The 72,089-nt window shown below is 44.3% G+C and overlaps 1 protein-coding gene across 1 annotated transcript; it reads left to right on the forward strand.

Annotated features, from left to right (window-relative positions):
* Positions 1–2,713: 2,713 nt before the first annotated feature.
* Positions 2,714–54,211, forward strand: LOC147890811 (ubiquitin-conjugating enzyme E2 28-like). The gene is made up of 2 exons (XM_087389268.1): positions 2,714–3,030; positions 53,515–54,211. The coding sequence occupies exons 1-2, from the start codon at positions 2,815–2,817 to the stop codon at positions 53,743–53,745; spliced, it is 447 nt and encodes a 148-aa protein (XP_087245394.1). The 5' UTR covers positions 2,714–2,814; the 3' UTR covers positions 53,746–54,211.
* Positions 54,212–72,089: the final 17,878 nt, after the last annotated feature.

Here is a 72,089-nt window from a genome sequence, read left to right on the forward strand (position 1 = left end):
CACAGTGAGCAGAGATGTTGTTTTTGATGAGATGAGCAGCTGGTATAAACCAGTAAATGTGATGATTGATGTAGATGCACAAAATGGTAATGCTGCACAGAATGCACAGCAGCAATCACAAAATATCAGTGGACGTGGAGTGTCCTCTACCAGTGGTTCACATACTTTGCCATGGATAGGCAGATTGAGATCAGGAGAATCCCCTCAAAGCAATGCAGAGAGTGGTATGTAGGTATCACGAAAAGGAAAAGAGAAGGTAGATCAGCCCATGTTTGATGTGAATGCAGGTCACTCTTGTGTGGATGGTGAATCCAGTGGCTCAGAACAGAGCATTGATGATGAGTTGGGTATTCCTTCTGTTGTTACACCTGGAGTAAGGAAGACCAGGGATGTTTTGAGAGCACCTGGAAGTGAGCCTATTTTGCGCAGGTCTACCAGGGTCAGGTATCCTGTGGATAGGCTGAAATATGATGGATTTACAGCCATTCACTATGCCTATATGGTCAAAGTGATACAGGAACCAGAACCCACTTCTTTTGAGCAAGCCATGGGAAATGAAAAATGGGAGAAAGCCATGGATGAAGAAATGGATGCCTTGGATGCAAATGCTACATGGGAATTGGTGCCTTTGCCTAAAGGCAAGAATGCAATTGGTTGTAAGTGGGTTTATAAGATCAAGCACAATGCAGATGGTTCTGTGAATAGATACAAGGCAAGATTAGTTGTCAAGGCGTATGCACAGACATATGGCATTGATTATGAAGAAACTTTCAGCCCGGTTGCAAGGATGGCAACCGTAAGAGCAGCCATTTCTATGGCTGCATCAAAGGGATGGTCTTTACATCAGATGGATGTAAAGAATGCCTTCTTGCATGGTGATTTGCAAGAAGAGGTCTTTATGGAGCAGTCAGCAGGTTATGTTCATGCTATTCATCCTGAGTTTATTTGCAGGTTGAAGAAAGCCTTGTATGGCTTGAAGCAAGCACCTAGAGCATGGTCTGACAAGATAGGACAGTATCTTGTCACTATTGGCTTTCAGATTTCCAAGGCAGATTTCTCGCTCTACGTGAGAAAAACAGAGAAAGGGATTATGCTGCTGGTCATTTATGTTGATGATTTGATCATCACAGGTGATAGTGATGAAGATATCCTTCATGTGAAAATGCTATTGAGGCAGAAGTTTGAGATGAAGGATTTGGGAGAGCTGCGTTATTTCTTGGGCATTGAGGTGATTAGATCACCAAGTGGGATACAGCTCTTGCAGAGGCAGTATGGATTGGACATGCTGTCCAAATATGGGATGATAGGCTGTAAGCCTATTTCAGTTCCTTTGGAGCAGAATGTGAAGCTGAGCGCAGATGCAGGTGAGCTTCTGGAGGACCCTACTATGTACAGACGCATAGTAGGAAGTTTGATTTACATGACTATTACCAGGCCAGATTTGAGCTATGCTGTTGGGTTGGTAAGTAAGTTTATGCAGGCTCCAAGGAAACCGCATTTGGATGCGGCTAAACGCATACTCAGGTATGTGAAGTCCACATTGCAGTATGGACTATTTTATGAGGCTGGGGTTCAGATACAGTTGCATGGATACACTGATGCTGATTGGGCTGGTAGCATTTCTGATAGACGATCTACCAGTGGATATGTGTTCTCTTTTGGGAGTGCTGCAGTCACTTGGAGCAGCAAGAAACAGCCTACAGTTGCCTTGTCGAGCACAGAGGCTGAGTACAGGGGTGCAGCAATGGCTGCATGTGAGGTAGCTTGGTTGCATAAGCTACTCTATGATATGCATCAGTCTACAGATGGGCCGGTTGTCATTTATTGTGACAACATGAGCAGCATACACTTGGCAAAGAACCCAGTCTTTCATGCTAGAACAAAGCACATTGAGGCTGATTGCCAAATGGCTTCCCTGTTTATTCACTAAGCAACCCCGTGGGTTGATATTATCAAAAGCCTGGTGGTAAATTGCAAGTCGATGAGAGTTGGGCGCTGGGTTGGTATGACAGACTCCTCTCACAATTCCCATGTAAGATTGTCGGATTGAGTCGGAGCTTGGAAGGAGTGCCTCCTGATCGCTTGCCGGCCCTACCTTAGGGCGGCGATAATTCTAGGAGTTTGGGAAATTAGGAACAGAATGGTGTTGTTTAAGCATGGCATTTAAGTTGGTTGTAGAGCCACTGCTATCCTCGTCATTGTTGGAAACTAGTTCAAAGAGTTATGTCGACTTTCTTAACGTTGCTTAGAGTTAGTATAAATTTAACTTAGTGGTAATTTTAGTTGATACTAATGATGTTCAAGATTAAGTTTTTGGTCTTGTTTGGTGGTAGTAAATTATTTTGCCTTTTAGAGAGACAGACAGACAGATAGAGAGAGAGAGAGAGAGAGAGTACTCTTAGTGATTATGTTTCCCATATTTACTTGCATTTTCCTCTTTCCCTTTCCTTTCAATTTACACCTTTCCATTCCCTTTTACAAGTTATGAGAAAATTTCATTGCAATATTTCGTGTTATGTTGGTGCTCCTCCTCTCTCCCTTATCTCCTCCCTCCTCCCTATATTTATTAAATATTCGACTTTAAGGCATCCTCTAAGAGGGAATATTCACCACGCTAAGTAGGCAGAAGCCAAATCCGATGCTCGGGAGGAGTGGTTAAATTTAAGGTGAGAAGGGGTAATCCACGTGGAGCAAGTGAAAGGATGCCACATCAATGGCATACAAGTGCGTGGACATCTGACGTGGTCTCCCGGAAGAAGAAGAAGAACTCTTTGGAGCTTTTGAGTGTTTGAGTGGTGTTTTGTCTGAGCTTCCATGGCGTCCAAGCGCATCCAAAAGGAGCTTCAGGACCTCCAGAAGGACCCCCCTACTTCCTGCAGCGCAGGTCCCGTTGGTGAGGACCTCTTCCACTGGCAAGCCACCATCATGGGTCCTTCCGACAGCCCTTACTCCGGTGGTGTCTTCTTCATCATGATCCATTTCCCGCCTGACTACCCTTTCAAGCCACCCAAGGTCAATTTCCAGACAAAGGTGAGCGCTCAACAGCTCCTTTTCGCCTGTCGTCCCCCGGAGAGTTGGTTTTTGTGCACTTATGTTTGCGACATTCTTGTCTCCAAGCTTCCAACTATCAATAATACTCATAAAAAAGGCGCGCGGAACGGGAATCAGACTGTCGAAGTGGTTAAAGGAAAGATTTTGGTCTGAATTCCGTGCTTATGAAATATTTATCCCATGCAAAATATGCCGTTTTGGCGAGCCATAGTTAAACGAGGCGTTGCTTAACATGCATGTTATGTTAAATAAAGTGGGCCATGTTTCTGTGCTTCAGAGATCGAAGATGAAGGAGAACGAACTGTATCTAATAAGAGGCCTGCACGTTGTCTGACAAATTTACATGGCAACGCGTGGTTCAGGTACAATTTTCCTTGTGCAACTCCTGGGAACAAGTACTCTACCTGGAACACTCTTGCTCTCTTCAGCGATAAAAGGTAAGAGACACAAGTGAATGTGTTGGACTCCACTCATATACGTCAGTCTGCGGACATGACACTTCAGCATCTGCATCAGCCACCACGTCATCAGCAGCGCCTGCTGCCACATATATCAGCAGCCTCTGGAACACATGATGTCAGCACCATACAGGTCTGCACAGTGCCACATGTAACGCTGTCCTCGTGGTCAGAATGCCACATCATCATCACATGGTGGCTCTTGTGCCACATCTGCATCTTTCTGAATGCATAGAGATGATACGGACAGCCGGACAGCCATATGCTGTCCTAAACTTGCAGCCATCCTGATTGCTCAATGATGGACATGCATCTGATCTTCACCTGAACTATTATACGTGTGGCTTCTCCTTATTTGGTGGCCTTACAGGCGAGCAACTAAGCTCCCATCTGCCTACAACTGGACATTGATCTCCACCACTCGACACCTCTAGGGCTATCAGTGTGAGAGAAGCCTTGTGGGCAGACGTTAAGACTGTCACATGTGCTGACAATGATGAAGAAGAAGAGAAGCCGCCATATGGGCAGCAAGGACAGCCTTAGGGCTGCCAGAAGGGCGGCCACGTGTGCTGCCGCTGCAATTGCCAGCATGCAGGGCTGGCAAAGTCCCTGGAATAAGATGGATCTGTTGGCAGGAGCAAGGCCTGGGATTGGCAGCAAAAGGCACCAGCAAAGGGCCTATTTATAGGCCATGGAGAGCTACTGATCAGCCTGGACAGGTGGGCTAGTTGGTTGGTAGTCAGCCATCTCAGCTCTAGCTGACTGATTTTAGGGCTTGTCGGTTGGGATTTTGCAGCCAGTTGGGAGGGAAGTTAACCCTGCATATAAGTGCTCCCATGGGGGGTGTTTGAGCATTCAGCCAGGAGCATAATGCATGCAACAGTTTGGAGTAGCTTTCATAGGAGAGAGAGCAGCATTCTGAGCCTTTTGTGGTGCCTGAATTTACTGCAGTGTTGGTACACGTTTGAACAGTTTTGTTCTTGACTCTAAATATCATGGCATGGACATTTGGCTGTACTTCTGTACTTCTGAATGCCTCTATCTACTTGTGTGCGCACATGTGAATTGAGATAGGTGTCTGTAGCATCTTGGCAATTTCTCCCACATTAGGTGACTTGTCGTCAAAGGGTTCCATTTGATGCGGGGTTATTGTTCTAACATGGTATTTGAGCTTGAATTATGAGCTAGAGATACGTGATTAGGTTTTTATGACATGTTATCATAGCCCAGGTGATCTACTCCAAAGATTTGCTTCTGAAGAGGGAAAACTTTCCTTGAAGAAAGGAGGGTGATTTCAATTCAGCCAGGTGCGCTGTAATCAATTGAAGCTTGCAGTGATTGTGAAGGTTTTTAGTTGACATTTATTTTAAGGAATTTATTTAGGCAAACATGGCATCTCATATGCCTACCTCCAATTTATGTGAGAAGGAGATGCTGGATGGGATAACTATCCTATTCGAAAGATAAAGATAAAGATATGGAGTCACATGGTGGCAAAAACCTTATTGGGTATTACTGAAGGTATTGAGACCAAGCCCCAAAATCGAAAGGATGCGACGGGCAAGGTCAATAGATCCAACGGAGGTCAAAGATTGGGTGCTTAGGGATGCTGAGGCAGTATCCATGATTGTCGGGACAGTTGTAGATTTGGTGCTTTGGCACATTCAAGTGGCATAGACTACTTGTGAGGCACAGAAGTTTTTGAAAGATCTATATGAGACCAACAATGGGCTTGAATGGTTACATTCTAGAATCAAATTATTCATGCTGACGCTGGGAGAGGGAGAGTCTGTCAATGACCATCTAGTTAACATGAAGATTCTCAGGTTGGCAGTTGGGCAAAAGATTGATAGCAATCAGTTAGCCATGTTTTTTTGTTTATTTTGTTAGAATTATAGATATAATTCAGCAGTGACCAATGTAATTTAATAAGCTAGTTAGGGGCACTTTTCCCTCTTTAAGAGGTTTTTCCCCTTAACCGTAGTTAGTCCAGTAACCATGGTTAGTGACTACTAAGGTTTTGTCACTAGGACAAAACCTTATCTCTCTCTTTCAGTTGTACTCTTACACTCTTCATTGCAACTAAGCTTTCAGCTCTCAGCTCACTCTCTTGCTCTCTCTCTCCCCCAAATCTTACATTTGGTACCAGAGCAGGTTCAAGAGCTCTGTGCTCCGTGCTCCCTTCACCTTCTGCTGCATATTCGCCTCCATCACCAGCCCACAAGCTTTTGCTTCATCTCCATCGTCGTCCGTACAATCTGTACGGACTGTTTACGTACAGTCCCGCACCGCACTTGCACCACTTCTCCGTACTTGCTCGTACTCTGCCGTACCTACCGTACTGTTGGGATATCTCAAGGTGTATGCCTCAGGCACACCTTATGTTTCTATGTGTGAGTGCTAGAGGCACAGTTAGGTGCCCACAAGCACAGTTAGGTGGTGGAAAAGCCACATAGGATGATTGAGTGAATCTAGGAGCAGATTGAGGAGATGATTGTGGAGCTTTGAGGTCATCAGTGATGTTAGTGACCTTGTATGAGGTGCCTACTTAAGGACCTCTTTCTTCTTCATTCTATAAGCAAGTATTCTGATTTTGTGTCAACTCTACTCTTTCCTTTCAGTGTTCCAACACGTACATGCGCATTCCGTACAGCAAGACTGCAGCGCCGTACAGCTCATACATGCAATCTTGCCATCCGTACCATCTTGCGTCAGATTCCTACAGCCAGTTGAAGCTGTAGTGCATGCCTCGTCCGTACTAGCGACTGTACCATTCGTCGCTGTACCAATTGTACCTACAATCAATTCGTCGTACATACCCGTACGTATTTGCGTCGTAAGTACCTGCGCCGTACGTACCTGCTCCGCAGATCTGCTTGCCCGTATAGCTCGTGCTACCGTACAGTTGCCATACAAGGTCGTCTGTACAACCGTACACAGCAAGGCGCTCGTACGTACAACTTGACCGTACATTCAGTACAGTTGTACACGATGTCATCCGTACAATCGTACTAGCAGGCCCGTACATAGATTCAGCGCCATACTGCCCGTACAACGCTGAACTTGCTTCGTGCATCAGTTGTTTTCTTTGCAGGGTCTTTTTCAACAAAGGATTCTTTGCAAGGGTCAATTTGCAGGTGTTGACGAAATTTGGGGCTGCACTTGGAGCAAACATTGTAGACAGATCTGCAGATGTGTCTGAAATTTGGGGCTTTTAGTAAATTTGCCTCTTTCTGGTTGCAATTTCAAGCTCGAAATTTGGGGCTTTCAGTTTTGCAGTACAATTTCTTGAAGAAATTTGGGGATTTTGTGATTACATTGCAATTTCGCAGTGAAATTTGGGGCTTTTGCAGACAGAGCGCAATTCTTGCAACATTTGGGGCTTTTGATCAATTTGCTTCTTTCTGGTTGCAATTTCGGGCCTATTTTGGGGCTTTTGTGTTGGGAGAGCAATTTTGGAGATTTCAATTCATACTGCCTTTCTTGAAGTGTTTTGCAGCACTTTTGGCAGATTCTGGAGAGTTTTTTGATGCTTTGACAGATTTCTGACAATGCATAAATCTAAGTTGCATTTACAGCTAGTGCTTGGCTGTGTTTTTTGGGAGTTGTGGATTTCATTCCCAATAAGGGAATTCAGTCTTGTATCTGCTAAATTCTCTTTCTCAAATATGGCTCAGCAAAATCAGAATGATTTTCAGTTCGGTGGTCTTTCATAGGAAGACAAGTTGGATGGTACCAACTACTCCCTCTGGAGTTTTATGGTACGCAATATTCTGATTTCTCGCAATTTATGGGATTATGTGAATGGGGGTGAGATCCGACCAGCAGGTATGGCACCTAATACCCCTCCCCAGCAAGGAGGTGGAAGAGGTCATGCACAGGGTGCAGCTGCCGAACAAGAAGTTGGTGCAGCCATAGCCACTACTCCAGAGCAGAAGAGATGGGATTCACGGGATGCCTTAGCTTTGTCATGCATCTCTCTTCCAGTGAAAAGATTTATCATTCCGCATATCCGGTCGTGTAAGACCTCGAAAGCAGCGTGGGATATCTTAGAAAGCATGTATGCAGCCCGGAATGATGCAAGGGTATCTTTCTTGAAAAGAGAGTTAAGTAGTACACATATGGAAGAGGGTGACTCCATGTCAGTCCACCTCACAAAGCTATAGGATCTGAGAGAGCAATTATTGAACATAGATGAGATTATTCCTGATTCGGAGATGATTACCACCACTCTGAATTCTCTTCCTGAGTCTTATCTCAGCTTTCATACCTCGCTGAACTTATCATTGAGGGGGGGTGCAAATCCTCTCACTTTTCATGAGTTGATAGGACTTCTGCTTCAGGAAGAGTAGACCAGGAAAAACTTGGCTTCACTTGCAGGTGAACAAGCTATGCTCTCAAAGTTCAAGTCAAAAACAAAGGGACAGGCAAAGACATCAGTAAATCAGCCTTCCAGTGGGTCAGGACAGCCTTCACAAAAGGCTAAAAATGATGCAAGTAAGCCCAAGAAGAAGGGTTTTTGTCATTACTGCAAAAAGCCAGGTCATCACATTGCAGAATGCAGGAAAAGGCTTGCAAATGAGAAGAAAAACAGCTCTGGTATGGCTGTTTCAGATTCAGCTCCTCATGCATCTGACAGTGGGGATGCTGCAGCCAACTTTGTTGGACAGGATTATGCCTTTTTATCTTGCATTTCAGCTTCTAGGCTGGCTGCTCCAAATGCTCGGGATAGTACAGCCACTTGTAATGATGATACATATGCCTTTTTGACTTGCAGTTATGACTCTTCTACGGATGCATCTGCTTTCAGTGTCAATGAAACATTGAATACTTGGTATTTGGACAGCGGTGCATCCAAGCATATCACTTCTAGGAAGTGTCTCTTTACTTCCTTGCATCCACCTCCCGTTGGTAAGAAAGTCACTTGTGCCAATAACTCGTCATATTCAATACGTGGCACAGGAGAAGTTGAGCTTACTGCCATTGATGGCTCAGTTTTCAGACTTAAAGATGTCTTATATGTGCCTGGTATCACCAAGAATCTTCTTTCAGTGTCCACTCTTAACAGGGCTGGATTTCAGGTCATTTTTGAGGATGACAAACGTGCTGTCCGAGACGGGGAAAATGATTATGCCTTGAGATTATCTGGTACTCTGCTGCGTGGGCTTTTTCAGCTTGATCTTTTTGAGAAAAGAGCAGCCCATGCTCTTGCAGTTTCTACTCCTACTTTGCCATGCAGAATGGAGAATTATGGCATGCCCGATATGGCCACATGCATTACAACAGCTTAATGACACTTCAGAAGCACTCTATGGTTGATGCATTGCCACCTCTCGAGATACCTCCTCCACATGCTTGTGAAAGGTGCATTTTAGGCAAGATGCATAGATTCCCCTTTAAAAAGGATGGTTCAGTTAAAGCTGTCCGCAAATTACAGCTTATACACAGTGATGTTTGTGGTCCCATGAGGACTCCATCATTGGGTGGTCATCTCTACTTTGTTACCTTTATTGATGATTACTCCAATTTCACTTGGGTCTTTGGGCTGAAGCGCAAATCAGAAGTGTTCATGGTGTTTAGACACTTTTCAGCCATGGTTGAAAATGAAACTGGACTCAAGATACAGACATTGCGCACAGATAGAGGTGGGGAATACTTGTCTGCAGATTTTGATGCTTTTCTGAAAGGCAAGGGTATTGTGCATCAGCTCACAGTGAGGCTGACCCCTCAGCAAAATGGCAAAGCTGAGAGGAAAAATAGAACTCTCATGGAGATGGACAGATGTATGCTGAAAAGCAAACACATGCCTCACAAATTCTGGCTTGAAGGTCTGATGTGTGCCAACTACATCTTAAATCGGGCTCCCACTAAGGCTTTAAAAACAAAAACTCCCTATGAGGTCTGGAATGGGAGAAAGCCTTTAGTGGATCATTTCCGAGTCTTCGGATGCCTTGCATATGCTCATGTGCCAGTTGAATTTCGGCATAAGTTATCAGATAAGGCAATTAAGTGCATATTTGTTGGGTACAGTGCAAAAAGCAAGGGGTACCGTCTCTACAATCTTGCTACACGCAAGATCATTGTCAGTAGAGATGTGATATTTGCAAAAAATTCAGCTCACACTCAGGCTGAATTTCATATGCCTTCTTCTTCAGATGATGTTTTTGAGGGGTTACTACCCATTGCTTTGGGTTCCCCTGTAGATATTCCTGATGCAAATCATAATTTACAGCCACCTCCCGATGCTCCAGTTCAGCCACAAGATGTCTTGCCACCTCCACAGGTAGTGGAATAGGTGGTTCAGCAAGAAATTGCAGACATACATGCAGCAAAAACAGTCCCAAACTGGCTGTTACAGACTCTCAGGGAGAGTAAGATTGATGCTCCATTACCTGGCAGGACTCGGAGTGCAGCAAGGCACATGGAAGGTACTAATTCAGTAAAATCAGCATATGCAGGTACTCTTCTTGATGATGAGCAGCCTGCAACATTCGAAGAGGCAAGGACAATGTGCATTGGATGAATGCCATGCACGATGAGTTGCAGTCCATTAAGAAAAATCAAACTTGGGATGTCGTAGACTTGCCACCAGGTAAACATGCCCTTGGTACACGATGGGTTTTCAAGGTGAAACGGAAGCCAGATGGCTCCATTGACAGATACAAGTCAAGGCTGGTTGCTAAAGGCTATGCTAAAAAAAAGGGCATAGATTATGAGGAGACTTTTGCTCCTACATCCCGAATGACTACCATCCGATCTGTTATTGCAATGGCTGCACATTTTGAGTGGAATGTTCATCAGTTGGACATTAAAACAGCCTTCCTAAATGGAGACTTGTCGGAAGAGGTTTATGTCAAACAACCTCCAGGCTTTGAAATTACAGCAGATGCACTTCAGGTATGCAAGCTCAATAAAGCTTTGTATGGGCTGAAACAGGCCCCTCGTGCATGGTATGCCAAGATTCATGCCTTTTTGACCAGCAAGGGGCTGCACAATAGTCCTACTGAGAGCACCCTCTACATCAAGATGGATGGGGGGGAAATTTTAGTCATCCTTCTTTATGTCGATGGCTTACTGCTCACAAGGTCCAATGAAGATAATATTGCAGATTTCAAAGCTGATGTGCAGACCACTTTTGACATGTCAGATTTGGGGCTGCTTCACTTTTATTTGGGGATCCAGTTCTCTCAAGAGAGACGTGGCACTGTTATGTCTCAGTCCAAGTATGTGCAGAAACTCTTGGACAGATTTAACATGCATGATTGTAAGCCCATAGCCACTCCCATGGAGCCGGGGTTGAAACTCACAATGCATGATGCAGGAGAATCAGTTGATGCCACATCTTACAGTCAGGCTGTTGGATGCCTCATATATCTTTGCAACACTAGACCTGATATTCAGTTTGCAGTATCTTAGGTGAGCAGGTATATGCACAGCCCAAAAACTATGCATTGGCAGGCAGTTAAGCGCATCTTTCGTTATTTGCAGGGCACGAAGTCTGTAAGAAATCCTAGATTTACTATATTTAGAAATCTGCTAAGGAGCAGAAAGGAGACTGAAATAGCAGAGAACAAGGAATAATTGTATTGCTTGAATGTCTGTAGGGTATCTGTTGTGTGTCATCCATACAATTGGGCCTCTCTTATATAGAGAGTGAAGAGTCACACATGAAAAGGTGTGTACTCCAAAGTGTATGTGCATGAAGAGGTGTGTACCCCTTGTGAAGGGTGTGACCCTTGATGAGAGGGTACATTACAATAGGAATGTCTCTTCAATAGAATGTCTCTTGTGAAGGGTTGTGCCTCATAGGAAGTGTCCCGTCGAAAGGGCATACCCTTCCACAAGTGTCCATTCATCAAACCATTCATAAGTCTAGAAATAGAGAAAGGAATATGTCACAGATCGTGACATCCCCTCCCACTCAAAATAAGACCCTGGTGGAGATAATGAACTGATGTAGAAAATATCACTGTAAATTCTGAAAATACTGCTGTAAATGTCAGGGTACTGCTGTAAGTCTTCATCAGATTGCCAAGTAGCGTCGGAGTTGTTCAGATCTCGTCAAAGAACAAGGAATTCCGTGATAAGTCGATGTCGAGTCTCTCGCTATCGATGGTCCAGAATACGCTCAGGAGAACATAATCATCTTCAATTTCTGGGACATAATCACCTGCAGGAGGAACTGCTTCATCGCGTGGAATGTACGTCTTTAGCCAAGAAATATGAAATGTTGGATGGATTTTACCCCATGATGGTGGTAATTCCAATTTGTAACTTAAAGGTGAATTTTTCTTGATGATCCGGAAAGGTCCATAGTATCTTGATCGCAACTTAGGAAATACAGACTTAACGGTCTTATAGCGATGTGGGGCTACAAATAATAACACCATGTCACCAGTGTCAAATTCCAGGTGACGCCTATTTTTGTTGGCAGACCGTTGATACCGCTCTTGCGCTTTTCGCATATGATCCCTGACTTGGAGTAGAATGTCTTGCATTTCTTGAACCAGTTGATCAGCTAGGGCCACTCGATGTTGAAGTACAAAATTCGTTGGTACAATCGGAGTGTGTCCATAAGTTGTTTGGAATGGAGTCATGCTAATGGCACTATGGAAAGAGTTATTATAAGCAAACTCAAGGAGTGGTAAATACTCTTCCCAAGCTGCTAGGCGTGACTGAATATAATGTCGAAGCATTTCTTCCAGAACTTGGTTGACTCTTTCTGTCTGGCCATCTGATTCTGGGTGGTAGGCTGAACTGAACAGTAGAGTTATACCCAAAGATTCGAACAGTGAAATCCAAAAGTGACTGGTAAACTTAGGATCTCTGTCGGATATGATATTCTTGGGCAATCCATGGTGTCGGAAGATGTGTTGTATGAAGAGTTTGGCTATGTCCAGAGCCTGTGCACTGCTTTTGCAAGCAACAAAGTGTGCCATTTTGGACAATCGATCAACAATTACCATAATCTGAGTGTTACCTCTGGGAAGATGTGTTGTATGAAGAGTTTGGCTATGTCCAGAGCCTGTGCACTGCTTTTGCAAGCAACAAAGTGTGCCATTTTGGACAATCGATCAACAATTACCATAATCTGAGTGTTACCTCTGGAGGATCGTGGTAGTGTTGTAATGAAATCCATGGAAATACTTTCTCACCTTTCAGTTGGAACTGGAAGAGGCTGAAGAAGTCCTGTTGAAAGTCGTCGGCTTGCTTTCATTTGTTGACAAGATAAGCAAGATGTAACCATTTTGATGACGTCGCTTTTCATCTAAGGCCAGTAGTATGTTGCACTGAGTAACCTATAAGTCTTGTTGATGCCTGGATGGGCAGCATAAGGAACTACATGATGCTCTTTTAACAAAAGACGTCGAACATCCTTGTCATGTGGTACACGGACGCGATCTTGATAGTACAGAAGGTCGTCCGTATAAGAATAGGATGAGAAAATCTTCTGTTCGGAAGTCGAAGGGTGATCTTTTGAAAGAACTTATACTGCTGTGCCGAAGTCTTTATCATTGAAATACTTCCCTTTGAATGAATTCGGAACATCCACAGATAATGTAGAGATTACCATAGCTGATGCTAGAGTTAACCTGTTGAGAGCATCTGCAACTACATTGCGTAGTCCCGGAATGTACTCAATGGTCATGTGAAAGTTGGCTAGAAACTCAACCCAGCGTGCTTGTCGAGTGTTCATGACTGGCTGAGCAAAGATATACTTTAGAGAGTGATGGTCTGTCTTGACCACCGAGTCGGCTCCCATGAGATAATGTTTCCAAGAGCGATAAGCATGTACAACGGCAAGAAACTCCTTATCATAAACCGGGTATCAGGTTTGGATATCAGAATGTTTATGGCTGTCAAAAGCAATAACTCTGCCTTCTTGCATCAAGACTACTCCTGTAGCGATGTCGGAAGCGTCGGTCATGACCTCAAATGGAAGGTTTGGGTCAGCAATAGCCATAACTGGTGTGGTAGTGAGTGCTTGCTTGAGTTGTTGGAAACTATACTCTGTTTCGGGGAGCCACTGAAAAACTACTGTGCTTTTCAATAATTCGGACATAGGAGCTGCGATTTCGGAAAACTGATAGACCTTCGTATGGTAGAAGTTTGCCAATCCGAGAAAAGAGCAGACATCATGAACATTCTTAGGAGTAGGCCAGTTTCGGATTACCTCGACCTTCTTGGGATCCACAGAGATGCCTTGAGCTGAAATAACATGTCCCAAATATTCGAGTTGGGTCTTGAAGAACTCACTCTTCTCAATGTTGATGTAGAGAGAATTTGCGCGGAGAACTTCAAAAACTTGGTGAAGATGTTGTTTGTGCTCATGTAGGGATCTGCTGAAAACGAGGATGTCATCGAGGTAAACGATGATGAACTTATGGAGGAAAGGCCTGAAGATGTCATTCATTAGTGTCATGAATGTGGCCGGGGCATTGTTTAACCCAAAGGGCATGACCAAACATTCATAGTGTCCATACTTTGTTCGAAAAGCTGTCTTGTACTCATCGCCTTCTCGTATGCGAATTTGATGATAACCTGAACGAAGATCAATCTTTGAGAATTGTGTTGCATGTAGAAGTTGATCGAAAAGGTCATCGATGCGAGGCAATGGATACTTGTTTTTGATAGTCAGCTTGTTGAGGGCTCGGTAGTCGATGCAGAGGTGCATTGACTTATTCTTTTTTTCCACAAGTAGTACAGGAGATCCGAAAGGGCTGCGACTGGGCCGAATGTGACCTTTGTTGAGTAGTTCGGTGACTTGTCTTTGGATTTCTTCATTTTGAGTGTAAGAAACCCGATAAGGAGGTTTCGACGGTGGATTACTGCCGGGAATAAGTTCGATTGGGTGATCCACTGGTCGTCGAGGTGGTAACTGCTTTGGCAATTCCTGTGGAAAAATATCCAGGTAGGGCTAGAAAAAAGGTTGGTTGAGGTATTTAGGAGGATCCTTAGTTGGTGTCTCCTCTACTGCCGTAACCAACAAAAGTGAAGTCTTTACTTGACGTTTACGAACCCACTTCTTTACTTGTAGGGCAGAGGCAACTGGGGTTGAAGGAGAGTCCCTAGAACCAGTTAGCTCAATAAGTTTTCCCTGGTGGACAAACTGCATTAATGCGGGAGAACTTATGGGGACTTGTCAAACCTACTCCTACCGCTTCTTCTACGGCCTCAAATGCTGGAGAATCTTCAGCTCCGACACGACCGGCAAGGGATCCAGCAAGAGAAGAAAAAGCATATGGTATAATTGCTTTAGCTTTGGGTGATGATTACATACATCATATATCTGACTTGGAGTCTCCATCGGAAGCATGGCAGAAGCTAGATTTGATTTTTGGTGCAAGCTCTCATATTTCTAAACTATCACTTAAAATCTCTCCTTCTCCCAGATCTTATTCATGACACTCAGACAGGATTTGTGCATGGCAGAAGCATTTTGATGGATCATAGTCGTAGAGCCACTGTTGTCCGAGTATGACATCGTACCGAGAAAGAGGCATGATGTCGAAGTTCAACTTGTCCGTATAATGTTGGATGCGAAAAGACAAGTTTTTGATCCTTGTGTTGCACAAGAAAGTAGTTCCATTTGCGAGTTCAATCTGATAGTCCATGAGACTAGGATTGGTGGTCAACCGAAGTTTGTCGACCATAGAACTAGCTAGGAAATTATGAGAGCAGCCACTGTCGATGAGGATAGTGACCGTTGTTCCACGAATCGATCCTTGAACACAAAGTACTTGAGTGGCCAGGGAAGGTTCGGGGTTGCTGGCAAGGCTTAGGTGGATGGTATTTGCCATTCGAACAGCTTTGCCTTTCTTGTCTTGTGCTGGGGTAGCATCTTTTGTTTGAGAAGTGCTAGGTTGCATATTGGAATTTTGCTTTGGTCGCTTGGGACAATCGAACCATCTATGGTCGCGTGTACAGATGGTACAAAGTCCTTTTGTGTTGGAGTTGTTCTTCTTGTCAGTGGCCGCACCTTTATGTTGGGGATGTCGGTAATGACTTTGTGAAGAAGAAGAGGCGCGATCCTTGGAGGAGTGCTTCTGTTGGAATCCAGCATATGATTTCTGAGTCTTCTGGGAATCTTGAGATTGTCGCTGACCTTGATTACCAGAGTTTTTTTGAAACCTGGTGTTATCTTGAGGGCGAGCACCTTTGGCCATAGGAGAGTTCTGTGTGCGATTAGCACTCTGCTTCCTGTGTTTTGGAAATCTGTAATGCGCTCTGCGTAAGCAATAGCACCAGCTGTGGTGGTGATGTTTGCTTTAAGGACATCAATGCGTAACGAGGGATTTAGGCCTGAGATGAAAGCATGAAGGCGATCATCCTCAATTAAATCATCAATCTCCAGCACCAATGTGGTGAACTGAGAGATGTAGGAAGACAGGGAGCCCGTTTGCTCCAACTGTCAGTTTTGAACGTGCTTGGAAGTCCGCATTGGCAGGTATGAACTGCTTATGGAGCACGTGTTCAAAACGTTCTCATGTTAACACACTTTTGCCGTCCTTTAAGTGTCTTTGCCACCATAGAAAAGCTGTATCCTTGAGGAGGGAGGCTGCCAAGGCGATCTTTTTGCCTTCAGTGAGGTCAACAGTATCAAAATACATTCGCAATTTTGCGAGCCATTGGTCAACTGTTCGGCGATTGCGTTGACCAGTGTAGGCTTCCGGAAGTTTGATGTCAAGTCTTTTAGTTTTGGAAGCTTGAAGTAAACAGTAGAGGGCATGTAGTTCAGTGTTTTCTACCTCTGGTGGGAATGAATCCGCATAGTCGTCTGGTTGCGTCACGTCATCCTCTGTATGTGTGGTACTGCGAGAATCTTGAAGTTGTTGGACTTTCTGGACCAAGTCGGAGATGCTGTCTTGAAGCTGGGAAATTTGAAGTTGCAGTAGTGTTTCACCTTGTACGTTGACTTCAGGGGTCTTTTTTGGACTTGAGTCTTTGATCTCTGGAGAGGCTTCACGCGAGCGTTGTGACATATCGGAGATTCCTGTGAGAAAAGCGCGAACTTGCGCTCTAGTTTGTACCATTCCTGGAAGAAGATTCGGGCTGCTCCCTGAGGTTGCTCATGTTGGAGGGGGCAGGCGAGGCAGGATGGAACCACCCGTGGAAATCTGGTAAAGGAGGTCCTGTCTGAGGTAACATTGGTGATGCCGAAAGTGGTGTTACTGCTCGTGAGAGGACAGGAGTAGGTTGCAGAGTCCACGGATTTGAGAAGGGATAAGGAGCTGTTGTCGAAAGTGGAGGATATCCAGGAGAAGGAGTGACTTCGGAGTGTAAATACTGTCTTGGGGAAGGTACAACCTATATAGGAGGATATCTGGGAGCTGAAGGAGGTGGAGAGTACCCTGGAGATGCTGAAGGTGAGGGGTAAAATTCTCTCCAAAGATGGACAGCAAACTCTTGAGGAATATCGGGTTCTGGGTATCTTCGTGTCTCGTGGAACACAACCTCTACTGTGCTGAGGAAGTAATGTAACTGAGGTGCCTCACGCAGAAGGTATAGGATGTGGTCCAAATCACTAGGAGGGCACGTGACACAGAAGACCCAAGATGCCAAAGCTCCGAAATGGGCTGGTTGTGCAATCTGAACACGATATTGTGTGGTAGATGATGCCTGAGGTGTCCTTGAAATGCCGGGTGAATTACCAAGGGCTTCCATGCTTTAAGGGAGCGTCTTTCATTTGCTGTAATTTGATAATGACAAGAGAATCCTTAAAAGCAGAATGGAAAGACTCCACCTGGCAATGATTTAATCTGCCAAATTGTTGCGTAGAAGAGGCCTGCAGATTTCTGTCCGGAGGTCCATGTTGCAATGGGTGGAGAGGAGCAGATCTGGGCCGGGCATTTAAGAGGCTGTCTTCATCGCGATAGGAGGCTGAAACTGCTGCTGATCTGGCAGGAAAAGGTAGCGAACCAAGGAGAGCAGGCTATCGATGGCGCAAACTGGTTGCAGGCTGATTTGCGACAGAATGGCTGGCTGGCGCTGTGCTCACGCTGCAGGCTGGCAAGGAACAGGGCCGAAAAACCAGCGGGGCTGCAAATGGCAAGGTGGCTGGCAGCGACATGGCGAGGGGCTGGCAGCGAAATGACAAGGCAAGGCTGGCAGCGAAATGGCAAGGGGCTGGCAGTGATATGGCGAGGCAAGGCTGGCAGCGAAATGGCAAGGGGTTGGCAGCGAAATGGCGAGGGGCTGGCAGCGAAATGGCGAGGCAAGGCTGGCAGCGAAATGGCGCAAGCAGGGGTGGCAGCGAGTATGGGCTGGCAGCGAGATAGCGCAAGCAGGGGCTGGCTGCGAAACCAACCTGATTTGACGAAAAACTTGTAGGCGTTGAAAAGGTACGTCCCTTTTTTTTGTTTGTTTGGGCTGCCTACATGTGGTGGTTGCCCAAAAATTAAAGGGTGGGTTTAGTTAACCCTAGGGTAGCTAGGGTAACCCTAAGGTTGGGGGCTGGGTTTTCCATTTTAACCCCTCTAGGTACCCTTTTTATAAGTGCTTGGTGCCTAGAAGGTGTGCCTATTCGAAGGGGTGTGACCCTTGGAATAGGTGCACCTTTTCATGAAGGGGTGTGTCCCTGTTTTTAAAAGGGGTGTCCCTACATGAATAGGTGTGTCCTTTTGTCCACGATGGGGTGTGTCCCTTGGGTGAGGAGTCGAGACTCTTCATCAAAAGGTGTGTCCGATGGTGGAAAAGGTGCGTTCCTTGGTTTTGGGACAGCCCAAGCACCTGAAAAGACACGATTTTTGTCGTGTCCATTCACATCACCTCGTTATGTGTGGGAGATGAAGAGGCCATAGATGACTTTAGGCAGGGCTGGCGCGAAAAATTTTTACGCTCATCCTCTCCATCTTCTCCATGCACAATGTGCACGGATATCCTTCTAGCGGAAAAGATGTATCAGATCGACGCTAGAAGGTGGGGGGCATTTCCTACAGGCAGGAGCGAATTTTGCTCTGATACCACTGTAAGAAATCCTAGATTTACTATATTTAGAAATGTGCTAAGGAACAGAAAGGAGACTGAAATAGCAGAGAACAAGGAATAATTGTATTGCTTGAATGTCTGTAGGGTATCTGTTGTGTGTCATCCATACAATTGGGCCTCTCTTATATAGAGAGTGAAGAGTCACACATGAAAAGGTGTGTACTCCAAAGTGTATGTGCATGAAGAGGTGTGTACCCCTTGTGAAGGGTGTGACCCTTGATGAGAGGGTACATTACAATAGGAATGTCTCTTCAATAGAATGTCTCTTGTGAAGGGTTGTGCCTCATAGGAAGTGTCCCGTCGAAAGGGCATAGGGTTGTGCCTCATAGGAAGTGTCCCGTTGAAAGGGCATACCCTTCCACAAGTGTCCATTCATCAAACCATCCATAAGTCTAGAAATAGAGAAAGGAATACGTCACAGATCGTGACAAAGTCTTTTGGCTTGTTATTTCCCAGGGGGGGTGACTTGCAGATGCATGCCTACAGTGATTCAGATTGGGCTGGTGATTATGACACTAGGCAGTCCACTAGTGGCAATTGTTTCTTTTTGGGTAAATCTTGCATTTCCTGGCTGAGCAAGAAACAATCTACAGTGGCTACCTCATCATGTGAAGCTGAGTACAGGGCAGCTTTCACAGCAACAGTTGAATGTGTCTGGCTGTGACGTCTATTTGCTGATCTTCATCTGTCATTGGAGGGTCCTTCTCCAATTCTCACTGATAGTCAGAGTGCCATTGCAGTGGCAAAGAATCCAGTGTTTCATGCTCGCACGAAGCACATTGAGGTTCACTATCACTATGTCAGAGAGAAGTTGCATGCAGGAGAGATCAGTATGATCTTTGTGTCCACACATGACAATGTTGTAGATATTTTCACCAAAGCATTACCACTTGAAAAGTTTGAGGCATTTCGCAGTGCCCTGAACTTATATCCGTTTGGTGATTAATCAGCCTCGTACATGACATTGGCATTGTAGGGGGGTGTTAGAATTATAGATATAATTCAGCAGTGACCAATGTAATTTTATAAGCTAGTTAGGGGCACTTTTCCCTCTTTAAGAGGTTTTTCCCCCTAACCGCAGTTAGTCCACTAACTATGGTTAGTGACTACTAAGGTTTTGTCACTACAAAACCTTATCTCTCACTCTTTCAGTTGTACTCTTACACTCTTCATTGCAACTAAGCTTTCAGCTCTCAGCTCACTCTCTTGCTCTCTCTCTCCCCCAAATCTTACATATTTGACATATTTTAGTAAGCACTAGGTTTAGAGACCCAGTATAGCTGCTTATGCTTGGGCACTGATGACGACGTAAGTGTTGCTTTGCTTGCTAAGTATGTCTTCCTTTTTTCTCTGGAAAAAAAAAGTATGTCTTCCTTTTGTTTTTCAAAAAAGTTTTTGTTACCTCTTCTTTCTTCTCTCTCTCTTTTATTTTCTGTGTAGATTTTGGGACCTTAGAACAACAAAAAATCTAAATTTGTATGATAGGACATATTCTAGTCTTACAAAGGTATATATTAAGCTTCCACACTACTTCAATCGGCTGTTGACTGTCTTGACAGTTGGAGAAAGGTCAAAGCCTCTCACCTTTGAGAATGTGTGTCCTCTTTTGTGCTAAGAAGAAGTGAGGTTGAAGGTGCAGGACGTAGATGGTGACAAAAAGCAATTAAATCTCTTCCAGCCAAGAGGAGGGTAACAGGACAGGCAAGCCTAGCAAGGGTAAGGCAAACAAGAAAGTTTTTTAGGGAGTGAAAACTGTTCTGAGAGCGAGAGTGGGCAAAAGAGAGAGTGCTACTACTATGAGCAGCCTGGACATCTTGTGTATGATGGTTAGAAGAAGAAGGCAGATCAGAAAGGATGAAGAGTCCGGTTATTAAACAGCATATTTAGTTAAAAAGGAGGAGCTCTTCTTGCTGGTTAGCCCTAGATTGAGAGGTGTGAAAAGAAAGATACGACTCCCGTAAGGAGTTACATGTAGTGGGAAAATCTGGAATAGCCTCATCAATATTCAAGGGTTGTTTATGCATATCTTGAAATCTAGTGACATGTTCCTGCATAGATGCTCCCCATCAAGCCCCTTGTGCAAACATGAGAGTTAGCCTCATTATGAGCTTGATACATGTGTTGCAGTTTGGTAGGACCTAGTATGAGGAATTATGAATCGCTTTACACTGATGAGTGAAATCTAAAATGATGCTTGGGAAGGAGTATCCCCCCTCTTTCACTTAGAAGTAACACGTGCAAGTGCCTGCGCTTGTGCTTGCTAAATTGGTGCAGCTTGTTGTTGTCCTTGTTGCCCACGACTGCGTCCCCCGTCTCCCCTTCTTACTATGAATGAGTACTTGGTGCAATAGGACCGGGAGGGTTTCATTGCCTGTTACGTCCATCATGGTACTAACTAGGGCTAGGCCTAACCTAAGCTAAGGCCAGACTAACAAGGATCCCTAAGGGTTAGATCTAAGGTTAGAGTGTGCTCTAACCTAGGGTTAGGAATAACTTAGGGAGCTAGCATAGGTGAGGTAGAGATCTTGTACATAGAGCTGGCCTGCTAAAGGTGTGGTATGTCTGAATGTAACAAAGGCCAAATTTACGTAGTTTATTTCCATTCTAGGCTGTAGTTTATTTCTACTCTAGACAGCCTTTAAAAGGCTTTGTATAAAAGTACTTTTAGTAGGGAGTCCAAATGTTGCCACGTGGCATCCTAGGGTGGCCATCCATAGGCATAGAGGTATTTTTCTAGGCCTATACCTATAAATGGGGGCCCTATTGTACTTTGTTGTCACAAATTGGTAAATATTCCAAGTCAAAGTTCAAGTTGATCATAATTAAAGAGTTCTTCATTTATTTAATTATGGTCAAAGAGTTATTTTTTATTGGTCAAAGTATTGAGTATGGTCAAAGATTCTTAACTCTAGTTAGGTAAGCCTAACCCCGGCTAGGGAGACTTGGATTAGGCCAAGAGGGTTGACCACGGTCAACCATAATATTTTGAGTTGACTTCGGTCAGAGAGTGTTGGCTTCGTCCAAGAAGGGTTGACTTCAGTCAACCAAGATGTTCCAACCTTGGTTGGAGAGACTTGGTTATAATTAAGGCGCCTTGACTCTTGGTCAAAGCCCTTAACTATAGTCAAAGAGGTTGACCTTGGTCAACTAGAGAATTATTGTTTGGCGTGCGCTATTGGTTTACCTAGTGGGGACGCCCACATAGACTAGAATTAGTCTAGAGATTTTTATTTGCATGCAAGTGCTAACAGTTAATGGGTGCCATAGTGGTATGTCTCATTAATTTGTTGCGGGTATCAGAAGGGGTTTATTGCTATATTTCTATGGAGCCTAGCAAGCATCCAGGAGGTTTCCATGTGGTCGAGGACTATAAAGGATCTAGAGTTGCCCTTTAGTGGCATGTAATCTAGCAAGTAGCTTAAATATTGACAAGTGGGATGTTGCCGAAAGATGAGCCATGGTGTAACCAGCCTTCGGGATCTCCAAAGGTCACCGAACAGTAATAACCAGCAAATACTTGATTTTCAGCCACTTAGAACTTTCCTTAGCAAACCAAATCAACTTAGAACACAACACCCGAGAGCTAGATTGCCCCCGTCTTGCACTGGACAGCAGATTGGCCCTAAACTCAGCGCCCCTTTCGGTATTTCTTTATCTTTTATTCAGAAGGTATTCCAAATACAAGAATAGCACCGCAGTGCATCAGCTCACAGACAGCCAACTGAATAATCCATTCACAGGCACTTCTACCTTGCTATGCAATCACAGAAAGGCATCCCAGTCTAGTGCAACATTCCATGGCAGCCCTTCTTCCGATTCTGGCTGAGGGTTCCAACCCAGCAGCTCTGATACCCACTAGGGGAGTCCTGACAGGAGAGAAATCAGTCAAATCTGTCTTGGTAGCTCTGATACCCGTCAAGGGAGTCCTAGCAAGACGGAGGCCAGCAAAACAACCATACCTGGCTGTTCCTGGCAAACAGAAAGGCTAGCTGCTCAAAGCAAAAGGATATGAAGGTTCTGAGGCAGTAGGAAAGCTCCCGGAAAGCAATCAACCCATCGGAAATCTCGGGAAACCCTGGGAGAGCAGCAAGCGTGAAAACGAATCTTCCTAGGCAAGATTTGTGGAACCTGGCAGGAGAAAATCAGCAAAGACGACCCTGTAAACTTGCTGGAGGAGAATCTTCAAATCTGGAAGCCTCCTGGAGAAATTCGCCAACCTGGATGGCCTGGTAGATGAGAAAATCTGAAGGCGGATTTCTGGAGGTCACCGGAGTAGCCCAGGTCAGTGCAAAACTGAAAACGATTTGCCAGAAGGGCTCTCTGGCAATTTGCGAAATTCCAGAACAGGCTGGTAGGTTCTTGCAGATTGTGAAATTTGCTGGAACAGCCCTGTGAGCATATAGAGCAGTGAATCGCCCTGTCTAGAAGCAGAAGGAAGCCTGAATCAGTGCGCAAACTGAAAACGCATGCCCTGGCAGCACCCTGATGGATTGCGATTTCAGAAACCAGCTCCTAGGAAGGTCTTGATTTGACAAATTGGCTCCCGGTAGGTGTGTGGATAGCTGGGAAGCAAGAAAAACGAGATTTTGATCTGAGAGAAAGCTGAACCAGCCGAATAGCTGCCTTTGCTTGCCCTGCAAGTCATTGGATTTTTGTCATGTGCACGGATTGGTATTTGACGTGTAGTGGGTAACGAGACTAGCTCAGGTAGCCTGGGGAGGCTTAGAGTTAGGCAGGCTAGATTCTCGAGTTCAGTGGTAAGGGTACGAACCAGTTAGAGGTCTTCGCTATTTTTGGCGCTTGGGGCCCGAGTCTATATAAGGGGCCCAGAGGTTCAGTTCTCAGAGAGCCGATGGGAGCAAGTTTCGTTCCCAGGTGCTAGGTCTGATCCTGGATTGAGTCGCGGATGCGCGCCTGCATCATAGCGTAGCCCAAGGCCCAGCAGCAGATCCCAGGCATCATAGCGCCACCTAGTGGTATGGGACACCAGGCTGGTTAGGATCTGGTTGGGAGTTCGTGCCATTAGCTCAGCTCGTGGCTTGGAGGGGACATCTCCTGATTCGGGATCACATCTCGTAGATGTCATGGTTGGGTGGTGAGTAGCCTGCTCAGTTTCCTGACGTTGTGTGTGTTCTTGTGTTTGCTTGCAGATCATAGGTTTTAGGAGTGCTGGGATGTGTTAGTTGGTATCAGAGCCACCTCCTGAGGTAGGAACTTCTGTTCCAAGAATTTTGGACGATTTGTTCCTCCAGGTATGCGCTAATTTCGAAATTCATGTTTATTACCCTGCACATGCTTTATTGGTTCAAGGTTAAGGGTGGCGGTTAGATGGTGGAAAGAAGGAAGGAGAGACAGAGAGAAAAGGTGAATTCGCAAGGAGCAAGGTGGAGTGGAAGAGAGGCCATGAGAAAGGTAGTCTGTAAGGGGAAGAGCTTGGGAGTAGTTCGTTAGTTGTAGGAGTTGGCACAGGAAAGAAGTAGGAGTGAGTTTCAGAATAAAAGCAGAGAGCAAGGACGTGATGGAAGGCCGCGGGCAACCTTCAGGATGAGAGTTAGGGAGCGGGTATTGATGGCTGGAGTGAGGATGGAGGTGCGCAGCAGATGACAGTGTGGAGGGACTGGTTGGGTTGTGAATCAGGCAGGGAAAAGCTGCGTCCAATTTAGGCTTGGACAGCTAAATAAAGCAAAAGCCCTACCAAAAGTAGGGGTCTGTTTTATTTTTGGCCTGCAAGAGCTGCGTCCAAATTAGGCTTGGACAGCTTAAAAAAGCAGAAGCCCTACCAAAAGTAGGGGACTTTTTTTTGGCATGCAAGAGCTGCATCCAAATTAGGCTTGGACAGCTTAAAAAAGCAGAAGCCCTACCAAAAGTAGGGGACTGTTTTATTTTTGGCCTGCAGGCTGCTATAAGCCTGCAGTGAGGCGCTCTTTGCTAAGGCAGCCATCTCGCCTGCTCTAATCCGCAGTCCATGAGTGCGCAAAGCCAACCCTCCACCCGCCCTCATCTAGTACCACCCGTTAGCTCAGGCTGCTATCTCGCACTTCTGAGTTTGGAACAGCCCTTCTCTCCTACCCTTCCAGTTCGCTACCTTGCTGCTCCTCTGCTTCAACACTCTCCCCTCTAACGAAATCTCCAGGCAGATCGTTATTTACTGCCTGCTGTGGGATTCTGTTTTCTCTGCTGCCCCCTCCTTTCCTTACGACTCTCTCCTTTTCCTTTGGCCTTTCAAGCTCCTTCGCTCCACATCCTTTATGGCTGATTCTGTCGACCCTGAGCTTGTGATGGGAGACCAGGATTTGAACTACCAAGCGGAGGATGACCAGGGTCTCTACGATGATCTAATTACGAAAAAGGCCTTCAGTGAATTCACCACTGCTCTTGATGGAAAGTTTGAGCAAGTTAACACGAATCAAACGGGATTGACGCAGCAACTCCAAGGGATTCAAACGACACTCACACTTTTGACTAGCACTATTCAGGCGCTCACGCATGTGGATGCCATGGCTTCAGTGTTAGGTTCGAACATCAATCCAGATCCTTTTCCCGGAGGCCAGAAGTCTCATACCAAGGAGGTTGTTGACACTTGGTTGCACAAGTAGCAAGTACACTTCCAGTTTCACCCTTATCCAGATGACAAGAAAATACAGCTTGCAGCGGGGTTTATGTCAGGAAAGGCTTTATTGTGGTGGAAGGAACTCCAACCCAAGCCTTCAACATGGATAGAATTCGAAGGGGTCTTCAGGAAAGAGTTTCTGAAGGAGGAAGATTACGATATCGTAGGCAAGCTCAAAGCCCTCGATATGTCCAAGCTGAATTTGACTTTTGAGGTTATCTTCAGAGGTTTCGGGATTTGCAGACCAGAGCTACAAAGATGGATCCAGTGACCTTGTTAGGTTTCTTTGTGGATGGTTTGCCTGACTCCTACAAGTTACAGATCAAGGACAACAAGTGTACCACGTTGCAAGAGGCCATGAATTACGCGCGTATTTATGATGATACCATGGCCAGTGCAAAGGGAACCACAGTTGCCGACATGGGTGGGAAGAACAAGCGGAAGTTCTTCCAGTCTACCACTGGTACCGGGGAGACGAAGTCTATAGACAACGCCTCCAAGAAACACTTGACTCAGGCAAAGAATGGTCGTGCCCGCTTCCTTCGTACCTTGAAGCTAAAGGAAGGACGTTGCTTCTTCTGCGAGGAGCGGGGCCACACTAAGAATGATTGTCCTAAGCGCAAGAACCAGAAGCAAGAACCGGGATCGAAGCTCTAGGCGGGTTCGGGTACCAAAGCCAAGGGAGCTAATCAAGTTGCGATGATAGGTATTTCTGTAAATGTCATTACCTGCCCACTTTCTTGTAATTGCACTTTTAATACTTCGTTATTTGGTTCCCATGATCTTTTCCGAGTTTATGGAGAAGTTAGGGACCAAAGAGTTCACATTCTCTTTGACCTGGGCAGCTCTCACAATTTTGTTGATTACAAACTTGTGCAGAAGATGGCGCTGTCCACGATACCTAGCGATCACACCTATGAGGTACAGCTTCCAGCTGGGAAGCAGTTTTGGGATCGCAAGATTGAAGCCCTTTCTATCGAGATTCAAGAATACACAGCCGCTCTTACGAGCTATGTCATGCACTTGGAGCATGTGGACTTGTCAATCGGAATAGAGTGGTTTAAAACCCACGATATTCGGATTGGATGGAAGGACCATACTCTTTCTTTTTTGGATAAGGACACCCAATTCTGTATTCAGTGTGATAACATTCGCTCTTCTCAAGGACCTATTGTATGTGCGATGCAGTGTAGGAATATATTAAACACTTCTCATTATGATGTCTATCAGTGTGTTTTGATTCCGCTTTCTTCATTTGTTGTCTCTGTTAATAACAAGAATGATTTAAGTGTGTTTGAAACCGTGAATTGAGAATGTTGTTAGATGATTTCATGGATGTATTCCTTGCTCAACTGCTGGAAGGTTTATCTCCAGAACGAGCAGTAGATCATCGCATAGACTTAGTACCTCGGGCTCAACCTCTTGGGGAGCACCTGTTCTCTTAAGAAAGAAGAAAGATTCTACATGGAGAATGTGTATAGATTATAAACGATTGAATAAAGTGACAATTAAGAATCGATACCCTCTACCTTGTTCCGATGATCTAATAGACCGTTTGGCCGGAGCAAAGTATTTCACTAAGATTGATTTGCATACGGGTTATCACCAAATTCGTATCTATGCTAAACACATAGATAGAACCGCATTCTGAACTAGGTATGGCCACTACGAGTTTCTTGTATTACCTTTTGGTTTGACCAATGCTCCTGCCACCTTCCAGCAAATGATGAACGATTTGTTCCGAGATTTTCTGGGCAAATTCGTTGTAGTGTTCTTAGATGACATCTTGGTATATAGCCGAACGCTAGAGGATCACATAGGACACCTCTGGATTGTCTTAGTTATTCTAAGACAGCATAAGCTCTATGCCAAGATGAGTAAATGTGACTTCTTTATGAAGGAGATCATTTACTTAGGACACAAGATTTCTTCTAAAGGTATTAGCATTGATCGTATCCAGAAGGTTTTAGAATGGTCTATCCCTCAGACTGTGAAACAACTTCGTTCTTTCCTAGGATTTACGGTATTTCTACAGAAGTCTGTGCGTGATTATTCACACATCACGACACCCCTGACAAACATATTGAAAGGTCGTGGGCGCAGGTCTACCCAGCCGATCTCTTGGAATGATGCATTGAACAAGGCTTTTGAAACCTTGAAGTTTTCTATCAAGGAAGCACCCGTTCTTGCATTACCCGATCCTACCCGGCCTTATGTTTTAGAGGCCGATGCAAGTGATTTTGCGATTGGGGCAACACTAGTCCAAGAGGACAGACTTGTAGCTTTTGAGAGTAAGAAGCTAGACGACACTCAATATCGTTGGCCCACACTAGAAAAGGAACTCTATGCTGTAGTGTATGTCCTTAAGGTTTGGAGAGACTACTTGTATGGTTCGAAGTTTTTGGTATTGAGTGATCATCAGTCAATTAAGTATTTGTGCGATGGGTCTGAATTGAGGGGACGGAAAGCTAGATGAAGATTTTAATTTTGAAATACGTTATCGAAAGGGTTCGTTGAATAGTGTGGCGGATGTCTTAAGTCGAGTCAAGTTTGTAAATGCTATGTCATTTACGGAAATATCCTCAGACCTATTTCAATCCTTGAGAGGGCTTTGCGCAACTGATAGTCATTTCAGTTCTTATTGGCAGAGAGTCGAGGATGGGAGCTCCATGGTTGACCAGGACTCAGGGATTGTGCCACCTACAGTACAGGCGGCGGGAGGTCAGTGGATGATTAGGAACGGCTTGCTGTTCCGGAATGGAAAGATTTGTGTGCCAGATGTTTTGGAACTTAGATCCAAGATTCTCTGGGAGTGTCATGATGCTCCTAGTGCTGGATATCCGGGTATACATCGGACTCTGTCTCTTGTGAAGCATACCTTTTATTGGCCTAAGATGCGTGCATTTATTGAAAACTATGTAGTAGGTTGTCGGGTTTGTCAGGTTACTAAGGCAACGCCTTAGAAGTGCGGGTTTATTACAGCCATTGCAGATTCCAAGTAATAAATGGAAAGTATTTCCATGGATTTTATTACTGGTTTGCCTCGAACGCGCAAGGGTCATGACTCCATTTGGGTCATAGTCGACCGTCTTATAAAAATGGCTAGATTCTTACCTACTAGAACAACTATTTCGGCTGTTCAGCTGGCTCACGAGTTTGTGGACCACTTGTTTAAGCTGTATGGTTTGCCCTCTGACATAGTTAGTGACAGGGATTCAAAGTTTACAAGTAACTTTTGGACACTTGTTTTTGAGAAGTTAGAAACTACTCTAAGTATGAGTTCCTTAGATCATGCACAATCTGATGGCAGTACAGAGAAGGTTAACCAATTGGTTGAAGATATGCTTCGGGCATATGTTTCTAAGAGACAATCTTCATGGAAAGATTATCTACCTATGATAGAATTTGCTTATAACAGTGCAAAGCATTCGAGTACTGGTTACAGTCCTTTTATGCTTATGTACGGGTTTCAACCTAAGTCACCAGTTATGGTTGGGTTAAAGGGAATCCAAAATGATGTTGCAAAGACGTTCTTACAAGACGTGCAGGAAATGTTGCAGTTTGCCAAGGAGTCTACTAGAAGTGCCCAAGATCGGGACAGATTTTATGCTAATAGACATCGTTCACCTAGAGAGTTCTTTGAAGGAACGATGGTATATTTGCGAAATACCAAGGAATCCAAGAGCCTAAGTACTGGTTTGGTTCCGAAATTATCCCCCAGATACTGTGGTCCATTCAAGGTTATTAAAAGAATTGGACCAGTTGCATATCGACTAGAATTGCCTTCTGATGTTAAAGTACATCGAGTCTTTCATGTCAGTAGACTGAAAGAAGTATTGGGTGCGGATGATCAACTTGTTTCTCCTCAAGAAATAATAGAAGTTACAGATTTGACTTTTATTCCACACGAATCTGAGAGTATTCTTGAATTTCGTGAAAGACAGATTCGTAATAGAACTATCACGGAATACAAGATCAAGTGGAAGGATCGTGTTGAGGAGGATGCAACATGGGAGACATTACAGAACCTCCAGAGAACATTCTCGGGTTTTTTAGCGAACTCAGGAGTGAGTTCTTAGAGGAGGGGAAGTATGTCATGTGCACGGATTGGTATCTGACGTGTATTGGGTACACGAGACTAGCTCAGGTAGCCTGGGGAGGCTTAGAGTTAGGCAGGCTTGATTCTCGAGTTGAGTGGCAAGGGTATGAACTAGTTAGAGATCTTCGCTATTTTTGACGCTTGGGGCCCGGGTCTATATAAGGGGCCCAGAGGTTCAGTTCTCAGAGAGCCGATGGGAGCAAGTTTCGTTCCCAGGTGCTAGGTCTGATCCTGGATTGAGTCGCGGACGCGCGCCTGCATCATAGTGTAGCCCAAGGCCCAGTAGCAGATCCCAGGCATCACAGCGCCACCTGGTGGTATGGGACACCAGGCTGGTTAGGATCTGGTTGGGAGTTCGTGCTAGTAGCTCAGCTCGTGGCTCAGAGGGGACATCTCCTGATTCGGGATCACATCTCGTAGATGTCATGGTTGGGTGGTGAGCAGCCTGCTCAGTTTCCTAACGCTGTGTGTGTTCTTGTGTTTGCTTGTAGATCAGAGGTTTCAGGAGTGCTGGGATGTGTCAATTTTTAACCCTCGCTAACCCTCAGATCCTTTGCCTTGGCCCATGGAATTAATTGCACTGAAGTGGCCTTTACAAGGTTAATCAGTTTAAGGCCAGGTTAGTCATCGTAAATTTCTAAAAGTTAGAAATTCACGACCTTGTGACACATGGGCTCATGTAAAAGATCTATTCATGTATGGTTTTCAGTTCAGCCTGTGAGATAGATTTTGTACGCAGAATTTTATTTGAAATAAAATCCTTAGTGTGCTTACAGGGGGGAGGGAGAGAGAGACAGAGAGAGAGAGAGAGAGAGAGAGAGAGAGAGAGAAAGAGAGCGCTCAAGTCTGCAGCATCAATTCTTTCTCCAGCGTCGAATCTTTTGATTGAAAGAATAATCAAAACCGAGTGTCAGTTCCATTTCCAGTTTCATTGTACTCATCTCATATAACTAAACTAGGACTACCACTCCTAGATTCCCTTCCTAGCCTGTTGCTTGTGCAGCCCCTCACAAGCTGAGGATTCCACAAGGATTCTAGGTACTTTTGATGATTAAGCACATGGATTCTAATGTTTTCTTGTTGTCCAATCCATCTATTACTAGCTCCTGTCATTTCTGTTAGCCTAGATTGTGAAATTAGGGTTAAACTAGCATGTTATAGGGTGGTTTAGCTACATTGGTATCAGAGCACTTTGCATGGAATCAGTGGAGGAAATTTTTTCATTTCATTCTGAAAATTGGAGCATATGCATAATGCTCTTGAGCCTTGGGCCTACCTCTCCGCAAAAAACTATTGCAGCTAGATGTTTGCATCTCTAGATGTCACGTGTTAGACTACTGAGAGCCAAAAATACGAATTTCTCAGAATTGGGAACTTCTTACATCATTTTGATCGCAATGACCTCCTGATCATAAGCCCTAAGCTACTGAAGCAAAATTCCAAGATTTGGCTTAGGAATGCTCAGGTTTATATGACGCAGGCAGTTTTCTAAAAATCCAGCGATCTGGATATTTGTTGATCCAAAAGCTGTTTTGATTACATCTAGGGAGTCACCTCAGGTGCTGCAAGCACTGTACCAAGTTTGAGTTGATTAGAGCGCATTTGGCCTTGTTTTTGCCCTGAAATCTGTTTCAGGTACCACAATTTAGGGTTCTTCTCTACCTACAGACCTTGGAAATTGGGGCTTTTCAGTTCTATATGCGATTTCGCTCCGTTCTTTCCTGCCTGCGCTGAAATTGAAGATTGAGACCTTGAAGTTGGAAATTAGGGAAAATTTGGATCTGCCACGTGGCAGTGAATCTGCTGCCTTGGCCAGTCAGAATTTCTGAATCCTAAACAGTGTATCTAAACAGTGTTGTTTACACAGTGTGCAAACAGTGACTTTGAATAGTCTGCAGACAGTGCTTCTACAAAGTGATCTGGAAGTAAATCTCTGCTCAAACAGTGTTTTTAATTCCCCATCAGAAATCAGATAGTGTATGGCATTGTTTTGGAGTAAATCTACTCTTAGAGAGTAGATTTAATCCCTCTAGCAGAGTTCATACAGAGGTTTAAACACTGTTTCCATATCAAGATTGATTTGGAATCACATCATGCCTCCAAGGAGGTTTAGAAGCCACAATAAAAAGTAGCAGATGGGGGATCTTGTTCCCATTCTAGAGGATGATATTGTGATGGATAATACCAGATTGAGCATTGGATCCAGTGAGGGAGTCCAAGATAATGACATGGGATAATGTTGATATTCCTGGCAGTTGCAGACAGGAGCTCACTGATGGCACCTCAAATGTCCAAGCAACCCATGCCCAGGAGGGGACTATTAATGGACATCTAGACCCTGTAGTAAAGGTACTCAAGGAGATGACTATGGATATTAGGGCGAATGGTTTAAGAATGCAGGCCTCCTTTCCCACCATGAACAGAATGCTTGATCAGCTTAGGAGGAGCCAGGTTCATGAAGGGAAAAAGCCTATGGAGCAGGATAGAGAGGATGTCTCAGATTCTGATGCTGACATTATTGCTGAAGCTACTGCAGACCCTAATGGTTTTATGTCCTCAACAAGGAAGGCCTACCATTCTAATGGTGTGACAGCTTATAGGAGCAGGGAACCACCATGAAGCAATGTTCCCAAGGGTGCCAGCCCTGAGGTGGATGGCCTATGACAAAGATTGAATGAGTATAAGACCCTACCAACAGATCTCAGGTCAGTCATGCCTTTCCAGCAATATATTCAGACTGTCAAATCTGTGGAACCCAAGGGACCGACTCATCAGGACAACGATGCTACAGATAAACTTATTTTGTCTAAGTTTAAGGGTGATTCTTGTACTCCCAATGAGCTGGAAGAGTGGCTGTAAAATGGATTACCATTTCCTGTTCTACCATAAGAGTGATCAAAACAAGGTTAGGTTTGTTGTGCTACACTTGGAGGATTATGCCCATACTTGGTGGAGGCACCTCCAACAAGAGGGGACCCCTATCCATACTTGCGAGGATTTCAAGGAGCAAGATGTTTTAGACCTTTGTATTTCCCATTGCTAGGGATAAGCTTGTGTGAATTGTATGCACTAACTCAGCAGGGTATAGTGAGAAACTCTATCAAAAGGTTCGGGAAGCTATCTTTGTTTGCCCATGGTATTTATGATGGGCTTCAATCAGGCCCAGCCCTAGGGAGGAGCCAAAGGACAAGAAGGATATAGTGGTGAGACAATTATCTCAGGCTATCATTGAGGACAGAAAGAAGGAAAAATTATGCTATCTATGTGGTAAGAAATGGACACCAGAGCATAGAAATGTGTGCAAGGTAAGGCAGGAGCAAAGTTGAGCATGGTAATTGAGATTGAAGATGACCCTATCTTAGATGACGCTGCAGCAGAGTCAGAATGTCATGATTGTGATATTGATGGCCAAGATGATGTTAGGATTGTTCATGGGACCAATAGGGAGCCTTCCTTTCCATTTGATCCCGGTGGTTCTGCCTTGTGTAACTCCACAACTAATGGTGACTACCAGTCCATGCAGGATTATTTTATATTTGTTTACTGGTGTGACAACTGATGGGTATGCAATGATGGCTACTGATTTTGCTGAGTGAAGATTTTAGATGCCCTATCCATTGGAGATTTCTTGTACCAGCTCAAGTTTACCCTTGATAGCAAGAGGCTTTTATGGGAACTCAAGGTGTGATTTTATGATGTGATAGACTGGGGACATCATTTCCCTGTTGCTATCTTAAAGTTGGACTTAACGAAAAGGGTATCATGGTCATGACAATGCACCATTTGAAAACCTTGGATAAGCAAAGCCAGCATGATCCTGATGTTGTTGAGTTGTCAAGTCTAGACTGAATTCAATTGCAGGTTGTTGTGCCAAGTTGAGGCCAAGCACTCTTCAATCCTGAATCAAATTCTAAGCTCTACAGGTTTCATGACATCTCAACAACTGAGTGATGCATTGGAGATTTGAAAGGGCTCATCACTGGTTGCCACAGAATGTTCAAATGGACTTGCTCTAGTAGATGCAATAAATGCTGTAAGTGTACTTGGTAAGAGCTTAACAGGCTATCCCAGTGACACAGGCTGAGTTGTTTCAAATAAATCAGTGCACTATGGAGGTATCTTGGGAAGCTGTGCCTGGCTCTATGAGGGCAGCAGTGACAGTTTTTCCCAAAGGCTATGGAGTGTCCAGGAGCCAGCCAATGAAGGTCTATTGAGACCGGTAGAAGTAGATTGGACTCTTTGCTACATAATGCTATGACTAGATATGAGCTTCCCTTTTTCATTCTATGGTTGGAATTCCTTATTACAGCTCCCTTGCAAATTTGAGAGCAAATTTTCTTAGGGCAGGGTGTGCTGAGGATTCCACAAGGATTCCAGGTACTTTTGATAACTAAGCACATGGATTCTAATGTTTTCTTGCTGTCCAATCTATCTATTACTAGTTGGTGTCATTTCTGCTCGCTTAGATTGTGAAATTAGAGTTAAACTAGCATGTTGTAGGCTGGTTAAGCTACATTGAGCTAAACTTAGCAAACGTGGCTACAAAGTAAAGTTACTTTAGACATGCATGCTGAAGTGCAAACTCAGGCGTGTTTGGATAGCTGAGAAGCTGTAAAATCTGTTGGGGTAAAGGCACATTGCCAACCCTTCATTAAAAGATAGGACACCTATGACTGTCTTAAGACAGTCATAGGGTAAACCTAATCCTAATAAAACATAAGTGAGTTTGTGGTGTGGCTCATTATTCTTCACACCCGCACTGGGGTAAAGGGCACATTGCCAACCCTTCATTAAAAGATAGGACACCTATGACTGTCTTAAGACAGTCATAGGGTAAACCTAATCCTAATAAAACATAAGTGAGTTTGTGGTGTGGCTCATTATTCTTCACACCCGCACTAGAGTGTCACTCTCTCTTACTCTCACTCTCTTGCTCTCTTCCACTACACTCCCCCCTCTCAACTGGTATCAGAGCCTCCTTTCCCTTGCCTCCTCTCCCTAGCCTCCTCTCCCTCGCCTCCTCTCCCTAGCCTACCCTTTCTGTACGGACGTACGGACAGAGCCGTACGGCCGTACGTCGTCCGTACGGTTGTACGGACGGACCTGGCGCGGCCATACGTGCGCAGGACGACCAATAGTACGGGCGCGGCAGATCAGTGCGCACGGCGCAGCAGATCAGGGCCACGGTGAAGGCGAGGGCTGCGCGGCGTGAAGACGAGGGCTGCGCGGCGTTTTTTCGCAGGCTGCAGGGCGGCGGCGCATTGCGCAGCCAGAGCGCGGGCTGTGTCGTGGGCACGGGAGCCGTTCGGGCGTGGGCACGGGTGGCGCAACTGCTTCGAGGCAGCCGTACAGACTGTCCGTACAGTCGTACGGACTGCCGTACAACTGTACGGACGCCTCACCTGCAGGTACAGTAAAGTACAGCAGGACTTGTTTGTTTTTTGCTGCAAAGACTCGACTTTTTGGGGGGAAGCGTGCCTGCTACAGGGACAGAGAGTACACAGGTACTCTGCAGGGACAGAAGTACAGCAGGTACTTTGCAGGTACTAAAAAGTACAGCAGACACAATTTTTTTTGTTGGAAGAGGAATAGTGCTGAAGCACTCTATTTTGTGCATGTACGCGCAGTACATGAAGCATTCCTGATGCATTCCTGAAGCATTTCAGCTGTATACTGTGCATTTGTTGAGGTACAGCAGGTACTCTCGTGTCACTCACGCTTGAGGTGACTTGTGTCACAGTGGTGGTGTTTGCGCAGTTACTTGTCATTCAGGAAGGTCAGATGCTTGTTTTGCAGAAGCGTCTATGCATTTACTGAGTGCAATTCTCAGTTTTGGGTGACCATTTCAAAGGGCTTTTGCCTGGATGTGTTTGCAGTATATGCCTTGAGGCAGTGTGTAGCCAGGGAGCACACATTTGCTTTGTTTCCGTAGTGCATTTGGTGACATTTGTTGCAGGTCACATTCTTTGTACGCACTTTGAGAATCTCAGTTGAGCCACGCTTGGTCAGGGCGCATCGAGTTTACTCGGTCCCTAACTGCCCATCGTTGACAGTGCTCAAAAGATTTTCTTCTTGGTGTTTGTACTTTGTGATTTGTGTTGTTACTGAGTACACAGGGGCAGTCTATGCATCGCACATTGTCAGGTACAAGTGTCAGAGAGATTTCATATTGCATGCTACCTCAGTGTTGAGGTGTTCTCCACTTGATTCAGGTGACAGATCAAGGGGCTTTTGCCCAGACTTTGTTTGACAGCACTTGGGTTACCGACAGAGATCTTCAGATGCATTTTCTCCCCTTGGTATAAGGGTGATTGCTTGGGATTTATCCCATTTACTGTTGCAGGTTTTGTGACAGGCTGAAGGGTCATTTACTGTTTTTGGGGTGTTTGTCAAGTGGTTTCTGCAATTTAACTCAGTGCAATATCTCATCTGAGGTGGGAAAAGTGATCAGTACAGTCAGTACAGCAGTGTTTACAGCAGTGTTGGTGGTTTTGTCAGATGATTATGCACTGTTAAGCACTTGTTGAGCAGCAGCAGCAGTCTGAAATTACTGTTTTTATGCCTCTTTGAGCTTAGAACAGTTTGTCAGAAGGTACAGTATTTGCAGGGTCATTTACTGTTTTGCTGCAGATTTTACTGACAGTAAAAACAGCACCATTGAAAGTGCTTCTGGCTCTTGAATAGAGCAGGTTTTTTTCTGAGAAATCAGAATTTTTATTCAGTCTTTTTACTTCCAGGGAGTCAGGTACTTTCCTCATCTGATATGGCATCAGGGGGAGGTGATTCTTCAATTCTGAACATAAAGAAACTGGAAGGAGCACACAACTATGCATTATGGGCAGAACAGTGCTTGAATGTACTTCTGTTAAAGAAGATTGCTAAGCCCATAAGGGTGAAGGGTGTCAAGCCATCTGATATGGCAGCTGATGACTGGGAAGAGCTTGATTTGTCCGCGAGGGCAGCTATCATGCTCACTATTTCAGACACTCTTGTGTTCAATGTACAGGCTGAAAAGACCTCTTATGGTCTATGGCAAAGACTAGAAGAATTGTATGCCCAAAAGAGCTCAGCCAGTAAGGTTTATTGGCTGAAGAAGCTGGTCGATCTTCGCATGAAGGAAGGTACAGCTATGACCTCACACTTGAGTGAGTTCAATGCTATCTTTACACAGCTGATTGCACAGGGGTTGAACCTTGATGAGGAGTTCAAGGCTACTTTCTTGCTGTGTACCTTCCCCGAGAGTTGGGACACTTTCAAGACCACCCTGTCAAACTCGAATGCCACTCTTATTTATGCTGATGTAGAGAGCTCTCTCCTTATGGAGGAGATGAGCAGGAAGAATAATGCGGGCAGCAAGTCTTCATCAGCAGAAGGGGAGATCTGCTAGTAAGTCCAAATCCCGCAGTCAGTCCCGTGGCAAAAAGGACATTGAATGCTTTTATTGTGGCAAGAAGGGACATGTGAAGTCGAAGTGCTTCAAGTTCATACGGGATCAGAAAGCCAAGAAGGCTGAAACAAAGGATGCAGGAAATGCAAGCAAAGGCAAAGGCAAGGCCAAGGCAGATGACTTGGATGCAGTGAATGTTGCAGCAGAGGACAGTGACAGTGACATACATGATGTTTTATGCTCTTCTGCTGTAATAGCACATGCTTTGGTTATTGATGGCCATGACATGCACACCTGGCTCTTGGATTCAGGTGCCTCTTTTCATGTTACTCCTCATAGGGAGTGGTTTACTTCCTACACAGGTACTCATGGAGTTGTTCATCTTGGGAACAACTATGCATGTCAGATTGCAGGGATTGGCAGTATACAGATAGTATTTCCTGATGGACAGTCATTTATGCTTGATGGTGTTCGCCATGTGCCGCAAATCAAGAAAAATCTGATTAGCACTGGCTTATTGGATGACAGTGGTTACCACACCACATTTGGGGATTCCAAATGGGTGATTACTGATGGCCAGACTGTAGTGGCTGAGGGTTTTAAGAGTGATACCTTGTACCCTCTTTATGTTTCCAGTGTGGGTAATCATGTTGTTGCCATAACCGAGCTGCCAAAGGTCTCATTGTGGCATAGCCGGTTGGGACACATGTCTGTTAAAGGAATGCAAGAACTGTCACGTTTGGGTTATCTGCCGCCTCTCTCTTTTTCAGATTTGCCTACTTGTGATCATTGTATATTTGGCAAGCACTCTGTCACTCCTCATAAGAGGAGAACTCCCCAGAATAGAGCACCACTTGATCTAGTGCACACTGATTTGTGTGAAATGCCACAGTTATCACTAGGGGGTGCAAAATATTTTATTACTTTCATTGATGATGCCACACGTAAGGTGTGGGTCTATTTCTTGAAGCATAAGGGAGATGCCTTAGATGCTTTCAAGAAGTTTGTCGCTCAGGTTGAGAATCGGACAGGTCGTAGGCTGAAATGCCTCAGATCCGATAATGGGGGTGAGTATGTGTCACATGCTTTTGTGCAGTTTTGCCAAGCTAAGGGCATCAAACAGGAACTCACAGCCCCTCATAATGCATCTCAAAATGGTGCAAGTGAGCGGATGAATCGAACTATACAGGAGAAGGTTCGATGTATGTTGTCTTATGCTGCATTACCCCATGGCTTTTGGGCAGAAGCCGTGCAAACAGCAGTTCACATTATTAACAGGTCGCCAAACAAGGCTTTGGAGTTGAAAGTGCCAGAGGAGGTGTGGTCTGGCAAGCCACCCTCATATAAGCACTTACGTGTATTTGGCTGCGAGTGCTTTGCTCATGTACGCAAAGAACTACGCACCAAACTGGATCCAAAGTCTATCAGATGCATCTTTATGGGTTATGGTGACGAAGGTGAAATGGGATACAGGTTATGGGATCCCGTTAAACGGAAGATTATACGCAGCAATGATGTCATCTTTAAAGAAGATAGTGTACACAAGGAACCTGTGCAACCTGTGGAATACAGGAGGGTTTTTTATGATGATGTTGGACAGCAAAGAATGCCCATTTATATGCAGCAGCAGGCTGCTGCAGATCACCCTGTTCAAGAGGGTATACAGGCTGAAAATCAGCCAGATAATTTTGCCAATGATGCACCACTGGATGTGCCAACAGATGGGGCTGTAGTACAGCCAGATATGGTGGTACAGCCACCCGTCATGCATGAAGAACAGGCTGGACAGCAGCCTAATCCGGAACATTTTGTTAGGAGGAGCACCCGTGCACAACGGCCTCCTGCCAGGTTTGTTCCAGGAGCCAATAATGTGGCTGATTTTATCATGCTGACAGATTGTGGTGAGCCTTCCAGCTTCAAGGAAGCTATGGGAAGAACAGAGAAAAAGAAGTGGGAGAAAGCCATGCAGTCAGAAATGGACTCCCTACTTCAGAATGATACATGGGACTTGATGCAGTTACCTGCAGGCAGAAAGGTTTTGCCATGCAAGTGGGTTTACAAAGTCAAAGTGGATTCAAATGCTTTACCTCGGTATAAGGCCAGATTGGTTGCCAAGGGATTTAAGCAGGAAAAGGGCATTGACTTTGATGAGATCTTTTCCCCTGTAGTCAAGATGACTACTTTGAGAGCAGTGTTAGCTCTTGTTGCTCATGACGACATGGATTTATGTCAGATGGATGTGAAGACAGCTTTTCTTCACGGAGATCTTCATGATGAGATCTATATGAGTCAGCCAGAGGGATATGCTGTTAAAGGGAAAGAACAGCTTGTGTGTAAGCTCAAGAGAAGCTTGTATGGACTCAAGCAGGCGCCAAGGGAATGGTACAAGAAGTTTGATGCCTTCATGCAGTCCCAAGGGTATCATCGGTGTGAGACCGATCATTGCTTGTACACCAAACGGTCAAAGGATGGCAGTTTGATGCTACTCATTCTATATGTGGATGACATGCTTATTGCCAGTAAATCTCAACATGAGATTAGTGCTTTGAAGAAACAACTGCATAAGTCTTTTGACATGAAAGACTTGGGTGATGCAAATCATATTCTTGGCATGCGTATTACTCGTGACAGGTCCAAGGGACCTTTGTTTCTGTCACAGAAAGAGTATATTGACAAAGTACTGCAGAGGTTTAAAATGGAGGTGGGGAAGTCTATTAGTACCCCGTTACCTCCACATTTAAAACTCAGCAGTAAGGACAGCCCCAGATCAGATGATGATAAGGCTGAAATGGCCAAGGTTCCGTATGCATCTGCAGTTGGATCTCTGATGTATGCCATGGTTGCCACTCGTCCGGATATTGCTTTTGCGGTGGGAGTCATCAGCAGGTATATGGCAAATCCAGGCAAGCGGCATTGGGAAGCAGTGAAAGGTGTCTTGAGGTATCTCAAAGGTACCAAAGACTTGTGCATATGCTATGGTAGGCAGGATGCATTGGTGCATGGTTTTACAGATTCAGACTATGCAGGGAATGCGGATAACCGGAAGTCTACTACCGGTTATATTTTCACATTTGCAGGAGGTGCTATATCATGGGTGTCTCGGTTGCAGAAATGCGTTGCACTGTCAACCACAGAAGCTGAATATGTTGCAGCCACTGAAGCTTGCAAGGAAGCAATATGGCTTACTCGGTTGGTGGGAGATTTGGGCATTACAGGAGATATGCCAGTTTTGCATTGTGATAGTCAGAGTGCTATCACGTTGGCAAAGAATCCGGTCTTTCATCAGAAGACCAAGCACATAGAAGTGAAATATCATTTCATCAGGGAGGTACTGGAAGACAAGCGACTTGAGCTTGTGAAAGTGCATACTGATGATAATCCTGCAGATTTGCTCACTAAGAGCTTGCCTACAGAGCGGTTTGCACATTGCCGCCACATCATGGGATTAGGATGAGACCATTCTTACTTTATGGTCTTGTATACAGTAACTATATATTGCTGTAATTTTTATTCTTTTCTCCCCTTTAGGCACATTGGCCTTTGGGTGGGAGGTTGTTGGGGTAAAGGCACATTGCCAACCCTTCATTAAAAGATAGGACACCTATGACTGTCTGAAGACAGTCATAGGGTAAACCTAATCCTAATAAAACATAAGTGAGTTTGTGGTGTGGCTCATTATTCTTCACACCCGCACTAGAGTGTCACTCTCTCTTACTCTCACTCTCTTGCTCTCTTCCACTACACTCCCCCCTCTCAAAATCTGCGCATATTGAACTGCAATCAATAGACATGTTGCCCATTAGACATCTAGAGCTGTATGCAGCGCCCTGAAAGGGCAATAAGTTTTGGACAGCCAGTCCAAACAATGATCTACTTGGAGAATTGCTTGAAAAAGTTGCTCTGCTAGCTCCAGGTTTGACCAAGGGAAGTAGAGGAGTTACTGTTGGGTTTAGTACTTTTTAAATCCTCCTAGTTTTCACTACGTAACTTCCTCTTGGAAGAGAAGTTATTTAAACCCAAAGCCAAATATTTTTTGATGAGCTCTTATCGTAACAGTACCACCATTTTGTTCTTTTGGATCAAGTGATATGCATGTAATTATCAACGTGTGCCACTCTAAAGATTATTACTATAGGCTGTCCATTATGTTATTTGCTACCTTGTAATGTCTTCTTCTGAGTTCATGTGCAATATTTGAAATTTTTCCTAAACACAGGTTTAAACATTCCAGAGCCTCATCTGAGAGGACGGTCTCACAATATCAGGATCCCAGACGCCTTTTACACGGATGAGACTCTTACAGAGGCAGTGTTGGAGATCTGGGTTTCTCATATGCAAGGGGGGGTGGGCCGGTCCTTCACATGTGGCCACAGCACTTGACACTATCAGCGACTTCTATCACTTAGTTGCTAGTGCTCGGCGTGGTGAGGTACTCAGGCGAGAGACCGGTATCCGCCGGCAGTTGGCAGCCCTTCAGAGGGAGGAGCAGAAACGACCTTCAGATGCTTGGATACAGGAGCGCCTTGCTGCGGCAAGGGCTCACTTGCAGACCTTGCTTGATCAGAGAGCAGAGTATGCCTTCCATGCACGGGAGTCCTTTTGGATTCATATGGGAGGGAGAGTCAATAAACACTTTTTTTCTACACTTGGCCCCAGACATAGTAGAGAGAGTGTCAGGCAGCTTATTGACTCTGACGACGTTTTGCAGTCCCATCCGGAGACCGTCATGCACTTAGCGACAGATTTTTATACCTCCCTTCTTTCCGCAGATCCGAACTCACAGGCCAGAGAGGTGGCTAGAGATGAAGTTTGGCAGAGTTTATCTGTGTTGGTCACCCCAGAGATGTTATGCTCACTTGATGCACGCTTTACCAACACAGAGTTCAAGACTGCTCTTTTTGCCTTTCATAAGGGCAAGTGCCTTAGTTCCGATGGTCTTAACTCCCTCTTTTTTTATAGCCTTTTGAGATATGATAGGTGATCATATTACTTCAGCCCTGCAGGGCATTTGGGACTCGGGCGAGATGCCTGACTCACTGACCGAGGGACTCATTCACCTTATCCCGAAAGGTGGCAACAGGAATTTTGTATCCCATTGGAGACCCATCACTCTTTTGGGCACTCTTTACAAAATCCTTGCCAAGGTGATCAGCATCCAACTACAGCCCCTTCTTCCAGATCTCATCCATAATACTCAGACAGGCTTTGTGCATGGCAGGAGCATTTTTGATTATATCTTTTCCTTTTGGGAAGCCACAGAGTAGGCTATGCAGAGTGGACAGAGGCTAGCAGTTTTACACTTGGACTTCGAGAAAGCCTATGACAGAGTAGATTGGGGTTTTCTTGAGGGCACTCTTCTACGGTTTGGATTTTCAGATGCTTGGATCAGAGGGGTGGCCTCCCTTTACAGATCAGCCCACAGCCAGGTTTTGATTGGAGGGGTAAGGGGTGACAGGTTTCATATTTTCAGATCAGTTTGTCAGGGATGCCCTTTAGCCCCCTTCCTCTTTCTTTTTGTGGCAGAAGCTATGAGTATCTTCCTTGGATCTCAGGCTGAGCTTTTTGGGCTGAGACTGCCCTTGAGACAGGAGCAAGAGCTTTTTGACTATGAGTTGGCTGATGACACTGCTATTTTTATTCAGGCCTCCTTGCAATCACTTGATTCTTTCCGGACAGCCTTGGATATCTTTTGCTCAGCTGCCGGGGCACACATTAACTGGCATAAATCCTTTGGCTTTTGGATCAGTGATGAGGACACTCCAGGCTGGGGAGTTGACATTGGTTTTTCTTGGATTCAGAGGGGTGTTCCTATCAGGTATTTGGGATGCCAGGTAGGATTGGACATCTCTCTAGCACAGCAGTTTGCCCCAGTACTAAAAAGTATAAGGAAAAAGCTCCTTTTCTGGAGCTCTGCCAAACTCGACCTTGCATCTAGAGTTGTGGTAGTGAACCAGGTTCTCTTGGCCACCTCCTGGTTCGTGTGTTCTTGCTGGTGCCGGTCTAGGGATTGCATCACTCAGCTCATCAGACCAATCGGGAATTTTTTATGGAGTGGACTTGATGGCACAGCAGATGTTGCAGCAAGGGTGGCCTGGGAGACTATTATTCTTCCTACATGTGAAGGGGCCTTAATATCATTGACCCGGACTTGCAGTGTAGGGCTTTGCTTTGTAAGGTGGTGGTGAGGGGGCTCATGCCTGGGCAGGAACCTTGGAAGGATTTCTTTTTTGGACGCATTCAGGCTTGCACACCAACCTTGGGAGATGATTGGGTGGACAGCCCTCGATGGATTTTCACATCAGCCCCTCTCAGATCTCCTGCCTCTCCTCTCATGACTGCCATCCTGAAAGCTTGGGGGAGCTTTAGGAACACTCTTCGAAGGATTTCACCTTCTACCATCGAAGAGATTGATAGGTAGCCGATCATTTGGAATGATAGTATTCTTGACGAGCATGCCAGACCAATGGGCACTTCCCATTACATGCAGTGGTCTAAATGGGAGAGAGGCCCCGCCTACACAGTAGGCACTTGGAAATCTTTTATTAGGCTACCTGTGGATCAGAGACTTCAGTCCGTGAGTCACCTCAGAGGGGTAGCACGCAGGATTCAGCAGATAGATGCAACCATCCCGGTGGAATGGACAGTTGAGCTGCCTATCATTTCCACCACTTGGATGGGGGCTTTTTCGAGGACATCAGTTCCTTCACAGGTGATCGCTCTCCGAGGTCTCGGGGAAGACGCACTGGTCTTTGATGTTGGGGATGGAGGTTTACTTTCTACATCCAAGGATGGCATTCTTCTTGAGGTTGCCTTTCAGCCTCTCAGGATTGCTGGTTTTGTGGACCTTGGAGCGGGCTTGCAGTGGTACTTAGACCCCAACCCTCTGCTCTTGGCCTTGGGATCCTGGAGGTTGTGGTTATATGGAGGTGCACCTATCAGGTGCTTGCAGTGGGACCTAGGAGAGTGGGAATGGATAGATCATGGGCACCGAGAGAGGGGGATTCCCTTCTTTCGTTTCACGGTTGGTAATGCCAAGAGGTTTCAGCTGAACAGTAGGGGTTGGATTCCCTCCAGAGCCCTCCATTGGGAAAGCTTCTTCATCACCGCAGACTTGCGTAGAAATTTTTGGAGGAGGCTCTGGAAATCCCTCAGAAATAGAAAGATCACTCTTTTCTTTTGGCTTTCTATTCATGGAGGGATTGCAGTGAACCTGTGGAGATCACGATTTGGGGCTGATCCCACTTGTCCTCGATGCCATTCTGCAGAGGAGTCAGTGCGACATTGTCTTTGGGACTGCAGTCAGGCGAGGACTGTTTGGAAAGGGGTTGCTCGGATACTCAGTATCTTTCACACTTCCCCTTTCTTCATGACTTGGGGCTCGGTTGCATGGTTATCTCTTACCGGGCCCCACGTGTTTTATGAGGGTGAGCCTTCTTCTTGGGCACTCTCGGTCTGCCGGCAGGTGATAGAGCCCTGCTCTCTACAGGATGTACCACTTACTCCCTTCAGAGCTTCTCATGTTTCAGTGGACACCTCTTGGGAGATTTCGGCTAGCATTTCCTCTTGGCATATTTGGAGAGCCAGATGTACTGAGGCCTTGGATGGCACCCAGATACACCCATTACAGGTGTTCACGGGTATTTGGTCTGACAGGGTTCACACTTTGATAGCCATATGGGCTAGCATGCAGGGCGCTTCACGGGCAGCCTCTTCTAGAAGGACTATATTTCTTCGAGTTTGGAGAGGTTCTCCCTTTTTCTCGGAGGTTTCTACCGGATTGAGATGGCACTATCAGCCTCAATCCTTTCTTTTTGGCTCTTGAGCTTTTCGTGCATTGCATGATGTATCCCGTATGGAACTTGCTCTAACGGTTTTTCTTTAATACTTAATAGAAGTCTCTTTTTGCCCACAAAAAAAAAAAACATTTCATATATTTAAAGCACATGTTTGGAAAGGCTTTTAAAGTACTTTCGTGTTCTATGATGAATTCAAGAAGTATATGTTTGTTTCTTTATTTATCAAGTCTTGTCTCACAACTATTTGAATATCCTTGGTATTCAAATCTAGACCAATCACCCGATTGATGGATTCCCATGGTATAGGACGCGGGAATTGATGCCAAGAGAGTGAATGATTAGTTATGATTTCACTAAGCAGCCATGAAATGGCAAGTCACAACACCTTAGTACTGGTAACAAGAACAATGTGCGGTTGGCTAACCCACTGTTCAAAAAATCCAAGGGTTGTCATTTAGTTGTGTAATCAAGACTAGGACCTTTACCTGATGACGTGGCTATATCGTGTTGGTAAACCTTTCAATAAGCTATGCTATATTGGAGTGAGGATTCGCTCAGAAATAGCCAGATTTAAAGGGAACTTCTTAAACTCAGTTCATCAGTACTTTAGTCTAAGCGCATGGCACGAACATTGAGTACTAGAACTCTTGTATCCTCTGCCCGGATTAAGCGGGTAGGATACATTCTCTTCCTACTTAGAAGATGAAATAACCAAGTTTTCATGGGTATTTTTTTCTATTGAATAGGCAAGCTATGATGTGGATTCCTTGGCTAAGGATCCCTTCTGGTAGCAAAGATGTAAACTCTAGAGAGTAAACCTTATTTACAGAATCACTCATGTGTAAAGGACATGAAAGAAGTCGAGCTGCATACTTGACTTAGATTCCATCCATACCTCTCCCTCATGGCCATGATATCGAGATACAGGCCTTGGCTCTGCTAGATCAACAAGGCTTGAGCCCTGTAAAAGGGCCGCATTTGGGGCCTTGGCAATTATTCACAGAGCGTCACAGTTGGCTGAGTGGTAGAGGAGCGGGAAGGCTAGGAATAATTCAGAGGTGCCTAAGCATTGGCTGCATTTCAGAGCAGCAGGGAGGCCCAAGGATCTATGCGAGGATGTACATAGATCAGCCTATCTATTTGACTTAGAGATGGCTAAAAATGCATCCATCCACCACCTACGCTACTGCTCATGGCTTCTCATCATTGGGGACTTACAGCTGAACATCTAATCTAGGTGGGTGTCTGAAGGGTGGAGCTCTTATTCTCCAACAACATGCCATACTAGAGGTTTATGCGTATGCCTATGATCCACATGCATATGAATGTGATGAAGTTTTTTACAATAGATGTAGCTAGACTTTTAATAGAACAATAGTCATGTGATGCATGGGGTTTACCAAATAAGGCCATATGAAACCATAGAAGATGTTTGTTTTCTATAGGGTTATGGCCTTTTACCGTGGAAAACTATCATTAGCACGAGGTTAGATTAGTAATTGGGTCCAAAAGAAGTGAGTAGATACGACGGGACTAACATGCCAATGTAATGGTGCATGGGGTTACTAAACTATGCTTGAAAAGGACTAAGCTTTTATTTGGTAGCCATTTTCTAGAGGTTAACCTGGAAAATTATAATAAGAAAATAATAGGCGAATGATTTGTCACATTAGTAGATGTAATGAAGGGGGAAAAGGGGCCAAGTTAGAGGTTCTTTAGGTGGAAAATGTGGAGGGCCTATATAAGTCTCCATCCACCCCCTACTATGTACTTTTGATGTGACATCTAATCCTATCTACTCTCCCTTCCTCCTTCCTACCTACGTTCTCTCTCTCTCTCTCTCTTTCCTACTCCCTCTCAATCTCTCCCTCTCTTTCCTACCTCATTCTCTCTCTCCTATCCCTTCTCCTCCCTTCTTCCCCTCTCTCTCTCTTCCTTCTGCTCCTCCATCCCCTCTCTCCAAATCTGTCCCTATCCCCTTTTCTACATTGGTATCAGAGCCCGATTTTGGCACTTTTGCTTTCTCTTTCACCCTTCATTCTGAGCTACATCAGCACCCCTACGACAGATTACTATGAAGGCATAATAACGTACAATGACCGGCTGACCAGCGCCACAACGCAAAGAGCCTCAAAACATTCGCCATCAGCTCTCTGTAAGCTGACTTGAGCATGCCATACGAGCAACACGAGCCTACCAGCAAGCTCTAATTTGGCTGCGGCACAGATGACTAGCAGGTCGTAAGGGCCTACGAGCAAGCTCCAATTCGGCTGTAGGACAGATGATGAGCAGGTCGCCTTACGAGGGCTACCCTATATGGCAGAATGTCTAGTGCTGCACATGACTAGGAGACCAAGTGGCAAGATCGTCGGCCTACGTCCGTTTGCCTGTCGGTTGCCATCCACTCACCATGAGCAGCCAACAAGAATAACGCAACAGTCTCTGCCATCGATCCCCATCACCGTCACCGTCCATCCTCTCTGCCCGTCCGTGCGCGTGCGTCTCCTGATTGCGCCTCTCACGCCAGTCTGCGCCCGTGTGCCGCCCACCTGCAAACCTTAGCCTCTAAGGTTGCAGACTACAGTGGGTTAGAGGGTTTGGTTTGTTGGTTAGGTTAGTTTAGGTCTAACTAGTTAGTGGGTTTGGGTTACTTTGGTTAGGTTTAGTTAGTTTGGTTGGGTTTAGGTTCAGTTAGTGGGTTAGGTTGGTTAGTGCTAACTAGGGTTAAATGGTCAAGTTAGGCTACCTTAGTTCATTGTCCTAACTGTCTTTACCAGTCTTTAGGTTAGGAGTCCTAAGTGTCTTAGGTGACTTAGGCACCCCCCTCAAAAAAAAGAAGGAAAAAAAAGAGGCAAAAACTCAAAAATTTCCAGCCTCTTTAAGGGGGTTTCTACAGCCCTATTTTGGCTTATTCAAATCGTGTTTTCCACACACTATCTCAGGTGCTCATTACAACAGGGATTTGCTATCCATTTCTCTTTGTCTACATTCAAGCTTATCTCTCTAGGGTCAGTCACCATGCCACCGAAGCGTGCCCCTCGTGAGATATTGCATGATAGTGATGAGGCTGCTCAGTATGACCAAGTGCCTGCCACAGTGGTTGCATCCACTGGTGGTACGGAGGCTCCTTCCACTCAGCCTCTCTCTCTAGCATCCTGGGAAGCGCAGGCAGCGCTGACGCAGTTTTTGGATGCCCTTTCCTCTATGCTCCAAGGTGCTTTCCGCCAGATAGGACATGAGTTCAGCCAGTAGCTTACCACAGCCATGGCTATGCAGGATACTGCTCTCGCCCAAATGAGACAGTAGATTGGTTAGTAGATCACATCTACCATTGCTATGCAGGATAAGGGTAAGCAGCCCACACCCCAGCAAGGGGACCATTCAGATAGTTAGGATGTTTTGTCTGCTCCACACAGGGGTTTTATGGCAGATGCGCGTCGTGCCTATGAGCATCAGTCTTCTGGACCATTGCATGTACCCCAACATGGGTTATCTAGACTTAGATGATGCATTTTCTGTGCCATAGAGCACCTTCTTGCAGGATGTCAGGCCATCTTTTGGCTCTCAGCTTTCTGCATCTATGCAGGCTGAGCCGTCTCTTTTGGCCCGACCCATTGGTGTGCATCCGGCTAGTTTCACCGCACCAACGAGTATGCCTGGAGCTGGCTTGGGTTTATATGGCAGCCCACACCCTTGGGAGAGAGGTAAGTCCTCTTCTCAGCCCTTTGGTATGCCATCATTTCGGAGAGATGCATTTGGTAGAGAGACCCAGCGTGGGGTTCATGCACCTATCGCTCTGCGAGCGAGCACATATAGCTAGTGCATCAGATGGCAGCAGCTACTACGTAGCAGGGGGTTGGTGGTGGGCAGCAAGCAACTTTTGATGATATGTTGGCAGATTCTTTGCGTTCCTATAAGGCCCTACCTGAGGCCATCAAACTTGAGATGCCCTTCTCCGATTATGTGAACCTCAAGCGTGATGATGCCCGCACTTCTGGAGGCTGCACACACAAGAATTATGCAGCCAAGGATATCAAGGAAAAACTCATAGTGCATAAGTTTAAAGGGGACAGAGTGTCAGGTGGAAGCTCTTATACTGGAGCTCTGCCAAACTCACTTGCGGCTCGTGCACTAGTGGTGAACCAGGTACTCTTAGCCACAGCCTGGTACATCGCCTCGTGTTGGTGTTTTCATTAGGGCTGCATGGGGCAGCCACGGTGCCTAGTATGGAACTTCCTCTGGTTGGGATCAGATGGCACGCGCAAAACTAGAGCCAGGGTGGCCTGGCAGACAATGATCTTGCCACAGATGCAGGGGGGACTTGGCATTATTGACCCAGAGATGCATAGCAGAGCCCTCTTGGGCAAGCTGGTTGTGAGAGGCCTTACTCCGGGTGTGGAACCGTGGAAGCTCCTACTCCAGTTGGGAACACACCTCCCACTGGGGGCAGTGGCAGCAGTCCTACAAGTGGATCTTCTCCGAAGCTCCGTTGACAGGGAGGGGCTCTCCGTTGATGCAGAGTCTCTTTAGAGTGTGGCAGAGATTGGTAGGAGGACTCATACGGGCTAGGCTGTCTTACAGAGAGGAGTTTGAGAGGGGCGCATGCTGGGGCAACGGACTCATATCAGATGGGCACAGTGGGACAGGGGACGGGCTAGATCCTTTGGGGCATGGAGACAACTTCCTAGAGAGACAGAGGCCCGCAGACAGGCCCTCTCCTATCTCCGAGGAGATGCAAGAGATTAAGGAGGCGATCCTAGACTCCCGGTGGGAGGGACTACGGAGCTTCTGGACCCCCCATTGCTGGTCAGGGTAGTTCTCGCGGACAGGGGTATCGGAGGGAGTCCACGCCTTTGCGATCGACCCTGTCACGCCGGCTTATAGAATACATGGACAGCAGGTTTCCCGGATTGAGATCCATGATGCAGTTCAGCCCACGCGCTCACGCCCACCAGCTCTCTCGGAGGATGGTGTTTGGGAGACTGTCTCTAGCATCGCTGCCTAGAACGTATGGGTGGCCAGATGTAGTAGGGTGATGGGGAGCCAGTTGATCCCTCCGACGGCTACTCTAGTAGCCATCTGCAAGGATATCATCTTCACATTGCGCGCCATTTGGGAGCGCGGTACTCGAGGCTCGAGAGCGACTGTCGAGAGACGGGAGCGTTTCTGCCAGACACGGCCGGTAGGAGTTTTCCACACGCTTTCCGTGAGGGGTATTCATTGGGCATATAGACCACCAGCATGGCTGCTAGCTCCTGTTTTGTACTCTCTATAGGTGATGAGCGGTGAGATCTGGAAATGGATGGTGGTTCTTGTAGCTAGTACTCTTTTAAAGAGTCTTGCCTTTTAAAAGCTATCGATAAGGGAATCTCAAAGTTTGTTTTGCAATTAGAAGAATGTTTAGGAGTTAAAAATATCTTATCAGAATGGAAGGGGAAGATTTTGAAGAAAGTTGCTTTGAAACTAGAAGAAGTCCCTTCGGTTATTTGCTCAAAGAAAAGTAACCTTCTTTCGAAAGAAGATGAAACTCTTCTTCGAAAATTCCATTGGAATTTTGTCATTTCTTATGTGGACAAATGTTCCAATAACTTTGTTTTTATTTGCAAAAAGTTTTACTTAGAATGTCTTTTGAGAGAAGTGAACTCGTCTGCCAAAACTTACGCCCCCGCCTTAGTTTCTCAAAAAGATTTGATCTCAAAACATCAGAGTTTTTGCAAGTCTTCTGGGTTTGTTTGCAATCCAAGCATACCTTTTCTTTGTGCTGCTTGGAAGTTTCACAAATCTCCAAAAAACCCAAGATTTATTGCAGCTGCTTGTGAGACTACTTTGACGAATATCTCTAAATGGCTAAGCTACTGCTTCAAAGCCATGTTGCCTAGTGTCCATGAACTTTGGAGGGACTTATTAAAAGAGGCAGATGTCCCCTCGAACTCAAGCTGGATTTTAAATGACTCTGTAGGAGTGATTCCTGTTGTAAAATTTTTTAATTCCTCTCGAAGCATTCAGGAAAAAGAGTCTCCTATTCTCCTTCAAACCTATGATTTTACGACGCTTTACACAAAGATTGAGCTGGAAGACCTGAAGTTTAGAATTAAAAAGCTAGTGGCTGAAGTTTTCAAGCTGAGATTTGACAAAGATAGATGCAAAGTGCTAAAAGTTGAGAAAACAGCCTTATGCTTTGACTTTTTGTGGCTAAAAAATAAAGATCATGACATAGGTTCTAAAAAGAAAAGATACACAAAGGTAGTAAGTGTAGAAGATGTTTGCTCTTGGATAGATTTTCTTTTAGATAATCTTTACATCACAATAGGTGATTCTTTGTTTCAACAAGTTATAGGAATCCCCATGGGCACTAATTGTGCCGTCTTTTTAGCAAACTTTTATCTTTTCACTTATGAATTTGAGTTTATGCAACGTCTTATTTCTATCAATACCTGCCCTATCATTTTACATAAGCTTAGTCAAGTTAGGCGTTTTATAGATGATTTATTTGTACCAGATGTTCCTAACTTTCAAGACTTTATGTACAAAGACGCTAGAGCTTTTGGAGAAGGAATCTATCCTCGTGACTCTTGTGAACTGAACTGCACTTCAAAAGGGGATTCTTGTGTTTTCTTAGATCTTAGACTTTCTCAATCTACCATAGGATTAGAGGTTGATATATACGATAAACGTGAACAACCTGAATATAGTGGTTTACACATTATAAAAATGCCTCACATTGACTCAAACATTTCTGATTTGGCAAAATATGGAGTCATTTCTTCCCAATTCCATAGATTTTCCCGCCTTTGTACAACTAAGGAGTCTTTTATCACTCATTGTAGTAATTTGATCACTTTACTATTACACAAGAGGTATAATCCAAGGAAAATAATGAAAAAAGTTCGCACATTCTTAGATATGAAGTCTTTTATCTATGGTGTTTCGGCCTTAGGTTTGTTTAGAATGATTGAACTTAAGCTGAAAACAAAAAGCGGGGAGCTGAATAGCCCGTTTTTCTTTTAGTTTCAAAAGAGAGTTTGTTTGAGTATACTTGTGCTTCTAAGTTAGAAATGTATTTTTGCCTCTTTGCAGAAACGAGACATAAGTGTAAAGTGCCTTTTAACTTTTTATGTTTTAAATAAGAGAGAGAGAGAGAGAGAGAGAGAGATTCTAGTTTTTTGGAAGTTTTTGTTTCTTGACTTGCTTGTTTATTTTTGCTTAAGTCACCTGCTTCGTTTCTTCTTTATTTCTTGTTTTCATTCTCTTTTGTTTATTTGACGTATTTTAGCAAGCACTGGGTTTGCCCAAGAGACTCCGCGGGTCTTTAGAAACCCAGTATAGCTGCTTATGCTTGGGCACTGATGACGACATAAGTGTTGCTTTGCTTGCTAAGTATGTCTTCCTTTTGCTTTTCATAAAAGTTTTTGTTTACCGCTTTTTTCTTCTCTTTCATTTTCTCTTTTATTTTCTTTGTAGATTTTTGATCTTTAGAACAACAAAAAATTCTAAATTTGTATGATTGGACTTATTCTAGTCTTACAAAGGTATACTTTTCTTTGTTTTCATCGACAGCTCCTATTGGAAGCTGGTTGTATGGTGTTTTCAAGCATTAATAGAATATACTTCTTCTAGCCAAATTAAAAAGTCTTCGTTGTTTGATTGTGATTTCAAAGCTTAGTAAGCAATTGGTTTACCCAAGAGATTCCGAAATCTTTCGAGACCAAATGGCAAAGTTCTATGGAGGTATATGTCATAGCATTGTGGGTTATATTCTTGTACTTGTTCTTTCAGTTGTACTGCAATAATCAACATTGACGTTTTTGCCTCTACCTCACGTTGATGTTTCACTTCTGCTTCTCTACCACGTTCAACAGTGGCGTTAGAGCAATTTCAGATCCCTCTCGTCTCCAGGGGCAAGATTAGGACTGATGGTTGATAGTATGTTCCACAATGAAAAGGAGCCATGTAGCTGTGTAGCAGCAGTGGTAGTTTTGTTGACTGATTCTCTATGTAGCTCTCGTGCGTAGCAATCGGTGACCTGCTCTCTCCTCAACAGTGGTGTTGTGACTTTGCAACGCCTCTACAATTAATGGCTTTACAGTGTTGGTGTCTCTTCAATAGTGCTCAAGACAACGCCTTCTCCACAATCATTGTTTGGCACCCCCTCAACAGCATCCAAGACAGTGCCTTCTTAACAGTTACTGTTCGGTGCTCTTTAACAGTGGCAGAATTGTTCTTCCAGAGTGTAGTTGCAGCACTGTTCTCCAAGTAGGACATTGGGCAAGATACTAATATGGCCTTGGTGTCTAACCAAACTGAACCACCTAGATGACATTGGCACAGGTCAAGTATCTTAGGCATGAGAATGAGCTTTATGAAGTTGTGCATGTTCTGAAGAAGCGAAGGCATTACTTAAGTGATATTAAGTTCGTGGTTTGTCGATAACAATTCATTTAAGTACTTCTGTACTGCTTTGAATCGGATACCTAGACATCAGGTTATTGACTACCCTGAATGTGCTGCATTCTTTGTAAATGAGGTCACCTGCTACGGTCTAGACTCATGAGGCCCCTTGCTGGACAAGATAGCAGGAGATCTCCACAGGAGAAAGCTGGGCTTAGGACCCTGAGTCCATTCCCTTTTTTGGATCAGTCCTTTTACAATAACTCTTTTGTTGGTGTATTCAAGGGATTAGTAGCATATGCACAGGCTTGTTTTGCTAAGTGGGCTTCTTCTCTTTTGCATTGTTTTGATGGCCTTTTGTTTCTTGCCTTGTGATTATTTTTCAATCTGTTATATTTCGCTTCTGAAAATATCTTTAATTTTTATGTTTTCCAAGTATTGGTAATCTGTATAAGAATATGGACTGTTTTCAATGAAATCAATCCGTAAGATAGGATATATTCTTCATATAGTCACCTCCACAATAATTAGAGATTTGAGAGTTTGAAACTGTATGTGGTTTTGTCACAAATTGGAGCCGACAGCTGACTGACAATCTTACTAGTAAGAAAGGAAGTAGCAAAACTAAATGTAGCACTCTTTTGTAGCATCATTTTGCTGGCTGTGGAACATCCCTAATTTGTGGTGGGGCTTAGCTGAAAGGTCTAATTTTGAATTGATCGTTTGTTCATGGCCAGGTGTACCACCCGAATATAAATTTAAATGGGAGCATTTGCCTAGACATCTTGAAGGAACAATGGAGTCCAGCTCTGACCATTTCAAAAGTGCTGCTCTCGATCTGTTCCTTGTTGACGGATCCAAATCCTGATGACCCTCTTGTGCCTGAAATCGCTCATATCTATAAGAATCACAGGCCTCAATATGAGGAGACAGCAAGAGCATGGACACAAAAGTATGCCATGAATTGATAAGGTAACGAGGAACAGTCCTGCACAGTAAGGTGGTGAGATGGTGCCTTAAAAGGGTGGACCGTGGAAGCGAGCAGTTTGAGAAGAACAGTGTTTTAAGATAAAAGATTTGCCAGAATATATTCTAACGTCTCTTTGTTTAGAACAAATGGTCTGCCAATTAATATGACAATGTTGGACTGCTGAATCCCAATCTCTTGTAATCACTCTTGAAGCTCTTGAAAGCATGTGTAGTAACAAGTATTGATGCAAGATGTAAGGCAATATTGCCAACCAACGCCTTATTGTAGCTTTGTGCATAGTAAACTTCTGTAACAAACGCGTGTAAGTTATGGGCAATCTTGACAGATGGATTGTTTCAGTTAGACATATTGTATGGGTTCCTGAAGAGAACTCACTGCTCAGGAAGGATTTTGATGTTTGTGGGATAAACCATTACGAAGTCTCAAAAGAATTTATTTCTGAAGCAAGTGTTCTGTAGTGTTTTTTGCTAGAGGACAAATGCACAATTTGGATTTGCACATCAATTTTTTGATTGCCTGTATGCAGTTTGGTCTCCGCCAATGCATTATGTTTCGGCCTTGTGAACGTAGGATGACAGAAGGATAGGCGGACCTTTTTGATTGGTGCCAACTTTTACAGTGGCAGTGTGTCTGTCTATGATTGTATCAGAGCCACGAGATACTCATACCTGAGACAACATGGCACTGGCTGTTTGGAACATTGTATTGGAGGTCACAAATTCTTGGAAGCTATTGCCATGAAAAGGATGAGAGAGATGCCACAAAGTTGCGGAGGAGGCCAGGACTTGAAGTAAGAGTCGTCTCAATGATTAGAGAGAAGGTTAAAAGGCTTCATGAAAAGCGCGCTGTAGGCACCGGTCCCAGCATTCAAAAGAGGAGGTGAAGAAGGGCTTCTAGAATGCCATGTGCAATGTGTTCAAGGTATGCCCATCCCTCAGTGTTATTGCCGATTTGCTCTTACCTAGGATGCTTTGGAGTCTTGTGGGGCTCCAAAGCCGTATGGGCAAGTGAAGTTTTAGCAACCACCATTTAGGAGTAGAGGGTTCCAAGCCCTAGGAGGGCAGCTTTTCATCAGTATTACCAAGTCTTCCATGCCTGTGGGGGGCTTCAAATGTGTAGTCCACATCATCATCTAGTCAACTACGTCTACATTTTGATTGCCATGTGTCCCGTAGACCCACCAGTCTTGTCATGACAATAAGCCAAAATTATGCCACATATCATGATCATCTTAGTTTGTGACCTCAAGTTACCATGGCATTAGAATCATTCATTTTAGCCTACACTACGGGTCCCCAAGTTGCTACTTCATTATATGACTCATCATCATCCGGAAAAAAATATGTTTAGGCAACCTTAAACTTCCCTTGTTACTAAAAATATCAAAGGGCATAAAGCCCTTTTCAAAATTGGCTCTTTTAGAGGATCCTTGGTTCCAACTTTGTGAGAGTTCACTAGAGGTGTGAGGGTAGACTTTTGAGAAATTTATCATTTGGAGTTTTGGAACCAATGTTTTTTTGTGGAAAGTTGTCACAATTAGAATACAACAGTGAAGAAAGTTTCTATGAGAAACTGAATAGGTTGGTGTCAAGTTAAACCAAAATATCACGACTCGTTAATTGCAAAGAAAGGAAAAAGAACCCAAGCCCAATCTCATGTCGATAATTTAGTTAGCTTGTAGAGTGCATGATCATGGGCCATTCTCAAGGATTGCTATGAGATTAATAGCTCAATGAGGATCCTACATGCATAGAACCATATGTTATATCTTAAGGTGATTTGAGGAAGGTGAGATACTTGAGTTTTAACCAAGATCAAGGTCATAATTTATCCCTAAAGCGAGGAATCAGATATAAAGACTAGAGGCGGCAGCTAAGCACATTTGAAAAGCTAGGTGCGATGTCTTGAAAGAACTTAGAGAGTGACAACAATGACAAGTCAATGAATGCTTAAAGAAGAATGTACATGAAGATGTACTATTAAAGAGTCAAGGTACATAGTGCTAAGCAAAGGGCAAGGGTAAGGCAAAAGGGAAGCCATGTTGCAAAAGAAGGCTACTTAAAGGGATTTTCTTTAGAGTCTTCTTATGAGAAGCATTGCAGAGGTTGCTTTTAGTGCAAAACATAGAATACTAGGCCAAGGATGTAAAAGAAAGAAAGAAGAACCTTTGACCCGCCATTCCTTATGATTTTCACACCGAAGGGTTAGAAAGATTTTGTTAGCCCTCTCTAAACCAATCATCCATTAAAATATGCTCACCATGGTGTGAAAGAGTAACTTCTGCATAGAGCTTCCTTCTACTAATCTCTATGACCTTACATACACAAGGGCCAATTGGACCCTATCAGCCCACAATAGAACTATTTACATGAACAAGAGCTCTAAAAGGTGCTAAATGACAATTCCAAGGGGTATTGAAGAGGAAAATGGGATCATGGGGTGGTTAAGCCTTGTCCATACCTGCCCCCAACTATTCCCTATGGCATTGCACATCCTTTGGCCATCAAATCTCATTGGACCATTGTAAACCAATCATTCATAAAGAATTGCTTGCCACGGTGCCAAAACCACAAAAAATGGCATTTTCTTGGGGTGTATGCATGTGTGACAATTGGACCACGTTGGCATAGGTTAAAACAATCATTTATGGATAATTAATTGCTAAGGTGTTAGAAAACTACATTTTCATAGGAACTCAAGGAGAATTTGGTGATTTGGGCTTGCATAAACCATCCTCCCACCATTTATGCACACCATAAATTAGTATTATCCCATTCCAAACTAATCATTTAAAGAGAGCTAAAACTGGCCGAATTTTTTTCATGGGCATGGAAAAACAAAAAATGCAGGGGTGATTTGCACTTCAACAAAATTTCCTAACACCATTACCTAAAGCCTTGTATGTATGTGTGCCAATTGGTTGCTGTTGGCATAGTTTGAAATAAACATCATGGAAAAGAGCTGCCATGGTGTGAAAAGAATAAAAATTAATATTTGTATGGACAATCAAGAAGCAAATGGAATCTTGTGGCGGTTTCACATTGTATAAACCTTCCTTTCACCATTCCACGATGGCCTTCGAAATCCATGAAATCGTTTGATCATGGAATCTTGTGGCAGTTTCACATTGCATAAACCTTCCTCTCACCATTCCCTGTGCCCTTCTAAACCCAAGAAATAGTTGGATCATGTTAGCTGACTTTGAACCAATCAATTATGGGAAATTACGTGTTTAAAAGTACCAAAATGAAAATGATATCACATGGTGGTTCAGCCGTGCACAAAGCATTGTTCGACCATTCCCTAAGGCTTTGAATGCCTAAGGAGCAGCTAGACCCTGTTCTACCAAATTAGAACTATCACATATGAAAAAGTGGTCAACATGGTCTAAAAGTATGATAAATTATAGTTATATTGTCATCAAGTTGTACATACCTACTTGCCACCATTACCTATGCTTTGCATATCCCTAAGGAATCAAACCTCATTGGCCCATTGTAATCCACTTTAAGAAATGGCATTGTCATAGGCATCCAAGGGGCAAATAAGATTTGATTGTGATTTTATACCTCTACAAAATTTCCCAATCCCATTCTTTGATACCTTCCATGCCTATGTGCCAATTGGAATTTGTTTGATTTATGGTGGTAGTTTGGACGATAAGCTGAGAAGCATCCTGAGCGAATATGTTTGAGTAAGAAGGCTGACAGTGGCTAAAACTCGTCTTTTAAAGAACACCACGGGAGCTACTTTGCATCTTCTTCCCCCCCCAAAAAAAGGAGGGTTTTTTATATTAAAAAGTCAAAGTGTACTCTTATAGTATATACAACCGTTCCTTTTAGAAATTGTTGTTGAGATATCAAGCTCTATCCCCGACATATCTCCTGGATGACTATCATTTATGTCACCGCCTATGTTAGTTGTACTTGTGGTGTAGTTAGACTACCACGTATGTTTTGGCTTGGGTTCACATATGAACCACGTATTCTAGGTTTTGACATATAGGGTATTTCCCTCTTCTATTGTATGATAGTTGTGTGCAAAAGTGAAGAAAGGCTTCACCCTCCAACCTTGTGTCCTCTCTCTTTTGTGTGTTGTGAAGAAAGCTGAACTTGAGTCTCCTATCTCTCTCCCTCTTTCTTTACATGGTATCAGAGCCTTGTTCGTGGTAAGGAGCTCAAGAAAGCTAGCCAAGTTTGTGGTGTCCTGGTAAGAGGACCAGTGTAGCTTTCCTATTTCGAGTTTGTGAGCAAATCTCTGCAGGTAGCACAGCCAGAAGTGCAGGAGTGCACTGCTTCAGATTGAGAGGCCCTTCGGGGCCCGTTCTGAAGGCGGAAGTCCTTCACAGGCACTCAGAAAAAGGCCCTGTTTTTGCTGTGCGACCACTGCGCGCGGCCAGTCGGTGGAAAGGTGCCACAGAAATTGCATCGTATGCCTATGTGCAGAGATATTGGGAGTTGCAGATTCATGCCTGTTGCCTGTTGATGCAAAATCGTCACGAGGAAGTGACTGTGTGGTGAAATACCACTTTCGTCAGTGTTGCAGATCTGCCCCTGTGAGGCTCTTTGCAGAAGTTTTGCTATTTGCCCTTCTGAGGCATTTGCTGTGTTTACAGGTTGCTGTTGCAATTCGTGATTTGTAAAATGTCTGAGAATCTGTCTACCATTGTCAGTGAGAAGCTTGACAAGAACAACTTCCAAGCATGGAAGTTCAGGATGACAAACTTCTTTATGGGAAAGGGAGTTTGGGATTACATCAGTGGTGAAACTGCAGAACCAGTTTTGGGTGCTGCTCCCACTCCTGCTGAATTGAAGGCCTTTAAAGAATGGCATGAAAAAGCCAGAAAATGCCTGTATTGGCTGTCCGTTAGCATTTCAGATTCTATGATTGTGCATATACAGGATCTAGAGACGCCTAAGGAGGCATGGGATACATTGGTGAAGCTGTATAGCACAAATACCAAAGCACGAAAGATGCAGCTAAAGCAGGAGTTGCACAATGTGCAAAGGAAAAATCTGAATATAAATGAGTATTCCTTGAAGGTGAAAGGCCTTGCAGATTCTCTTGCCTCCATTGGAGCACCTGTTGATGATGAGGACTTAGTGTCCGTGACCTTGAATGGTCTTGGGAAAGATTATGCACAATTTCGGACATCCATTGGAGTCCGTGAAACATTTCCTGATTTTCAGGAACTTATTGCTCTCTTGCTGAGTGAAGAGCAAAGGAATGGTGGTTCAGCCACCTCAACTTCTCAAGAGATTGCTTTCTACTCGAATACAGGTAGAGGCAGGGGTAGAGGAAGAGGCCGTTCTGGTGGCCGTGCAGGAAATCAGAACCAACAGCAACAACAGGAAAACCAGTCCTATGGAGGAGGACGTGGTAGTTCTAGAGGCAGGGGGAGTCAAAGAGGCCGTGGTTCATGGCAAAGGAACCAGCAAGTAAATAGCAGCACAGAATGCTATTATTGTGGAAAGCTTGGACACAAGGAGAATACATGCTATAAAAAGCAGAATGACATCAAAAGTGGAAAGTTGCAGCAAAGCAACTATGCATCATCAAGTGGGCATGGTGACGACAGAAATGAGCACCTTTTTGTGATGCAGCATATGGTTAACTCCATGTCAGGAGATGCTGCAGCTTGCAATGATGTTTGGTATGTTGATTCAGGTGCCTCTAACCACATGACCAGTCATGGTGAGTGGTTTCATGATGTTAGAAATTTGGATAAGCCAGGTTATGTTGAAACAGGTGATGATACTGCGCACCCAATTACGCAGGTTGGTAAAGTGCCATTGGCTATGCAGGATGGCAAAACGAAGTACTTGGCAGATGTACTTCATGTTCCAAAAATCACTAAGAACCTGGTTTCAGTTGGCCAGATGGTTGAGCAAGGTCTGCAGGTTAGATTTAATCCTGATAGATGCTTTGTTGAGGACCTGAAAAATAAGTGCCGCTTGGTTGCAAAAGGCAACAAAAATGGCAGAATGTTCACCTTGGATGTTGATATGCCTGAGGTGAAAGCTGCTATGTTTGCGCATGGGAGAGGTGTCATTGCAGATATTGAGATATGGCACAAGCGCATTGGGCACGTGAATATACAAAGGCTGAAATCTATGCAAACGAAAAACATTGTTGCAGGTTTGCCTAAATTCAGAGTTGAGGGAATGCAAAAGGTATGTGAAGCATGCCAAATGGGTAAGCAGGCCAGACATGCATTTCCTAAAAATGCTAAGGTCAGCAGAAGACCTTTGGAAGTGATCCATTCAGATGTTTGGACAACCAAAGCTGCTTCTATTGGTGGACGCCATTATTATGTGACATTTATTGATGACTACACAAGGAAGGTGTGGATTTATTTTATGAAGCACAAAAGTGAAGTGTTCAGCCATTTCAAGGCTTTTAAGGCCATGGTTGAAAAAGAGAAAGGTGTGCATATTAAAGTGCTAAGATCTGATGGAGGGGGAGAGTACTTTTCAGAAGAATTTTGTGAATATCTGAAAGAACAGGGAATTCAAAGGAAGTACTCATGCAGGTCTACCCCTCAGCAGAATGGGGTTGCAGAAAGGAAGAACAGGCATATTGCAGAAGTAGGACGGGCGATCCTAAATGAGAAAAACATGCCTGATTATTTTTGGGCTGAAGCAGTAGCAACTGCTGTTTATATTATGAATAGAACCCCCACTGCAGCTGTCCATGGCATGACGCCTGAAGAAATGTATACAGGCCAAAAACCAGATATTTCTCACTTGAAGGTATTTGGTTGCATAGCGTATGTTCATGTTCCTGATGAGAAGAGAACCAAGCTGGATCCAAAGGCAGAAAAATGCATCTTTATTGGATATGCTCAGCACCAGAAAGGGTATCGCTGTTATAACCCTTCCACTCGCAAAATGCAAGTGAGCAGAGATGTTGTTTTTGATGAAATGAGCAGCTGGTATGCACCAACTGTTATGGTAGGAGATGCAGATGCAGGAAATGGGAATGCTGCAATAAATGCAGAGCAGCAATCTCAAGCCTTGAGTGGACCCAGAGAGTCCTCTACTAGTGGATCTAATGCATGGACAGGGAGATTGAGATCTAGTGAATCGTCACATGGCAGTCCTGATAGTGTTGTGCAGGTATCACATAAGGGAAAAGAAAAAGTGGACCATACTCCAGTGTTTGATGTGTCTGCTGGTAGCTCTCATGTTGATGGAGAGTCAAGCGGCTCTGAAATGAGCCTTGATGAGGAACTTGGGATTCCTTCTGTTGTTACACCTGGTGCAAGGAAAAGCAGGCATGATTTAAAGACTCCTGCAACTGATCCAGTTGTACGGAGGTCCACTCGTATTAAGTATCCAGTTGACAGGCTGAGATATGATGGGTATACAGCACATCACTATGCTTATATGGTCAAGGTTCTAGAGGAGCCAGAGCCCACATGCTTTGAGGATGCAGCAGGGCATAAAAATTGGGAAGCAGCTATGGATGAAGAGATGGCTGCCTTGGATGCAAACCACACTTGGGATTTGATGCCTTTGCCTCATGATAAGAAGGCTATTGGCTGCAAGTGGGTTTACAAAGTAAAACACAATGCTGATGGGTCTGTTAGCAGGTACAAGGCAAGATTGATTGCCAAAGGTTTTGCACAGACATATGGAATTAACTATGAGGAAACTTTCAGCCCAGTTGCAAGGATGGCAACCGTGAGAGCAGTAATTGCTATGGCTGCTGCAAAGGGATGGTCTTTGCATCAGATGGATGTGAAAAATGCCTTCTTGCATGGTGACTTGCAGGAAGAGGTTTATATGATGCAGCCAGAAGGTTATGAGGATAAAGCACACCCCGATTTTGTATGCAGGTTGCGCAAAGCCTTGTATGGCTTAAAACAGGCACCGAGGGCATGGTCAGACAAGATAGGACAATATCTTGTCACTATTGGATTTCAGATTTCCAATTTAGATTTTTCACTTTATGTGAAAAGGACAAACAGAGGGATTGTGCTTATAGTCATCTATGTTGATGACTTGATTATTACAGGTGATAGTGATGCAGACATTAATGAAGTGAAGCTGCTGTTGAAGCAGAAATTTGAGATGAAGGATTTGGGAGAGCTGCGTTACTTCTTGGGCATTGAGGTTATTAGATCCCCGAGTGGGATATGGCTGTTGCAAAGGCAATACGGTTTGGACATGCTGTCCAAATATGGGATGACAGGCTGTAAGCCTATCTCTGTTCCATTGGAGCAGAATGTGAAGCTCAATGCAGAGTCAGGTGAGCTTCTTGAAGATATTACTATGTACAGGCGCATAGTAGGTAGCTTGATTTACATGACTATAACCAGACCAGATTTGAGCTATGCTGTGGGGCTGGTGAGTCAGTTTATGCAGGCACCGAGGAAGCCACATTTGGATGCGGCTAGGCGCATACTGCGGTATGTGAAGTCCACATTGCATTATGGACTGTTTTATGAAGCTGGGTGTGCATTACAGATACATGGATACACAGATGCTGACTGGGCTGGTAGTGTCTCAGACAGGAGATCTACTAGTGGTTTTATGTTTTCCCTTGGGAGTGGTGCCATCAGTTGGAGCAGCAAGAAGCAGCCAACAGTTGCCTTGTCGAGCACAGAGGCTGAGTATAGGGGTGCAGCAATGGCTGCATGTGAGGTAGCTTGGTTACGGAAGCTACTTGCAGATATGGGACAGTCAGTTCATGCAGCAGTTGTCATTCATTGTGACAACATTAGCAGCATCATGCTTGCTAATAACCCAGTTTATCATGCTAGAACGAAGCACATTGAGGTGCATTATCACTTTGTGAGAGAGAAGGTGTATTCCCCTCTTCTATTGTATGATAGTTGTGTGCAAAAGTGAAGAAAGGCTTCACCCTCCAACCTTGTGTCCTCTCTCTTTTGTGTGTTGTGAAGAAAGCTGAACTTGAGTCTCCTATCTCTCTCCCTCTTTCTTTACAATTGTGACCATCACTGCTTAGAGAATCTAGTATTCTTCCTTTGAGACAGACATGCCAGGATGAAAGCTGATAGACACAACAATAGTGTTAGGATATTGGTGTGTTTGCTATGTGTTTCTTAGCCCCACATTGTGCTGGGGTTCACCTTTTCCTTGAGGCATTTCCTAAGCCAAAGCATTGAGCAGTTGTTGGCTTTGTAGGTTACTCTCATTCCGAACTTTGTAGATAGCACTTCTTGGATTGGATCGGGCCACAGGTTGCTTGTACTACACATACGAGATGCTTCCTTTCGGAGTGATGGGAGAGGGGATTGGAACAGTTGGTACAGTTGACTAAGGGGCTGCTGTTGGTTCTGTGGGGAGGGGGGATGTCTATCGTCTTTGAGAGATTTCTTGCACTTTCTCTCTCTCTCTCTCTCCTGAATCTCGTGTGCATAGGTCACCATGAGGTCTCATGCCTTCCATCTGAGCTGGTCCTGTCGGTCAGCGAGTGCCTGCTCCTTTTCAAGGCCTGCCTTTACATCCTTCGTCATCTTATCAAGTGCCTCCCAAATTTTTCTTCGTTCCTACATTCAACCACCACGTTAGTAACATGAGAGAAGAATCAAAGAAATCATTTCATAAAAGAACATAACATCTTTGATGCCATAATAGTGAAAGCGCTTACACTTGCACTACTTGCAAGTGCCTCGGTGCTCTGGATGGAGTGTCTCCCAAGAGCAAGTGTGCATAATGCATAGGGACACCCATTATTTGGCTTCTCGTAAGGTTCCACGAGTGCCTACAGTTCATGCATAAATGAGGAATATCCTGTGTCTCCCTTTTGCAACGTGCACACTTCCCATCCGTGCACCCAATTCTTTGGGCTTCACTTGATGTCCAGACCCCTTTGTGCATGATGAGCCATAGCAAGCACGATTTTTTTTCTGGGATTTCCTCATCCCATATCTTTTCAAACCTACTTTCCCACTTTGCCGCCCAGTCCTACCTTATCCATTTTTGGTTGAGATGTGAGACTAGTTCCTCTTGGTGCTCCTGGATGGTGGGCACTCGGCAGAGTTGGTTTTGCCCATGCAAAGTTGCATGTTCATCCAATATCATTCGTATGGTTGAACATGCATATTTTCTTGTTTTCCACACTGTTTGCATCGTTGAGCATGCATGTCTTCTTATTTCTCAGCACGTGAATATGTGGCACACCTTCTAAACCACAACTCAAAACCAAGTCAAGACCCAAAAAATTCAAAAATCATGCCCAAGCATCCATGAATTTGAAAAAAGTGTCCTGTTCCGTCAGTATATACAGACTTCAGATCCTATTTCCATCGGTATGTTGCCAAACCCCATATCCATCGGTGTGCTAAACTCTCTTTGTGTCAGTATATACTGACTCTTAATTGTCGGTATATACCAACACTTAAGTGTCGGTATATACCGATGCTTACCTAGCACAAAAAATCCAAATCCACCCACATTTTTCTCTCTTGTAATGCCTGACAATCTATTTAACTCATTAGTAAAGAACCATAGTCTTTGCCTTAGCCCCACCACTAGTTTTTTTTTTAAAATTGATGTGTTTTCTTTGTTTAATAGGGGAGCCACTTTATTTTGCTTCACCCGTGACTAGTTTACTCTAAGGTCATCCTTTATTCTTTAGCTCCAAGTATATAACTTCTAGTCTTCTCTCTTTTTATTTTTTATTTAGGTTGCCATGGCCAATTTCAATCGCCTTAAGCATAAGCAAATGTGATGGGTGTAGGACTCTTATCTCCCTTCACTCTTGCTCCCTCTCTCTCTCTTTTCTTACTCTCATCCTCTCGTTCTCTCATTTTCTCGTTCTCTTTTCCTCCCTTTTCGTCTGTTCGTCTTCCTCTCTCTTCCTTTCTTCCTTTGTCATTCTCTCTTCCTCTTCCTATTTTCCTCTCGTACTCTTTTCCTCTTCCTCTCTCTTTCTCTCTTCCTCTCTTTTCTCTCTCTTTTCCTCTCTTTTCTTCTCTTCCTCTTCCTCTCGTTCTCTCTTTTTCTCTCTTTTCATCTTCCTCTTACTCTCTTTCTCTTTTCCTGTCTTCCTCTTCCTCTCATTCTCTCTTTTCCTCTTCCTCTTACTCTCTTTCTCTTTCCTCCCGTTCCCTCGTTTTCTTTTCTCTTTTTTCCTCTCTTCCTCTCTTTCCTCTCTTTTACTTTTTTCGTCTTCCTCTTTTCTTCTTCCTCTCTCTTTCTCTCTTACTCTCTTTTCTCTTTCTCTTTCCTCTCTTTTCTTCTCTTTCTCTCTCATTCTCTCTTTTCTTTCTTTCCTCTTCCTCTTACTCTCTTTCTCTTTTCCTCCCTCCCTCTTCCTCTCGTTCTCTCTTTTCTCTCTTTTCCTCTTACTCTCTTTCTCTTTTCCTCTTGTTCCCTCGTTCTCTCTTTTCTCTTTTTTCCTCTCTTTTTCTCTCTTCTTCTCTTTCCTCTCTTTTTCTATCATTCCTATTTTCTTACTCTTTTCCTCTCTCCATCTTTCTTTCTTATGCTCTTCCTCTCGTTCTCTCTTTACTCTCTTCATCTTGTTCTCTCTTTCCTCTCTTTCTTTGTCTTTTCCTCTCTTTCCGTCTCGTTTCCTCTCTTTCTTTCTCTTTTCCTTTCTTTTTCTCTCTTTTCCTCTCTTTCTTTCTCTTTTCCTGCCTCTCGATAGTCTCTATATTTGCAAATGCGAGTACAATTATATGCGATGAGTGATTAATTTTTTATATTTTTGGATTGTAATGTGTTTTCTATGCCCCTACTTGCTTGTTTTTTTCAGGCCAAATTATTGGACCACCTAAATCCCGAGCAGTCTTCAATAAAACCAAACCCTCTCCCTCATAATTCCACCATATGGCATTTGGAATCCCTCCTATCCCATGTCACAAATAAAAGTAAACACAACGAACAAGGGGTGAAGTTTAATGTGGAACTGTGCATGCATGGGTAGGATTAAGACATAGCTTCATTGACGAAGCATTTCTTGTGGGTTATAAGATCCAATATGAGGAGCCTCCCGAAGCTTTTGAGAAACCGATTTGAGCCCAAAATTAATAAATTCTATACCATGAAGGAGATACTGGATTGTGTTGAGATATTCTTGGACCTTGAGTACATCATCCAAGCAGAGTACCAATACATAGAATAAGATGTGCAAGATGAGGTCCCAAGTGACCCTTCTAGCCATGAGGAAGAGAGTGATGATACGAGTGATAGTAACACAGAGCATTAGTAAACTTTTTCCTTTAACATTGTTGACTTCGTGTCAACATGGACTTAAGTAGCACAGAATGTGTGTGTGGAGCAGTGGCAAAGCTCTGCTTGTACTTGCATAAGGCTAGGAATAATCTCTCTTAGGAATCCAACATGCAAGTTCTACATGCAACTCCTACATGCAACATGCAGGTGATTCCTACATGCAGTTCCTACATGAAACTCCTACATGCAACATGCAAGTTCTACATATGATTCCTACATGCAACATGCAACTTCTACATGTGCATCCTAGATGCAAGTTCTACATCTAGAGAGAGAAAGTCGTACAATTCCTACATGCAGAGAGAGAAGCTCTCCAACTTGTATAAATATCCCATAATGGAATGAAGCCCACACTCTTTTGGGCATTATGTTGAGTTCTATTTTGATATTCTATGCAATTGTCTTCTTGTGTCCATGCTCCCTTATACTCCACGTCCAAATGCATGTCCTAACCTTGCCTGCTTCTCTCCTTTCATCCAACTTTGCAACTCCTTGTCTCCCCCTTCTGCTCCCTCTCCTCCACCCCCATGCTCTTACACCTTCTTCCTCTCCCACTCCTATGCTCCCCCTAAACCCTTACCCTCTTAGATCAATTCCTCAACACTTGACCTCCATGATCTATGAGAGAGACAAGTTCTTCTCCATGTACTCTACTCTAAACCTTGAATCCTCCTTCTAACCCTGAAACCCCTTCTGAACCTTGGAACCTCTTTTGAACCTTGGAACCCCATTTGAACTCTGGACCCCCTTATGAACCCTGAATCTCCTTCCAACCCTTAAACTCTTTGTAAACCTTTTAATCCCCAATGGAGGTGAAAGGCTTCATTACCCCGACCATGCTAATGAAGATTCATTTCACACAAACATGCACAAAGTTTGCTTCCCACACTTAAGCTTACGTCTCTCACCAGAACATGACTTGCTCGATCCTAAGCTACACTTATACTATAATCAATGACACCGATATATCTGTAGGTGACTAAAAGACTCAGAACCCTACAAACCTTGAACACCCTACTCTTCCCATGGGAAAGAGCCAACATTTGGTGCCGTTGCTAAGGAGACTAGCATCTCAAGTAACAAGTAGACATACACAAGTATGTGTGAAGAACAAACCACCACAAACTATCAAGGACATATTCCTCAAGGGGTAGGAGAGTAAAAATTTTTTTTTAACTCTAGGCAAAAATAAGAACCTCAATAATCAACCTTGGGTTACTAGCTTAAGAAATTTTTTTATTTTCTAAAAACAAGCACGTAAAGAACAAATCAGGACATCTAATGGATGCCAATGTGTAGAACTTAAAATTTTGAACAATTCTCCTTTTTTCAAAAAAGTGATCTGAGCTAACCATGAAAAGTTATGGGCATGGGAAACTTCTAAGGTTTGACCCTATCCCTAAACCCCTCCCAAACCCTCTACAACCCCTCATTCTTCTTCTTCCACATCTAGCCTCCATCCTCTTCCCCATTCCGAGCCCTACATAAGACCCTTCTCCCTCTGCATCGAACACCACCCTACTCCCATCCTCATCGTCGAGTTTGCTTTGAGCCCTTCTTGTAGCAACAATAACCTAGCCATCCACCCACCGTCCATTTGCCCTCAACAAAGCTGGTACATCAACAAAGATTTGGGAGAGCATTCTAGGTGATCATCTCCTCTTTCCTTTCAAATTTTGTCAAGTTTTCCATCGCCACCACCCCCCTCCACCACCTCGACCACACCCCCTACACCCCGACACAAACCCCACTCTACGCACCCACTCCCCCTCCCCCCCCATCCACCCTACCCTATGCACCCACTCCCCCCCTACCCTCCACCCTATCCCCCCCCTCCACCCCCACCCCCACCCCCACCCCCACCCCAGCCCCCCCCCCCTCCACCCTCTCTATCCCTCCCTCCACCACCACCCCCATCCAACCACCCCCCCCCCCCCCAATTCACCGGCCTCCCTCCCCTCCTCCACCACCACCCCCCTCCCACCACCCTCTGCAACCCCCCCTCCCCTTCAACCCCCCCCCTCTCCCCCTCCACCTGCCCCCCCCACCCCCCTCTCCACACACACACCCCCTCTCTCTGTCCCCCTCTCTCTCTCTCTCTCTCTCTCTCTCTCTCTCTCCCCCTCTCTCTCTCTCTCACCCCCTCAAATCCCCTTGCAACCCTCCACTCCCACTCCCTTGGCTAGTCGCCTATGCGATGGCGGCCTCGATATGGCGGTGCAACGCCAGCCAACCGGTTGGTGGCAACAACTACATTTTTGCGAGCTCATGGCAATATTTTTGCCAGCGGCACAGAGGCGTCTCCTCCAAATAGCCCATCTCCACTCACTCTCCAACTCCTTTGGAATTGTTGCATGGCAGCACCCTACTCTATCACCGTCGCCTGACCTACAATGCCTCTTGCCCCACACACACACACACACACACACACACACACACACACACACACACACACACACACACACATGCACACGCATGCATACATGCACTCATGCACACATGCACACATAAAAGAGAGAGAGAGAGAGAGAGAGAGAGAGTAGCCAACTTGAATTAGGACTAAATACATGAGCACTCGTATCCAAGTTCTACCAACAAGGAGCCAAGCAACATAACCCAAAATAACCAAGAGAAGCAAGTAGAGGCCATGCTTTTTGGCCAATCCTTGGTAGCCTAAGTTTAGAAAATGGTTCTTCCAACCAATAGTCTAGAGTCCTAGATTATTTAAGTTTTGAGTCCGATGTAGAAAGGGCTTCTTACTCTTCCTCTTATTGTGCTTTGTTGTTGAGTCCAAGTGGAGACTTGTTGCTCAATGTGAGTTTAGTGCCTCAAGATGAGGCAAGTGTCTATGTCTCTAGTTGTGTGAGTGGACCATAACTACAACCATTTGTAATAGGCCAAGGAATTTTGGTAATACAAGTATTATTTTTGGCATATTGCTTGTGCATAAAGTTGCAATGACTTGTATTTCCCTTACACATGCCCATCTACCCATCTTCATATGGTTTTTCCCATGGAGCACAAACCCTTGTGAGAGTTCTTGATGTCTAACTTCTATACACAAGCATTAAGTAGTTCCTATGCACCAAGTAACTCTAAAGTGCAAGAGATTTCATCTTCCACTCAAGAAATAGCACTAAGCACAAGATTCGTTAGTCAATTGAGGGGTGAGAGGAAAACGCTATGAACATTTAGTGATCCTATTGGGGACTGACATGTTGAGATATCGAGCTCCACTGGTGATATGCCAGGGTGACCGTTGTGCATTTATGTCACTGACTTGTTAGCTGCAGATGTGGTTGGTACAACACCCATGAATAATTGCTGGATGATAGCTATCCTTATGTACTCTAGTTCGTGGCTCAATTAGGATGCCACATTAGTTAGCTGAGTTTGGTTTGAGACCCACATATAGGGTTCTTCTATTTCTTTGTACTAGAGTTCTTTTGGCTTTCACAACTAAGAAGAGGAAAACTGTTTTTAGCATCCACCTTTGTGTGTATTCCCCCATTGTGTATGTGAGAAAGCCGCAAGTGAGACTCCTTCCTTCTCTCCCACTATCTTCACATGGTATCAGAGCCTGGTTTGTGGTAAGGAGCTTAAGAAAGCAAACCAAGTTCGAGTGGTTGCTTTCATTTTTCGATTTTGGGAGCAAATCTTTGCAGGTAGCACAGCTGGAAAGTGCAAGAGTGCATTGTCTCAGATTGAGACGCCCTTGGCGGTGTGACTTTATTTTTTTGATTTGAGGCCATTTCAGGGCAGTTCTCTGCAAGCATTGAGAAAAAGACCCTTTTTTTGCTGTGCGACCACTGCTTTGCAGGTCGGTGAAAAGTTGCCACAGAAATTGCATCGTATGCCTATGTGCAGAGATGTTGGGAGTTACAGATTCATCCTTATTGGGTGTTGATGCAAAATCGTCACTAGGAAGTGACTGTGTGGTCAAATACCACTTTTGTCAATTTTGTAGATTTGCCCTTGTGAGGCAGAAGTTGTGTTTTTTGCAGTGACAAAATATTTTGTAGTGTTCTGTAATGGCGTCTGATTCTCTTTCTCAGATTGTCATTGAAAAGCTTGACAAGAACAACTTCCAAGCATGGAAGTTTAGAATGACGAATTTCCTTATGGGAAAAGGCTATTGGGAGTTCATTACAGGAAATGAAGAAGAACTAGTTCTTCCTAATGTTCCCAATCATTAGGAAATGCAGGCATTTAAAGGATGGCATGAGAGAGCCAGAAAATTTATGTACTGGCTGTCTATCAGTATTTCAGATTCTATGATTGTGCATATTCAAGATGCAAGTACGCCAAAGGAGGCATGGGATACTTTGGCAAAAATGTATAGCATAAATACGCAAGCTAGGAAAATGCAGCTCAAGCAGGAGTTGCACAATGTGCAGAGAGAAAGTATGAGCATCAATGACTACCACATGAAGGTAAAGAAAATTGCAGATGCACTTGCTTCCATTGGGTCGCTAGTGGAAGATGATGATTTAGTTTCTGTGAACTTGAATGGTCTAGGAAAGGATTATGCACAGTTCCGGACATCCATTGCTGTCCATAAAAAATTTCCTGATTTTGAGGAGTTGTTTGCTCTTCTAATTTTTGAAGAGTGGAGAAATGGTGGTGTACCTTCTTCAGGAGGAACTTCAAAAGAAACTGTCTTCTACTCAAATGTTGGAAGAGGTAGAGGCAGAGGTAGGGTAGGCTGATCTGGAGGCCGTGGTAGAAATCAAAATATGCAGCAAACTCAAGAAAACCAGTCCTATGGAGGAGGACATGGTAACTCTAGAGGCAAGGGGAGCCAAAGAGGTCGTGGTGGATGGCAGAGAGGCCAAAATGCAAACAGCAATGTTGAATGCTACTATTGTGTTAAAATGGGTCATATGGTTAAAGACTGCTATAAAAAGAAGAATGACATCATGAATGGAAAATTGCAACAAGGGAATTATGAATCTTCTAGTAGACAGGGTGATGACAGAAATGAGCATCTGTTTATGGTGCAGCACATGACCAATTCTGTGACAAGTGCAGAAGAAAGCAATGATGTGTGGTATGTTGACTCAGGTGCATCAAACCACATGACAGGTCATGCAAAATGGATGCAGGATGCAAGGAAAATGGAAAGACCAGGATTTCTGGAGACTGGTGATGATACTGCACATCCTATTGTGTAGATTGGTAAAATTCCTTTGTCTATGCAGGATGGGAAAAAGATATACCTGTCTGATGTATTTCATGTCCTGAATATCACTAAGAACCTAGTTTCTATTGGTCAAATGGCTGAGCAGGGCTTGCAAGTCAGATTTAATCCTCATGGATGCTTTGTTGAGGATATGAAAAATAATGGTTGCTTGATAGAAAAAGGAAAGAAGAAGCGTAGGATGTTTACATTGGATGCGGACATGCCTAAATTTGAGTGCAACAATGTTTGCACATGGGACTGGTGTAGTTGTAGATATTGATATCTGGCATAAACGCATTGGTCATGTTAATGTACAATGACTTAAATCAATGTAGGCCCAAAATATTGTTGCAGGATTGCCTAAATTCAAGGTTGCAGAAATGCATAAGGTATGTGAAGCCTGTTAATTTGGAAAATAGGCAAGGAAACCATTTCCTAGACATGCTCAAGAGAGTAAGAAGCCATTGGAATTAATCCACTATGATGTGTGGACTACTAAAGCTGCATCTATTGGAGGCTATCATTATTTTATCACTTTTATTGATGACTACAGCAAAAAAGTTTGGGTGTATTTTATGAAAAAGAAAAGTGAAGTGTTTGGGCATTTGAAAGCTTTTAAAGCTATGGTTAAAAAAGAAACAGGCCTATAAATAAAATGCCTAAGGTTAGATGGAGGGGGAGAGTACCTCTCAAATGAGTTTGCAAGGTTCCTGCAGGAGCATGGCATAAAGCAACAATATTCATGCAGTCATACCCCACAGGAAAATGGACTTGTAGAAATGAAAAACATGCATATTGGAGAGGTATCTCAGGCCATGCTAAATGAAAAAGACCTACCAGATTATTATTGGGCTGAAGCAGTTGCTATAGCAGTTTACATAATGAACAAGACTCCCACTGCAGCAATACATGGCATGACGCCAGAGGAGA

Source organism: Dipteris shenzhenensis, chromosome 18, assembly GCF_047967505.1.
Source record: "Dipteris shenzhenensis isolate YYH24624 ecotype China chromosome 18, Dip_SZ_1.0, whole genome shotgun sequence".
NCBI lineage: Eukaryota > Viridiplantae > Streptophyta > Polypodiopsida > Gleicheniales > Dipteridaceae > Dipteris > Dipteris shenzhenensis.

Excerpts from the sequence above, each read along its gene's own strand:
- LOC147890811 (XM_087389268.1), top strand. The coding sequence starts at position 2,815 with ATGGCGTCCAAGCGCATCCAAAAGGAGCTTCAGGACCTCCAGAAGGAC. Across the intron at positions 3,031-53,514 it reads AGGTCAATTTCCAGACAAAG|GTGTACCACCCGAATATAAA; the intron begins GTGAGCGCTCAA and ends GTTCATGGCCAG.